Source organism: Phaethon aethereus (genome assembly GCF_964289735.1).
Source record: "Phaethon aethereus genome assembly, chromosome: 1".
In the NCBI taxonomy this organism is placed as follows: Eukaryota; Metazoa; Chordata; class Aves; order Phaethontiformes; family Phaethontidae; genus Phaethon; species Phaethon aethereus.
This window is the reverse complement of record NC_138575.1, coordinates 73,286,837-73,358,925: the sequence shown is the minus strand read 5'-3', so window position 1 is coordinate 73,358,925 and position 72,089 is coordinate 73,286,837.

The following is a 72,089-nucleotide window of genomic DNA, read 5'->3' as shown; positions in this document are numbered from 1 at the left end:
AAAGTCACTGATGTTACCCGAATCAAGCACACAGGCACTGTTTGCTGCACAAGCAGCAATTGCAGAACTTACTAGTGCATGTGTCTACTGCACTACTGTGGTCACCACACTTGTGGGTCTCCAGCCAGTTTTCTCACACAGTACAGCACAACAGTGAGGAGATTCCAGAACTAGTGCTATTGTATTGATATTTCATCTTGCTGAGCCCAGAATTAAGGTGCTAAATATTCTGATTAGGCAGTGAGCATACGGGTGCTTTATTATATTCTGCTAATTACAGAATGGAACCATCCAATACTTCTCTTTCCAAGTCAATTTAACACAGGATGAGATGTTATCACTTAGAGCCATATCAAAGCAAATAAGAAAAAAGTTCTGGTAAGCTTTCAGAAAGACATTAATACCAAGCCAGTAAACAGCTGATTCAGAAAGAAACAAATTTCCAGAGAATCAAGAGGAATCAAAGAGGGGAAAAAATTAAGTCTCTATTTTGTCTTTAAACATCAGACAGTTTCCTTTTCAGGCTTTTCTAATTGCATTTACTTTCTAAAAGACAACCTTTTTCTCCCTCTCCAGGATATCCATTCTCCATTACGTCCAGCATATTTTCTTCCAAGTTTATCTATCCCCTACTACTGCTGGAACAGATCCTCCCACTCTTTAATTTATTTAAGCCCATGCTGAGATAATGCAGAGGTTTTTATCTGTGTACTATAGATAGGGAAGTGAGAAACAGGGAGTCTAGATGGCTTGCTTGTTAGCACAGAAAGAATTTGCATGAAACGGGGAACTGAACACAGATTTACAAGTCCTAACTCCAATCAACATGACAGCCTTATTTGTGACCCCAGGACACCAGCCTTTACTTTTCCCATCCAAGTAAAGAGCAGGCACGTAAGCCCTGCTGAAAGATCTCCAGATGGGTTGATCATTCACAAACAAGTGTCTGTGAATGAACTATCTACAGTGGCCACTGCTTACCACCATCTCCACTGTCTCTTTGGCGTGCTCCATGGTAGCATCTTACTTCCTGAAGCCACAGACCTCACTGGCTTCGTGCTCGCTGCTTTTCCCATGAGCCCCATAGTACACGCTGCTCAACTTTTGTTTCATGCAGCCTCTGATCTTTCCTCTGTAGTCCAATTCTGCTGTATGCTGGATTGTTTTTTCTCGGGGTATAAAATAGGACTTACGTGGTTGCTATGTCCAGATATCTAGGTAACCCAGTAAGTTAATTAACCATTAGGACTAACCATGGCTGAGCTATAGGTAGAATAGCAGTGCTTACAAGTAAATATGGGGATATGACTCATCCCCTTTCCACCAAGTACTTTGGATCAGCTTCTGGAACAAGGTCTGTAAACACGCCATGTCTCAACTTTGATTCACACTGAAGCCTTTATACCACTTACTTCCAGAGGAGACCTGGTAGCCCTAGACAACTGTTCAAGTTGACATTTTGAGCAGTAGGGGCCACCAGTATTTTTGGCCTCAATATTTTAAAGCATAGGACATAAACAAGGCAGTCAAAATGGCCTGTGCATTTAATAATTTTGCAGTGTTATCTTCTGCTGCAAATATGATTCGATTGTCTTGATGATTTCATCTATCCCTTGATGTCACAAGTGCTTTCTAATTTTTTAATCTACTTGTTCAGCTCTGCCTGCAATGTATTGTACAGCCAGCTAATAAGATCATTGTCAGTACAAGCCAGAGGTAGAAACCTCTCTGGTAAATCTGTGCAAGGCAACGGCATGGCTTTGGGGGTAAAGCTGTGCTAGTCCAGCCCAACCCCTATCTCTTAGAACATAGGATGCATTTTGCAAAATACCTATAGCTGGCTTTGCAGTTTTACAATAAGTGAAGGTCTATGACAGTACGCTAAATCAAGCGCAGAGCATAACATTCCCCACAGAAGGTTACATACCTGGTTGGGGAATAGAGCTATAAGCTTTCCATCTCCAGTGGCTGACCATTGAGGAAGGTTCCTTCATACACTTGGCATGTGTGCAGCAGAGACAATAAGGCTTGCGCTGGACAATGGGGAGAAGCATACCCAAGTAATACCCACTATTGTTTTTATAAATAAGAAACATCTGCTTTCCTCAGCACCATCTGCTGGACACCAGCAGGTGCTGGAGACCATCACAGAAAAGCTCTACTTTTCTGCAAGTTTTTAAACCATCTACTGAAATAAAAGAGGACATTTTTCCCCTAACAAATCTCTCTCAGAAGGTAGAGTCCTTATTAAATCTTGGGGATTTTTTGTTTTGTTTTGGGGGTGTTTTTGGTTGTTTTTTTAAAAAAGAGAAAAAATGCAAAAAACTACAACTGTAGCACCTTAGTAATATTCACCTAACTTCATTTACCATTCCTATCAGTTCTATAGGTCTTTTCACTAAGTAGCTGAGCATGCTCTCCTGGGACGGTAGGCCTGTGGATGTCTACACATATTGTTATCCTAGAGTGTTTCTGGGAAGAGGTAGCTGAAGATATATACAAAAAAAGGGGGAGGATGAAGAGATGGTCCATACAGAATTCTTGCACAGTGTCAAGCCTGCATGTCACACTTTGAAAGTGGTAAAGGAAAAGGGCAAGGGAAAAGGTAAATGTTAAATAGGGTCTGTGACCAGAATGCAGCACTATGGTCATCTAACTTGACTTCCTGAATAACGCAGACCAGTAACCCAGACATTTCAGAAATTGGCATGCCCAAAAAGTGTTTGCACCAAGGATTTTATTCCCAAATTATCTGGAGACAAAAGAGCAAACGTTAAAGAAACATTTAGACTAGAAGTGATTATACTGCAACTGAAATTGCCTTCACTTTTCTTGCTGCAACTGTTTCACACATGACAAGGCATCTTTAATTAGAGTTGAGGACCATAAGGAGTAGAGCGTAGCAACATGCATTCGCTCTTTTTGTACAGAAGCGCTCTGGGATGCAGTGTGCCAGTTACAGCTTGACCGGGGGTTTTCTCATGAAATTATTTCTTTTGTCAGAAACTGGTGACATGAAGAGCAAAACTTTTTATGGAACAATATGAGGCACAAAACAAGTTGCATCAAGAAAAATGGAATTTCCAGTTTAAAAAAAAAGATCAGACACAGGACTAGAGGCATAGAGAAGAAAAATAATAGCAGAAAAGTCCAGTGCTTAAGGCATTTTCATAACATGAGCTAGTTTCAGGTTCCCCTTTTCCTGGTCAAAAGTGAATGTGCCCACAGAAGTCATTCTTAACGCCAGTATACCAGGTGGGTGAGCTTACTAGCAGGCTTACTGATGGGCTGTTCTCAGTTTCTTCTACTGCAGATCTTTTATTCTCTGTAAACAGCTAATATCCACTGGGCCTCCCTGTGAAATGCTCCCACAGTCCAGTTGCCACAGAACATTCATTTACCTTGGACGTTGGACCCAGTGAGGTATAAACCCTCTTCTGCAATGTGTATTTCTTTATATAAAATGAAACTATTTTAAAAAGGTTTTTTTTAAGAAAAGATACCAGAGAAGCCAATAGTATAGTGGATATTGGCGCTTACCCTGGAAAAGGCAGACTCAGGTTCAAGTCTTTATTCTTGATCTCTTGTTATTCCTCCTACCTCCCCCTCCCCACACATTAAAAAAACCAAAACAAAATCCAACCAAACAAAAAAAACCCCCAACAAACCATGAAGGTAATGGGCTTGGTTTTACCTCAGTATGAAACTGGATTCCCATATCCTACCTCCCCCCACTTCAATCAAGCAGTAAAATATTTTTGCGCCAAGCCCTGCTTTCTGTAGTTTTGTTTGGCTAGAGCAATGCTGCACTTGCTCCACGTGCCTAAGTAACAGCCACGGGAAAAACTTGTGAAAGAAATTGTGACACAGGACTCAAAAAATCTCTGAATAGAGGAATTTTTACACTTAGACTTTCAGCTGAAAATTGAAAGCTCAGGCTTCAATTTTGCACATCCGCTCTGAGCCCAGGTGTGTGCTCACTCAATCCTATATCTAATTGATTTTAGAAGTCTGGAAGAACTTCTTTTCCACTAATCTCTGTTGGGTCAGGCAGGACAGGAAACTTTGCAAGTATGATTTTAAAAAAAACCCCAAAACACAACAAAAACAAACCAACCCACAACCCCTCCCCCCGCAAAAAAACCCCACCCCACCAAAGACAAACCACCCAAAAAACCAAACAAAAAACCAAAACCAACCTCCCCACCCACCTTCATCCTTAATTCATGTTTTGAGTAAAGCAAATTAAATTATTTAGGGCTGGAATTTCAAGGCAGCCACCTCTGTATTGGAAATAGTGTGCATTCAAGCAAAAGGCATTTGTTTTTCCTTGGATACTTATCTCTTTCCAAACGACGGATATGCAAAAAGGGCAGCTGCAATGGCTGCTAGATTGGTTTTGTGCCTTTAACTGATTCCTGACTGACTTCTGCAGGTTTAATTATGATTAACTACATGAGTTATGCCTTCTTGAAGTGCATAACTCTCTCCTGACAGTTTCATGATTGGCTGCAGGGTCAAGGAGGAACCTCATCTGTTAGCTTATTCTAAGATAAACTCCAAATGGTCTAAAGGTCTCATTTTAAACAGGGGAGCCAACTTCTGGTAGCCAGTAATTGGGAGGGGAAGTCACATGGTTTCCTAAGGTTGTTGAATATTTCAACATAAGGTTTTATGGGAAAAGGACTTTGATAAGAAAAATAATGCAGCAGCAGACTTCAGCATGGCTTTGTTTTATTGCCAGTGCAAGTAGAAGGCGAATCTTGAAATGTAATGATTTGGAAAGCAGCGATGAAAAATATCATATGTTGTTGCACAGTACATTGTTTTAGATAGGGAGCACATGAACCTGGCTCTGAAAATATAATCCCATAGGATTATATGCAATGCTGCATTAAAAAAAGATTCAAAAAGGAGCTAGCATCTTGTGACTAGGGTGCTATGCTGAAAATCAAGATATGGCCTCAGCTTCTTTTTGGTCACATGTCTCCTATGAAGGGTAAGTCAGTTGAACCCAAATTCTACAAAGCATGAACATTTGTATATATGTATTATAAATTTCAAGCAACGTGCAAGGCACCCAAGTTAGTATGGGGATGCAGTGTCTGTTCTTATGCTGAAACATGGCACTTCAGAAGCAGTTCAGCAGAACGAGTTTGGCATACAGAAATTTCCTGGTATCCAAAAAGGTAAAGATGTGCATGTGTCCCCTTCTCTCAAGCTGCCCTTCCCTTCTCAAGCAGCTGCTTTTATTGATCCTGAGCTTACCTATGTCACATTAAAGACCCAGCTTTGACAAGCTAGGAAGAAATGAACCAATAAAAGCAGCATGTTTTAAGGATACAGAACAGTGGGGAGAAACGCATTTGAAACAACACTCCCAGTAATGCAGGTGTGCTGGGAAAGGCAGAAGAGGTGGTGCCCTGCCTAGTAGTATGACAGCACATGGGAATGGCATTGAGAACACCAGTCACGCAGAGGTGTGGTAGAAGAGGAAGCCTAACCCACTGCAGCACTCAGAGTAAGGATGAGATTTAGTGATCTGGCAGAGATGAATAATGATCAGATTCCTCCAAGACTGGTGATGCACAGTGAATTCAGTGAATTTAAGTCACAGCTGGCATGGGGCCAAGGCAGGGCAGAAGACAAATTTACTCCTTATTTCTCCAATAGTGCTCGTGCCATCTGACAGCAAAACAGAAAAGATATCGTGCAGAAAATTATTTGTTAGTTTTGTTACCAAATTCATTTTCAGCTGGATCAGGCCAACAATCGTGTTCACCATACAGATGATATAGTCAACACAAAGAAGGATCTGTGGCTAGGGATGGGGGAAACCCACCCCTTTTATTGATGAGCCCCAGGGACATGCGTTTAAAGCAAATATGAAACTGCACTCCGAGGGGAAAAACAAAGGTAGCTTTTAAGAACTAGGTGGTCTGGAAAACCTTTCCTGCACAGCTTTGTTTTCAAGGGCTAGGCCAGCTGCCTTGTGCAAGATGATCACAGGTTCTCAGCCACACAAGACCAGGGTGGGCATGAGGACACCAGAGAACTCCAGGAGGCGGCAGCAACTGAACTGTGTGCTCATTTGTCTCAAGCCAAAGAGAATGAGCCCGTCACTGCCTTGAAGGAGTGCAAGGAAACCCATCTAACAGCGTTTTCAACAAAGAAATAAGACATGCTTTGAGCACAGTTATTTCATGTGCTCACTTGAGGAAAGAGTCAAGTCTGAACATGTGTGATTAGCTAGAGGCTGAGCAAACTGTGTGGGTCTGCTGGGAGGCGTTAATGTATTTGAGAAAGGATTATGCAGCACTGAAAAACACACCGACTCTACTCGCACAGCTTTTATGGACTTGTTCTGTTTTCTCCAGGTTATAAGGTTGTTTTGCAGCCTGGGTCATTGACGTCAGCATGTCACAAACATTCAACTTTGAATCTTTCCTGACAATGCTTTTATGCACCTGTGAGCTAGTAACACATACAAGCACTAAGAAACTGGTGAAAGAGGCTCTCGTTGCCTCCATGAGAGCCGATGAAAACATGGCCCCTGAGGAAAGGCAGCCAAAGCACTTGGATCCGAGAGAGATGTTTGAGATGAACTGCAGTCTTCAAATATACAAAAAGTAACTGAAGAAAGGTAGGATTTTTTCTTTTGTAACAAGGCAAGAAGTAATGAGCTTAAATTGCTGGGAAGGACAGTGAAACATGGGACCAGTTTACCAAAAAAGACTGAGGACTCTGCTTTAAAAATAGGTTAAACGATTCTGTCATGGATGATTTAGTCTATTTGGATGGAAAAGCAAGGAGGAGGATTTCTAGGAGTCTGAGGTAGTCATTGATATATTCAAATAAGGGTCTTTAAAACTGAAGCATGGACAGCGTCACACTGCAGCTGGTATCCTGGCATAGAGCACAGTCAGCTTCAGCTTGTGGTGGGGCCTTTTTTCATTGTGACTTCAGGCACTCCATAGCTCTGCCTCATTTCTGCCATAGTGAAACAGAGTTCACTGTCTTGCCTCAAAATGTAGAAAAAGAGATTGATTAACTGCAGGCAAGAGTTTTTTCACTAGACAATTTGGTAAGTGATATTCCGTGCCCAGGAAGAGAATCTAGTTGACCTTTATTACTTGTCTCCTCTAGCTTACAGTCTATAAATGGTTACTCAAAAACTTATTCCTAGACATATGAAAGCAGCAGATACATGGAATAAATAAATGGAACTAGTCTTACACTAATTAGTCTGTATTTTAAACAGTAGTTAATACCATACACCCATAACTGCTTTGGTCCAGATCTGGTACTTTTTTCAAAACAAAACAAAAAACCTCAACTTTATTGTTACTTGTGGCAGCTGGTGTTATGTATGTTTACCATGTGTTTCTTTAAAAAAAAAAAAACCACCACAAAAACAAGACCAAAATCAAAACCAAAAAAAGACCCAACAACAAAACCCCACTCTTCAGCGTCTTAAGATTTATATTGCTTTTCCCTGATTCATACCAGATTAACCTTTTGAAGCCAAATGGACAAAGAAAAAAAACTACCATTGTTTGGGCTAGAAATTGTGAAGTACAACTTCTATTCCAAAAAGCTGCTCTTGGAATATTTTGCATACTGTTACCTGATGTGTAAATTCCTGTTATCAGAAAAGTGACCCACACAGAGGCATGATGTGGATATGATTCCTTTGAATAATGTATGAGCTTATCTAAGCTCAGGGGCCTAAAGAGGTCCAAAAACAGCTATGGAAAACTCCTTTTATTATTTGTATACAACAAAACATTTTTCTTCAATCCTGCACGGTTCATACACAGCTGTCCTCTACAAGCCGTAGAGCTGTAAAAAAAAACAACACAGAGTCTATAGACAGATGAAGTGCACTCAGAGCCCTTTCCCCCCACCTCAAAGTAGAGATTACCTTCAGTTCATCCCCAAGAGATCCAAATTTACATTCAAGAGTAGCAATGAAGTTCTTTGGTACAAGATGTAATTAATGCCAACAGTTAAGTTTGATCCTTTTATGAATCACAAGTGTATGGATAATGAAACCACACCTACGCTACATGAGATGTACATTTTACAAGAAATTTTAAATGCTGTATTACAGAGCTTCTTGCTGTTTTCTCTTGATCAGCTGATACAGTTGATTTCAGATAATCAAGGTATAGTGAGTTACTGAATTTCCCTCACATAGCAGGCCCTATGTTTCGTATGATTATTTTTGGTTGGTTTTAGATCATGACATTGTCTGGCACATTTGATAAATAGCTTTGCCAAAATAATTTTTGTGTATGATTCACAAATTTAAAACTGCTTTTCAGTTAGGTCTAAGGCTGTATGATAAGTTAGTGAAACTGGCTCTCCCAGCTACTTCAGCACACAACATTTCACTCACCTCGGAGAAAAAGAAGTTCAACCCTTCAGAATGAAAATGCAGACAAGTTTCCTATACCCCAAACAATTTCTGTGATAGAATTCAGTTTTCTGTAAAACCACTATAAAATAATGCTATATTACTATCAGCAAAGCTTAAGCAGACGGTAAAGAAATTTGGTAAACTTAACAGCTTCCAAACTAAAGTAGGACCACATTTCCATTTCCCGCTTAAAAAACAGCTGTGTTTGTTTTAAGATCAGATACTACATATTTCACCAAGCGTGAGGCTTGGAGGATGCATCTATTAAGATATGAAGCTGTCAGTTATTGCAAGCTTCCTTGATGCACGTGCATTAGACAGCATCCATTTGTGACGTCCACCATCCTCTGCCCCAACACTGAGGAAAAACCTAGAAGAGAATGAATAAACCTGTACCAAGTTCTTAAACTTTAGTAATAGTGCAGTCAAAGGGAGGAATTTCAGACACAAGGTCCAAAGGCTGCAAACCAGTTTCAATAACTAAAACTTGCTGGAAGCAGGAATCCCTGTGGGCCATACTGGGATTTGTTTCACTGAAGAACCTAGTCAGGGTCACTTGGCTGTTTCAAAAAAATTACATCAGAAGCAGAAAGATGACAGGAGGAATGAGAGAATCGAGGAAAAAGAAAGTCCGGTAGAGAAATACATACTCTGACGTTATTGCTTCATTTAGATCTTGTCTAGTCCTAATTAAATAACATCATATTAGAAACTTGCAAAAATCTGTGTTATGTATCTCAGTTGTGTTGCATCTGTGACAGAAAACCATAATACTCAAAAGGTGGGAAAAAAATCTTCAGAAGCATGCAAGTTAGATGAGGGAAAGGCTTGAGTCAAAGTTTGCCTTCAAAGTAACAAAGAGGCTATAGTCACAATTATTTAACAGACACTGCTGGAGCTGGTCTAGCACAAAGGAAACTTAAGAGTAAAGAGATCAAAGAACAAGCATGCTGAGGAATATCCTACAGGCAAAGCAAAGAACGGGTGGCTTTACTTTGGTCAAGTGACTAATTATTGGTAATATAACATGAAGTTTTGAACACATTTAGTAAAGTCTGAAAGCAATGGTTTCCTCAATTCCTTGACTATAACGAAGCATTTAGAAAAAAAAAAAAACAGAAGACTTATCTAACAAATGCCGCCATTTAATAAAGCAGCCCCTCCTACTTATGACCACTGAGGCAAATAGTTTGCTTATTTTTTCAAGTCCTATGATTTCTCCAATTGTTGATGGATGACTGATTTCAAGCAAACCCTCATTACTGCACATTATTCCTCATCTCATTCACCTACTGCAGTTTTCACAAAAGCAAAAAAGCCAAAGCAAAACACCCATAGGTTATGCTGATCAGAACAAATTATTGCCATTTTTTTCTACTAAAAAAACCCCAAGACACTATTTTGATGTTTGTTATGGTAATGGTGCTGCTACAAGGATTTCCATACATTTCCCTTCTGTCCTCAAAACAACTTTCCTGGAATCATCACGATACAGGTACAACATGACTGGTATTCTTATTTTATAGGAATCAACTGCCACATCTAAACGCAGATGATTATATACTTGGACAAAGATGAAGAAAAATCAAGATAAGTTTTTTCATTCTTTTAACTAATGCATATTTTTTGAAAGAAAGTAACAATATTGAGTGCAGATATTCACCTCAAAGTGGATGGAATATTATTATGAGTTCAGCAAAAATATTGATACAGATAATATTTTCCAGATGTAGAAGTGAATGCAAAAGACATTATCTTCTAAAGAATTTACAGTGTTATGGACAGGCCGAGTAACTTCTGTACATTTTTGAGAGCAAGGTTTAACATGACTGAGATTAAAATATGTAAAGAAATATTTTTGGGACTGCATGTCTCTTCCGCCTGGGCAAAACAATGGATATTTATTTTCAACAGTTAGAGTTTAGAAATTGTAACTCATATCTGATGTCAAAATGCAAATTAGTCTCTATGATCATCAGAAAAATAGGGGAAAAATGTCTAACTGTGCAGAGGAAAAAGTAAACCAAAAATAGAATTATTTGAAAAAGTGAGCAGCAGCCATTAATTAAATTGAGTAGACTAGTGATAGATGAGCTGCCTGTGCCTAAAACATTCCCAAATATTCAGAATCCACTCAGTTTATGTGAGAAGTTCAATAATGAAGACAAATTAGCTTTCTTACAGCTATCTGAGATACAACTGTGCTTTGCTGGAAGCAGAGACATTGCAGGCAGCCAGGTAATTCACAGAAACAACGCTGCCATGGTCAAGCACTGTCAGGAGCCCGATTATTCTGATAAAGACCAGATGAGCCACAAACAGTATTACTCCCCCTCTGCAAACATTTAGCTTTTATACCACTTCTTTTTAAAAATAATTACCCAAGTTAAAATGAAGTCTTTTCTATGTTTTATGTAAGTTCTTGAGACCCAAAAACCTGTGTTTATTGTGGTCAGCGTTTCTTGGTGCAAAAGTATTTGTAAATGAAGTATTTAAAAATATATTTGGCTATACTGAAATTATTTTAAGTGTGAAAATAATTACATATTTGATATTTCAAATTGCATGTGGTACTTTTTACATTTATTTTGGTTACCTTGACTCAGATTGGTAAATTCATGTTGCTTGCTTTATTATTAAATTATCAAAAGTTATAACTGATGATATACAGTGTAAGTAACCAACATTTAAATTTCAATGTATTCATATATAAAATATATATATTAATGTATTTTAATATATTTTCATAACCAACACAATTATGTAAAAAACCTTCCTGACATTTTGCTTCCAGATTGTGGAATAACAGAACAGGGAGCAGCAGAAGCTTATGCTGTACTACTGCTAAGAAGTGTTAGTATGTAACCTTCTACAGTAAGCAGGTACTTGTGAGTAAAATTCATAGTACTGTGTTTGGATAAGAGGAAAAAAAGGCTTTTGATTTATTCTTCCCAGTACTCTGAATCACCATCACCATTCAAAAAGAGCGTGTTATAGTATATTATTATACCAGCAATAATTATAATAATTTGCATTCCTATAACATCTTTCTTGCTGAAGCATCCATAAGCGCCTGTAATTTACATGCGGCCTGCAGACTTCTTTTTGTGCTCCTAGGCATGACAAAAAGAAGGAGCAATATCAACACTGGTAAGAATATAATCACATGGAAACAAGTAAATTCCAGCTCAGGACTATAGTCTGTCCCGAGATTCCATAGGTATTACCAACACATTCCTATGTTGGGTTAGCAATGACCCACAGTTTAAGTTAAGCTTTGTTATTTTGAGCGAAAAATGCCTGAAAATGAAAGTTAGGGAGTCTTCATATTTTATCCAGGCAAAGAGAACACTAATGAGCAGCTGGGGGTAAAGTAAAATAGTAACCTACTCAGGTTTCACTGCTGCTTTGGAAATGGAATAAGAACATCTTATTTCTACTGCCCTAGAACTGAATATAATCAGTAAAGCCTGGAAATTAGGTAAGAAAGAACAAATAATTGGCTAAATGTTGTATCTCCCATTAAAGAACATTTTAAGGAGAAGTAAACAGTACAGAAAATTAGATTGTCTATCAAAATTCACCAACATAATTTAAGATTATGTGAATGCAACTGCTAAATGCACATTGTTGTGAAGGTCCTTCTTAAAATACTAAACACTGGATCCACATAGAAGTTACAGTTCAATCCTGAAAAAGGACTACATTTCTAAAAGAAATTAAGATGAAGAGCAAACAGTTCTTTAGTTTGATCATGAACATACTGCCCTGAAGAAAAGTTTGAACAGGGAATTAAATGAAGCAAAAAAATTCCCCTCCAAACTCTGGGATATTTCAGCTGAAGATTGCCCACTCAACCCCCCCCCCCCCCAAACATCTGATATTCAGTATTAAAATATATTCTGAATTTGTTAGATAAACCAGTCTTTGCTCAAAACAGTAACAAGAACTTTTTGAAGACAGACAAAAAATTATTTAAGTGATAATATCAACCGCAGTGTCAGTGCTACAGTTGTTCATTTACATTAGATTTGAATACAGTCAACTCAGAGTGAGTAATATATCTTAATCCTCCAATATTTCAACTAATTGGCAAAACTCAAAAACTTGTGTTTCACTACCATAAACTGAACTATTACACTAGATGCCTATAATAATATGCATACAGGTAAAGGCAGTGAAGGCAAAAACTGAAAATCCATAAGAAATATAGTTTTTTTGGTTAATCCTAACTAAATCAATAAATGACATAATAAAACTATGTTCACAAAGAGCCCCTTGAACTAATTCTAATTCTGGAGCACACAGTAACATATGTTGCCCAACAGAAGAAAAAAAAGTGGTTGTCTTTTTCAACTCTATTTTCTATTTACGTTATAGTAGACCAGAAGTGATCCTAACTCGGAAACACAGAACCAAATCCTGATGAATTTTAGGAATACCTGGATATGTTGTTTCTGTTCTTTTTCCATAATACACCAAACTAAAGGCTTGCAGCCACTACCACTGGACTGTGGATCCTATTCAATTCTGATCTGAACTCATGTTTAACTCTCCATTATGAAGACCAAACCTTCCAGAAATGTGTAATTATCCTCATATTCAGAAAGGAAATAAAATTATGTCTCTGTTTTTAAGCAACATAACAGGAAATTGCTGTGGGCTTGTCCACCATTAGTTTGATTTTCCCTTCATCCAGGAATATTCTTGATTGCCCTAGTGCATGGACTGTATTTAATCACACCTTTTCTCGCAAGCACGTTTACAAGCTAATAATTTTAGAAAGTACCTCACTTGTGAGATTCACGATATCTAGTCAGCGGCGATTGCCAAGCTTCCAAGAAGAAAGGGGTATGGCACCTTATCTGACTGTCAGTAGCCTGAAGTTTCTTTATTCCTTGTTTGGAAAGTAATTGCAAAAAAAAAAAAAAAAAAAAAAAAAAAAATCACAATTTCAAAGCTCAATTTTAGTTCCTATTCTATCCAAATAATGTCACTCTTCTCCTGCTAAAAAATACATCCTGCTCCTTCCAGTGGTTTGGTGCTCTCACCTGCAGCAGAGAAGCGTAGGATGCAGCAGGCACAGCCACTACTCTGCAGGTGCCAGACCAGAGCACTTCAAATTACGGTATTAGCATAAAATCAAAAATGAGGTACCCTGGAGGTAACTTGTCTCGTTACTGCACAGTTACAATTAGAGCTGATTGAAAGCTACAGGTAGGGCTTGATGTTGCCTGCTGCTGTCAGTAGACGGCTGGGTCACTGCCACCCCCCAGCCATCACTGTCCCTGTGCACCAGCGAGCTTCACGCAGCCCCACGGTAAACAGAGCTGGCGGTAGTGCGTAGCTCCCAAACCAGCAATACACAAAAATGGCAACAGCTGACGAGAGAAGTAGTGAAATCCTGTTTTGGGAGGCAGAAGAAAGGACATTTTTTTCCAAAATGCTCATTTGACTAGCTTAGAGTGTTTTCATTTTTTCCTGTGTGCAAAGGTAGCTGAAAATGCTTTGAAGATTATTTTTCCTTTAAATATCCTGAAAGTAATTTTCAAGGAGAGGCATGCTGATCATTCTTAATGTTTATAATGTGCATGCACATATTAAAAAAAAAAAAATATAGGAATGCCTGAACAGAAACTCCCAAAAATGCTGATAACACCAATGTACTTTCATGGGAAGTTCTGCCTAAAAAATGACATTTCTGTACAATTATACTAAAGCTAATGCGGTGTTCTACACTCTGAATGAATCATCACTTCACGTATTTGACTCATTTTCAGTTATCGCTCTGTAGCGTATTGATATTTATTCAACCTGGATGGCTTAACTTAAACCTATTTTCAATTCAGCACAATTTCAAACTACTTATTCATGCCATTAATAACAAGAAGGAAGTGATATGACAAAGACAGCTAGCCTAACAGCCCCATAAACTGGATTCAATTTAAAAACATGGCAGCGATCTTTAATTAGGTAATTTCAAGAAGTTTAGAAAGAATGAAGCATGAAAGTCAGGCTGTGAAACAACTGGTTTGAAGTCCACCAAAAAGAGTGACAGCTCTTATCAGCTGCTGAGTATTATGGCTTAAGGAAAATGCAACAACACTTGCTTAGTCTTTCATTCATGTATTGCAACTTCTTTTTTGTGTGTGTGCATGTATATATAAAAAAATACAGAAACCTTCAGACACATTTCTGTAAGAAGCAGTTTTCTTGCACCCAGCATTCAGATGAATAAGCTGAGAAAAAGGAGGAATGCATTCACTTGCATGCAGTAGTAGTGGCAGCAGCACAAAGCAGAGCTCTGACCCTTCCACTGGACATCGCTGTATCTCGAGGTGTTGGGTGTGTTGCCACTGATGTTTAGTTAGCGTATGTTCGTAGAAGCACCAAGCTAGTGTTGCAGTATTGCAAATGTATGCAAATTTACAAAGACTGTTTATATACTTGGCCTGGGTATTTCGGTAGCTAGAAGTCTTCTTTAAAAACTTCTTGTACTTATTTGTATAAATTAAATAATTTTTCATTTCTGTTGGCACAGTAGGATATGCAACAGGTAATCTATTCACAGCATAGTCCAAGTACAATTAAAATATTTTAAATTTAATCAGTTAAATATTTTAGTTTAAGCTATGGGAAGCTCATTGTATGCTCTGCATATCCAAAATATGGGTATGACAAAACCAAAATACTAATATTATAGGTCTAGTTCTCTCCAGCTAAAACTTAAATATTTCTTTGAAACAAACAAAAAAGGACATGGCCACCAATGATAATGGTAAGATAGCTGTAATCTTCCTTGTCATCATAACTGGCAGAAAGTGGTTTACAATTTGATGTGTATCTGCCAAGAACAAAGTCCTGTTTGTCATTTTAAAAATGGATACAGTAAAGTCTCTTCCCAGTACAAGGAGCCTGAGAAAGTATATATAATTTATATTGGTCAAATGGATATGCTGATTTTTTAAATTGGACAAGAACAATGATGGCTATTAGTGAAGGTAAATGTTCCAAGATTACATTATTTTGAAAAAACTGTCGCACAAAAGCAAACAGACTGAGGCACACCTGACTGATGTCTTATCATCTAAGGGTATCCAGCTTCTTCCGGTTATTAAACTTCTCTTGCTTTTGGCTATAAGGAGCTTTGTTCCATCTCGAAACTCTGGTGGACCAGCTCCACGCTTGCCTCACTACCTTTTGTATCTCTCTGCAGATTTCTACGTCCAGAGCTTCAGCAGCACACGGCGCACCGGTGTACCTCACTCCCTTCCTGCTTTGCTGGAGGGTGCACACCCAGCCCACACAACCAGAGTTCTTAGAGTCCATTCAAGTCACAAAGTATAATAAAGTTCAACGAGAAATGGACTAGAAATTTGGATCCATAAGGGGTTTTGAACGCTTGCTAGATTCAAGTATGCTATAGCCAAGATCAATATAGATGCAAGAGTTGTCTTAGAACCAGGAAACGAGCAAACAAATGAAAAACCACAAGCAACCCACAAGTTATTTTTTAGAAAAGGCAACAATGCCCTGAGCCAGTTTAGTTAAAACCAAATCCCCTCCCTCTCAGTCAGTAGCAGAATTTCTATGGGATGTGGTATACAAAAAGCTTCTCTAGCTATAAAGAGATTTTTTCATATTAAATATTTACCAAAATTTGCAGTCTCACTTGCTGAAGTAATTGGTGGGCAGGGGCAGAATTCAAACTCAATACTATAGGGAAAGAAAAGCAAACTTGATAAAAGTCACTTAATAAAACAGGACTACAAGATAATAGCCCTCTGTGGTCCCCATCTTCCCCAATATAGAATAAAATGAAAAATTAGCTTTCTGTTTATGGCACCTGAAAGGGATTTCTGCTGAAATATATAATGTATAACCAACATCTATAAGTTTGAATCTATTTTAGAACATTCACTTTAACTTTGGATGATTTTGATTTGAACCTTTAGCAAAAATCAAGTAAAATTTTATGTTCAAAGTAATTTTGAAACAGAATAAAAACATAATTGCATCAGGTGCAAGATCCCAGTCTTGATTTCTAACATGCTTCATGGCATATCAGTACCTTATCAATCATTAAGAACTATCTAAAGTTGTTAACTCCTGTCTTGGTCTCTATAGTAGATATACCATGACTGCTCACTTGTCAAACTCACCCACTTACATTACTGGACAATCTCCTGTGGCATCTGTATGTCATGTGAGCTATCCTCATTCAGGTGAGATCTTCAGCCACACATAAATCAGGTTACCTACCAGGCACTTGACATGAACTGAAGCAGGTGTCATACTGTAAGGTATTCTCACTTTGCCATATACTTGTCACAACCACATTTTACCTTTAGTCCTGCACTTAAGCTTGTGAGGTCTTCTAGGCTGGGACCATTTTTTTTTGCCTGCAGGAGAACTCACCTAATGGAGCTTCAGGTTCTAGATTTTGCTTTAGTTTATATCACATATTACAAGCCACTTTATATCAAAGTAATACAACTGTAGCAAACTCAGAAAGCAAGTTCACCTCAGAACATGGAACAGATCCCAAGAAAACAGAAAACAGAAAAGCAACCTTTGCCAGGAACCACTTTGTCTTCAGAGTGTCCACCTCAAAGTAAAGAGGTATTCCGACAGGTCATCAATTAGGGGAAAAGCATATGGAAACTTTCATCTACATGTGTCAAAACAACATGCATAAGCACACAGCCTCATGGCTTCCTTGAAGAAATATATAAAGAAAATAGGCTAAGCAAAGCATGAGAAAAGAGGACCACGACTGACTGGCCATAAATGAACATTTTCTTCTTCTTTCTGAAAACTAGCAACATGACTGAAGTGTGACCAGAAATCTCCATGTAGCATTGTTTTCTTGAGATTGTTTTGAAGAGGAAACACCTTTGTTAGCTTGGCACAACCAATGCAAATCAATTCTGATGTCTCCAAAGGAGATGTTCTTAAGGACTAGCTTTAGCTAAAGCCACATGACTCAGTTGCAAAGATTTCAATAATTCGTAGTTTGTTCACCTGCTTGAGTCTAACAATCTTCTGCTCACTCCACTCACCTGGGGATTTCCACCCACCATGTACATATTAACAGTATGCAATTCTGGACATATTGCAGCAACTCCTGCTTACTCTTAAAGCTGCAGAAACTAAAACACTCTGAATAATTTAACCAGAGTTTAGAGTTTTTATATGAGAATGCCAAGATTACACTCACAGTAACCAAAAGCTCTCAAAGCCAAATCAGAGACTTTAGAAGTTCCCTGTAGCTGTTTTCTCAAGCTTTTCTTTTATGTGGCTTGGAACACCTCCTGACCAATTTTCAAGCTATTTTATCAACTATCAGTCTGTAAAACCTCTTGAGAATTCTATGTAACTCCAAGTTACATCCAGGCAGTACATTTTGATCCACCTCCCCCTAGGCTAAGCAAAGGTTCAGACCTGTACTTAGAGAATTAACTTTTTGTCTACCACACATTTGGGTTAGTAAGGTAATACTGAAAATGTTGTGCTTCCACATACACTTAGCACAAAAAACAGAAGGCCCCTTCTGTATTGAGTATTGTCTATTTTTAAAAGAAGAGAGGGACCATAATGCCTTCCAAGAATGCTTTTTGTCTAAGCTGTCCTCTGCCATAGGAGAACCAAGGTCTCCTATGCTGACACAATACCATTGTTGTTGTCATCAGGATAACATTGTTGTCATTAAGTAGGAAAAAGTCCATAATTTCTGATGTAAGAGAAGTATTCTCAATACTGCACTTGGAAAAAAATAGAGTAAATATAAGAATAGCCATACTGGTTCAGACTAAAGGTCCATCTAAACCTGGATCCTGCAGCAAACAGCAGCCATAAGCAGCTGAGGAAAGGTTATATGATACTTCCACTGAGTATCCTCCTATCTCTGACTGTTTCAGCTCATGTTCTTCCCTGAACCTGATGCTATCCATTTAAGTCTTCTAAATACTTATGCATGCTTTCCTTGACACGCATATGTCTGACATCCACATCATTTTTCAAGGAGTTCCACAGGTCTGTTCTCTATTTCTTGAGGAACCACCCCATTTCGTTTTGAGCTGGTCTCCTATTAGGTCCACTCCGTTGGAAGGGATTGTAAACAACCTGTGTCTATCAACTATCTTGATTCTACTGCCAACTTCTAGGCAATATCTTGGAAATTGTGTCTTTTTCAGGGTGGAGAAGTCTAAATTACTCTGTCATTCTTCATGCAGATGCTTTATAATCAATCATCCCTGCCGCCTTTTTTGAACCCATGCTAGTTCTCTGATGTCCTTTTTGATATGAACGAAAAGAAATGTACTCGTTACTCAAGAGTGTGGATGAACTGTGCATTTACATGTTGGCACAGTGATGTCTTCCATTTTGGCCAACAACAACAAGTGAAAGGTAAAGCAACAGCTTAAAGCATTAAAAGCACATATGAAGCAGGACAGAGGTAGAAATAGAGACACAGATCCCAGCCTCTAGGCTAGTACTATAAGCACTACAGTAAACCGAGCAAGGCCCCCTTGTTTTCTACTGTTTTCATAATTCTTGAAAACACTCATGCAATAGTTCCTGAGTTGTTCTTGGAAAACAAGCTTTCCTCCTTCTCAAGAGAAGCTTAAATGCTTGGATTGCCCCAGATGAAACATTCAGATAAACAGGATACTTTTTTGCTTTTATTGAAGCACATGGTTTTAGAGCAAGGTGTTTTTGTTAAACACGACTCTGAGCCCATGGGAAATTCACCTGTGTACTGAAAAAATCAAATCATGATATGGCAGCTCGGTCAGCATAGCTCTGTTTCAGTAAGCCATGAATTTTGCTTTCCTAATGGGAGTCTTGCTGCCCAAAGGGAGTCTCATCAGTAAGGAAAGTGCACACAGACAACAAAAGTTCCAAGTAGTCAGGTTTAACAAGTCAAAATGGAAAAAAAATGCCATATCTTCTGTCTTATTGCTGGTTTCTAAATCTACTCCAGACTACTGGAAGCAATTTACTCCAGTTTACTATAAAAGAACAGTGTATCACAGACATTTAATCATATACACATGGACTAGTGACTTGCTGTTTGAACTAAGTCAACATGCAGATCCTTACAGAAGGACCACGGAAGGCAGTTTCTTGTGATCTCAGACACCTGCAGCGCCTGTGTGAACCTACTGGGCAGAATGATTTGTGTATAAGCATACTGAATAACTTGTATTTAAAGACTGGTGAAACAGATGGACAAAGACCTTTCATCCAGCCCATTAGTTCCTGGCACACATTGAACATGCACCTCACGATGACTAACACACATGTATTTATGGGATCAGCAATCAGCTGAGTATTCCAGGAATGTATGCCATAGAGTCGTGTTAATAAACTTTATTGTGTCAACTCAATTTGAAGTTTCACAGGGGCTGTAAAGTATTAACAAAATATCTGTCTTTTGTCTGGAAGCAAGGAAAAGACTAATATCAGTCACTAAAAACTGTGCAAGTACAAACTATATGCTGCCCCAGTCAGACTAGTGAAGGAGGCCAGAACCAATATAGTATCATTGCTGTGATTCCTAAACAATGGATTATGTTTATTTAGAAAGGACACCTTTAAACCAAAATTCAAGCCAAGCACACCGTCATATAGAATTGGAATAGGTTTAGAAAAAACTAGCGGTCAGCAGTATTTAAAATTCTGACAATAGTCAAGAGAAAAAATAGGACCAGCAAGCATACAAGTTACTACAGGCCCATTTAAAGAACAATCCTGGCTCTAGAAGCATTTTTAAGAAACAGAGGAGGAAAAAAGTCTTATGTATAGAGAAGTGTTTAAAGACAAGACAAATTAAAACAGAAGGCTAAATTGTTGTCCTCATTCACAGGAAATCCATGGCAGACCCAAGAATGGAAGTTAAAATTCTTTTTCCTCCAGGCTTTTGCTCTAATAAGATATAATTTTTTAAAATATACATTGTTTTATGAATTGCAGCAAATTTTACTATCCAGTATGTCCTATAGAAGCAGTTTATTAAACTGAAAGACCCTGAGAGCTAGCATGCTCTCATGATTTCCAGTAAGTCTCAGTATTTTTCTTGCATTTAAAGGTACAATAACCATTACATAGTAAAACAATAACGACTTCAGGTTATTGTATTCAATGAAACACACACATTCCACACTAAAATTCTTGTTATAAGTAAAATAGGAACTACCCATATTACTAAAGTTCACTGAACACTGTTTCCCATTACTTACAACATTACTAAACTAACTGTTCCGGTTGAAAGTTTCCAGTCTTTTTTTCTGCCTCAGACTGATTTTTTTCTTTTAGTTAAATGCAAGGGAAGATGTAAGGTTTCAGCCAAAACTGTCCCATCATTACTAAAAACTAGAGCAGAAGAAAAATGAGACTTACTCTCTTTAAGAACAGTTTACTTTTACCTTTTTCTAAGGAGAGAAAGTTCTATACACTTGCGAGCAGAAATTCTGACATGGAAAGAGAACAGCTCTTTGCATTGGTCCTTCATTCATCCTCTGAAAAACTCACCAAATTTGGACAGGTTTAGCCATTTAAAAATTCACAATTAACATGAACTCAAAAGAGATTTGTTTCATTTTACCAAATCAGCTTCTTAAAGACTCGCTCTGCACTAGATATTTTCCAGGTGAGGACACACAAAGGCACAGCTGCTGATGGACTAAGCTTTATTCACCTCACCTGAAAGCTCTGGACCTTTGGCAACAATTTTGTTGCACCTCAGAGCCTGATTTGATTGCTGAGTTAAACCTGATGCAAGTACAGAGGAATGAAAACTGAGAAGAAGGGATGAAGGCAGGGATTGAGACTAAAGAGGGAAACAACACTTGGATAATAGGATGTAAATTTAGAAACTAATCAGACCAGGAATGGCTCAGTAAAGATATTCTGACTGAGACAGAGAGGACTAGGAATAATAGTTGTGGGAGAAAATGAAAGGAGTTGAAGACAGATGAAGGGAAAATGGAGTTTACTAGATAAATGAACTAAGGCACAGTAGTAATTCCCATGTATGGTCATTCATGTTCAGTAAATATTAATTCAAACCGTAATAGGTACAGATGAAGTCCTTCAGAATGAGCAAGGAAATAGAAAGCCTATTTTAAAAGAAAACAGCAAAATCTTGAATTGTTTCGGCTAGCAAAAAGTTATTTTAAGGCATATGTCTGAAAATACTTGGATATTAAGAGCTCCTAAAGCTATAGGACAAATTGAAATGTGAGTGTATATACCAGCTGCAAGTAAATGTAGTCCGTAAATTATTCAGTACTAACTGTTGGAAAGAAGAAATCCTGGAACAGCTTTTCAAATGGAGTAGATAGGACAAAAAGCAACGTATATCTAACATGAGGTTTTGGTAAGTGGAGGTTGGCATAAGTGAGTCTGAAGGGCATACCATTTTCCTGGGGGGAAAGAAAAGTGAGGCATATTGGAATGCACAGGAATAATACTGAAGAGCAGCAGAAGAAGGGACAGGTAGAGGTGGAGTGGTTAGTGACTTTGTCTAACTGGCATGGCAGAGAGTCGGGTATATACTGCTAATTGCAATTTGAAAAAGTGTATTTACTTTATGAAGCCAGAGAACAATGACAGAAATCAGTGAAGAGCAAGGTGGATGCTCATAGCCTCTGGAGAAAGGACTGTGGCATGCGGAGATGGAAGGTTTTTTAAGCGGGTACGCTGACAAGAGAAAGTCCGGATTTCTGTGCTGGATTATGCTGGCTGTAGAGCTGGGCGTCATCCTCCTGAATTAAGACACGAAGGCAAAGTAGAGGGAAAAATAAGATAGTAGTTGCATGTGATGCTAGAGGCTCATGCAGCACCTTCAGAGTTTTTCTGGGAAATTTCTAGGGGAAAGACAAGATTGTGACATCTAACTCAGACACAGGACAACTCTGCTGAAGAGCAGAACAGCAACAGCAAATGCTGAAACACTCAACTGAAACTAAATCTGGCTGATGCGCTTGAAATCCAAAGTCTAGCACTCAATTACAGTACAGTGAAACTAAAAATGTAAAGTGATGTGAGTATACATTAAAGTATAAATCTTCCAAATGTCTCAGAAGTCAAGCATCCCTTTGTTGAGATAGTTAATGGTTCATTTTCTACTTGCCCCGTGAACAACCGACATCCTCTAGAGAGGTTAGTACTTTTTGTTGATGTTAAAATGCATTAATAAATATAGTTTAATCTCTATATATAGTTAATTCCATATCTCACATTATACATCTAGTCTTCCTCCACTGCATGAGTGACTCTTAGTGTGTACCTTTGTGTACGCGTGCATATATATAGACATGTATCCATACGTATTTGTTTTGCCACAGGAGGTAGCAGGCAGGCACAGCAGAGATGCAGGCAAAGTAACTGTAAAGAGCCTTCAGGATGGGGACAAGGAATATGTGTTTAGTGAAAGAACATAGATGCAACCAGTGAAGGGCTGCAAGTGAGCAGTGGAAATGTGTCAATGGGAATAGATTGGTGAAATGTAATCCTTCTGCCCAGGGTACCTGGCAGAAAAAAGAGTCAGAATTATATATCTATGTTTCTATTTTAAATTATCAGTACTGTTGGTTCAAAACCCCACCCAGCCTATAGGAATGACTAAACACCTTTCCTTGAGTGTACAAACAGAGCTCAGAAGCCCTGCAATGAATGCCCATGATTTTATTAAGGGGAAAGGATCACAGCACTGATTTGGGAAAATACATCTATGGATCATCTGTATGTTTGTACAAACATTAAGTAAAACTTTCCCTCTTTTCAGTTGTCATCTGTTGCCCAAACGCTCTTGCTAGCTAGCCGGGTGGGCTTGTCCAAAGATAGTTAATCTTTCCACAGTCCTTGATACTGCCTTCCTTCTCTGCTGCACTTCCTTCATGGTTTGATGACAGGAGCCAGAAGAGTCCCTCACTCGAGCACGAATGCCCACCTGCAACTCCTGACAACATTGTGCTCTGATCCAGATGGGAGCTGCTACATGGCATTCAATCTTAACGTCATTTCTCAAACACGCTGTCACCAGTCTGCTACCCCTGCGCTCCCCTTGTTCAGTCCCAGCGCAATGCCACCTGCCCCAGCTATTGTCTCAGCTGGGTCATCGGTATTGCCGGTGCAAAGGTGTGTTGCACACAGTTGCTTTTTCCAGCACACAGACAGCAATAGGTGGGTTTATTGCGTGACTGAAGTGCGGTCAGCGTAACACAGCCTGCTGTGGTGCGTGGCAGTGGCTGCTTTTTGGGTCCAGGTGACTCTCAGGAGGCAATGACCTAGAAGGTCTCAAATGGTCCTTCTCCTTCTGTTCTTGGTTTTTGCTATGCAGGAGCACCCTAGCTGGCTTCTACGGTCCTAAAAAGAGAGAATTAACTTCTTGGGTACTCCCTCTGAGGGAAATTCCTCTGAATCTTTCTCAGCACACGTTCTGGATACAATAATTTGTTCCTCCTTTGTTTCATTTTTGGAAACCTTTCTCAGGAGGAATTCCTGTATCAAAGGTTGTTTTTCTTTTGGTAGAGGCAGGCTGTCTGGTAATACAAATTAAAGTTTACACTGCACAATATTTTTTAACAGCACTAGAAATTAAAAACAAACAAACAAACAAACAAAATGCCATGCGCCTCACTGTCAGTACAAGTAAAAGTCCCACAGTCTCACAGTCGTGGTCGGTCATCAGATTCATGTGCAGTATGAGATCCAGAAGGAGAAAAAAAAAACCACAATACCTTTCTCAATCCCCACAAATCTTAAAAGACTGTACTAATCCTGTACCAGGGGCTGGAATCCCAAGTGCTTGGGGAGTCAGAAATGAGGAGAAGGGTGATCATGATGTTTCATAGATGCCTGTACTCCAAGAAGAGCTGTCTTCTGTCTTTGCTGCATTTTTTTATATTTACTTTTAGGCAGGCAGGGAGAACTGTGATAGTTTACATCCTATCTAATCAGGAACCTCTGCAGACACAGCAAGTACTTAGACTGCATAGGGCCTGTAGGCCTCCTTTCTTATCCTTACATTTTTAATCATTAGCAATCAGCATCAGTAAGTCATTAGCAATTCAGTCAATATTCATATTCATTTTTGCCAAGTGTTGGGTTGCAATTAGATGGTACCTTGAGCTTTTTTGTATACACATTTTTTTGATTCAGATGATTGTGTCCCATACCCATCCTACCTCTTCAGCAGTACTACTGATGCACAGGGGGCTGCTCTGAATAGTGTATGCAATGGATCCTCATGGATCCTGCATGAAAATTGGCTGGAGAGCGATACAGCAGGCAGAAGAAGTTTGGATCTGATTACAACTCATGTGGGTGGCCAGTTTTCTAGAGAACGCCAAGTCTAAATCCCAGAACTGAACAAGATTGGGCTTTAGGGAATTTCAGATTGGCCGTTACACAGTCTCCCAGAATAAGTCGGAAAGGATGCTGAGCTTTTCCTGAGTTCTTCCTTTTCACTCTAGAAAGGTTTCTCAGCTTTTAAATATCAGATACAAATTTAAGCAGGAGAAGCACAGACAAAGAGAACCTGCAAGCGTAGCTACAAAGAACTCCAGTGTGAAAGCTCAATTTACAATCTGTGATAATGAATTGTTACTTAATAAACAGCTTATGGAAGGGATCAGACAGGAGCAGCCCAGAACTACTCTGACTATTGGCAAGTTTACAGCACACTAACTGTTAAGTCAAATGAAACAAAACAATGTTATCTAAAACACACAAAGGGCATGAACTGATACGGATAATGGCAAATAGACTATATAAATAATCTTAAGAAGATATTATTAAAAGCCAACACTTCTACACAGCCAATGAAAAGTGAGATATGCTATTGTTTGCTATTCCTTTTCAATTGGACTATAATGGAAACTACTTATTTCCTTACTCTTTCCCTGGACATCAATAACAGGGGTTTCACCAGAGCAAAACAGCTTACAAGTGATGCTGGTAGTCACAGTGCAGTGCTCATTGCTTAGCTGAACCCACACATCTGAGTGCTAATACACTCTACCTGCACCACAACCCAACATGAATGGCAAGAGAAAATGAGCAGCAAGTTGCCCAACACTTCCACTCCAGGCTGCTGGAAGGAGCGGCAGTTCCCATTTTTTCAAGAGTTTTTCTTGGGTGCTCTACCTTCCCTAAATGCTTTGAAAAGAAGTGTTTTGATACTAACATCTTTTTTCTACTCACTCTTATCTTCTTGCCGTTAGAGGAAATTCTTAGCATCTCCCCTCCCATCATATTTCCCAGGGAGAAATGTATGCATTGTAGGAGCCAGATAGAGTTTGGACTCAGCTATGTTAGATACTGTAAAGAAAAAGAGAGACAGAGGTAGAGAGATTTTTGTTCCAAAGAGTTTGCAGAATTTTATAACAGTTTCTCCAACAGCTCTAGCAAGAGAATAGATTCAATCCTTTGCCACTGCTTCTGGAAAACAGCAATGAAACAAGACACTGTTCCCCAAATTTCCCTGTCTTTTATGTCCTTTCTATGAAACTTGCCTCTCCAGGGTTCAGGTCATGTTTACGTAAGATATAAAACTGTGGCATTAATTACCATTTCATAACTAATTCTCAGTACCATTGACTGGACAAAACCGGATGTACGAGCCCCAAGAGAAAAGAGAATGTTTCCAGGAATTGGAAACAATTCTTATTCAAAGTCTAACATAGAAACCTAGGTCTGTTCATTGTCATTCAACCTCTAGAGCAAATATAATGAGCATTACTCTTTTCTTACAGTGAGACAAACAAGTATGATTTGATTGACATTAGTAGAGCTACTTCCAGTGTAAGATTCAAATGAAATCTAGTCTATGCTCTCAAAGTATAATAAAGTTCTCCTTATTTTAGACTAGGACATAGCTACAGCAATATCATCAGTTATCATCTGTGACGTATGAATCTTAACAATGAGTATTTACATAAATGCATTTCTCTCTCCCATTTTGTGACTGACACGCAGCAACAGTAACAGCTAACAGCAAGAATTTAATTTCCTCTTCTCTCACCCAGAAGTCCATTGCTATAGGAAAAAGAAATGCTCCATATAAAGAGGGCCGTGCAGAGAAGAAAAAGTGTGGGGTTTGCTGTTGGTTTGTTGTTTTTTTTAAAACAAGCTAAAACAAAATGCAATTGCTGTTCTGTTCTGTTCACAGATTTTTATTAATAAACTGCTGCTGATGCTGCTGGCACCTTGCTTGTGTTATTGAGATGAGTCCTTCCAGCTTCCAACTGTGCTGGTGTTTTCTCTTGGGAAGGGATATGGTCTGCAAGAGTTCCATTAGCCTAAAAGAGAAACATCTGCTTGGAGTATGGAGCAATCTATTGGCCGAGCTTAGCAGTAGGTTAACTGCAGCTGGTCAACTCTGCCCTATCTTGCGTGCGTCATGGAGACCAAAATGAATTAACATTTACTGTTTTTTAGCGAATTCTTAAAAGGAGATATGATTCAGATTAAAAAGATGATTATGTTGGCCATTTTCCTTTAATATAGCGTTGAGTTACAAGAGTATTTTTTCCAGAAAGACAATACTGTTGAACTATGAAGAAGGAACAGGCAAGTTGTTATTGCTTTTTTTACTAGACATGGAATTCTAAGTGACTGCATCCAAAACCAGGCTAGAAAATTACCAGGGTGGGACTACTTGAATGTTGTTTTGGCTCTAAAGTATGCCGGTGGCCACTAGTTGTAGCACTGAAAAATAACATTGCCAGTAAATCAAGAAAATTCTGTTCACGTAATTTGGAATTGCCTCCACATCATGAGGTGCTTAATAGGTTCTGTTCCATATAAAAAAACCTATGGCACAGTCTCTGCTTCCTATGAAATATTAGTCAGACTTAAATGTGTTTTTTCAAGGAGATTCTTTCTAACTTAACAGTAGAGGTAGTCCTTAAAGTACTAGCTACATAGATCCACAATTTTTAATTCAATAATTCATAATTCACAAATATGTTATTTAATTTTATAACAATGAAACTTGCTAAAAAACCAGCTCTGTAAAAAAAAGGCTCAATTAATTTCTCTGTTACAGTGCTTTAACTCCACCAGTTATGTCAGCGTGTACAACCCAGACTGGCAAATCTGAGGTTACCTGCTTAACTTAGGCTGTTTTAACATACGTAATTTGCAAACCTTAACAATTCAGTTATGTCTGTGGTACATTGGTAATGTAGGTTGTTTTAATAAGGATACAAAAGTGTGGAAAGACAAAAAATTTCTTGTATCTGCAAGTTTGCTCTGCACTGGTTATCTGTGTGGCTTGTGCCGCAACCCATACAGAGGCATATTTGTTTTGCTACATGTGTATGCTTTTATAAGGTGTTTTGGGATCCATTGGTCTGGAAGCAAATATTACTACCTGCATGGCTTTTTTCCAAAACTTACAGGAGAAAGAAATTTCTTCTGGAGAGCAAATATGAATTTCCGTATACTGCCATCTAAATCCTGTTTTTGTTTATATAGAACTCCAAGGATTTTCTCACTGCTTCTTCCCTGTGGATGTAAGAGCGGCATGTTATCTCAGGCCTGTCATGCACACCTTTCACACCGAAATCAGTCTTCCCTAACTCTGTGACAAATGACACAAAGGATATAGTACTAAAAACAACTTCCCTCTTCTTTCCACCCTGTAAACATTACAGGCTCACTAAGAACAGCAACAGAAGGAGTATAATAAACTAGGAATGCAAACACACGTATTTTACAGAAGAAAGTTTTATATGCAGAAAATGCTATCAAAAGAACCTGTTATAAAGACACTTTGTGAGTCAATCCAGTAGAGGCAAGAAAAGCTCTCTGATCAGCAGCAGAAGAAAAGACCAGCACTTGCATTCATATTTTTCTTGTTGCTAGCGGTGTCAGGAAGAAAAAGTATCACTTTAACACTGTTTTTAAGATTAATATTAATCTATTATAATTTTCTTAAATATTACTTCTAGCAGATTGAGAGTTGTAACACCCTCACCATCTGCTCTAAACTCAATACTTCAATGGCTCGATGCCAAACCTTCAAACAGCTATCAGTTTGTATGTCAGACTACAAGATACGCTTTATAGTCTTCAATTTCAGAACCTCACTTAAAGCTGTTTTGGATTATATTTCAGGTTCCAGTGCATTTGCTCAGGCTTGTCAGCATCATATTATATATGTTTTAGACCTACTCTTCTCATTTGATTCTCTCTCTCCTTAAAACATTTTTTCTTTCTTTTGTTTTGTCAAGGATACAGATGGTTCCAATTAATATCTGCTTAAGTTTATCTTAATAAAGCCACCACACTGCTGTTGAGGAGTTTGCTGACAAACCTATCCTATCACTGTGAGGCCCTTGTCCATCTCTTACCAGTCTCAAAGATTCAAACTATGCCATAGCTGTACAGGATGATAACCATCCTTGCATTTTCCCTGAATTTGTGAATGACTAAATTCAGGACATAATGGGACATAATTCTGTTCTTTTACCTGTGTCAGGAGACTGGTATTCATTCTAAAAAGGATAACTGTAAGATAAGAGTAAAAAAGAGCCATAGTAGATTTAGCATGTTTAGGAAAGAAATTTGATTTTTGCTAGCATTATCTTGATACAAGGAGACATTTTGTACTATCCAGCTGGAAGAAGCAACTGCTGTTCTGTAACAAGGGTAACCCTGAAAACACTGAAAACATTTGGAAGCAAATTTCCATTGAGTAATGTGGTATTTGAGTTTGGGATTTGGTTGCCTTTTTGCTTCTCTTCTTGTACAACTCAATCCAACCCATCCAACCCAGTGGATATCAGAGAGGACACTCTCACAGACTACAGTAAAAAATGGTTTACCCCTCTAGGGACTCCAGCAATAATGGCCTAACAGTTTTTGCTCAGCATGCACGTAAGCAAACTCTGGCTGAAAATTCAGATGTTGTCCAAGTGAAAAGTGAGGGAAGGATTCTGTCAAATTCAGTTTGGCTTTATTCTTTTAACTTTTTTTTTTTTTTTAACTCTTCAGAATTGTGAACAGGACATCAAAAGCTGCTTTGTAAAAACTTCAACAAGGCTCCAAGATTGGCTCAGAAAAACCAGTTTTCATTCCTATCATCAGGCTTCCTATATGTACTTTCAACTCTATTTTTCTAGCCCAGATAAAGCATTATTATCTTCATTTTATACAGAGGTGGAGTGCTGTGAAGAGATTTTCCCAAGTCCTCACAGAAAACTATCTTCAGGACTGAGAACGCAGGTGGTAAAACTCAACTTTTCTCCAAGAAACATTTCTCTGCTGTTAATAAAATTTTGAAAATTGGCATCATGCACCAGTCTTGATCTCATTTCCTGTTAGAAAAACACAGGCAAATCATGCTACCAGCAAAAGTTCTTGGAAAATTAATAAAACCATAAATCAAATAAACTCCTGAAAAACAAACTGAGAAAAATCCTAGGAAGATTAAAGAAGCATGAGTTTGGGGGGAAAAAAGGGTTCTGAGAACAGTAGGTACTTTTTGGTTTTGTGGCAAATTGTTTATAACCAGAAATGAATATCATAGAATATTATTATTGGAGGCTGGATGCTGCGCTCGCTCTCACTGGAGGGCATGCTCGGGCAGGCAGGTCTACATAAAGGCGAGAAAGTGGCAGTGCAGCATGGGTGCTAGCAAACGCCGGAGTGAGTGGAATGCGGAGTTGTTCAAGCCCTTCCAGACACAAGTCCCACCGACACTGGAGTGCAAATCCTGCTAGTCCTGTGTGAAGCACCTAGACCCAACCAAGCTTGGGAACGCTGTCGCATGCTGGAGTCACTTTGACTGCAGAGTAGGCACGCAGGGTAAGAGGACCACAGAAGACAGCTTGATGACCATGACTTGGAGCACTTGAGAAGCGGAACAATCAGGTCTAATTAGGAGGCCGTCCTGAAGCAGTCTGTGAAAACATAAGGCACACTTCACTTGGGATAATATTAGGAGTGTGGGTGACATTCCCTACTGAATTTTTTCACAGTTGGTGTTGCATTAAGCTGTTTGTTTGTTTATAAACATCACAATTAGACAATAAAAGTTTTGAAAAAGAGCTTTAGACATAGATGAGTACTTGTATTGCTAGCACCAAAGAGAATCAACTTTCATTTCTGTAAGAGTAGGGTCCAGCACCGAGAAATCCTGCACATAATTGAACATAAAATCCGCGGCCTGTCAAATCCAAAACCATTTCTTGCCAAGATACTTAAACTTCATGAAAAAAAGACCATTCCTAAAAGGTGCATTCAGGTACAAATATTTAAGTGATTATCCTAGTATCCAAAGGACTGAGTGTTTTTGAAGATCAGACCACTTACGTCAATGCTATGTTTGTAATTCTAGTGCCTTAAATTTTATACATTTTTGCAATATCATAGGATTTCCCTCTGCACTAAAATTGCTTAAAACTTAAAGAGATATAACTTTTAATCTTCAACTAAATATCACAAATTCCATTGGTGCATAAATACCATAAAAATGCACACCGCACAGACACAAGTAGGCAGGGTACTCTCAAAATAAAACTGTTTCTTCCCAACCATAAAATAACACAAAAGCCAAAAGATAAATATAAAATACGGATTATGTAGTGGTAATGACAGCATTAACTGCAGATGCCTCACTCTCATATTGATTCCCATTTTGATCTCAGGAATAGTCTCAGGAATTCAAATAATTTTAATTAATTGTGGGGCAAAATATATTCATGTGACTCACAGTGGCAATATTTTGCCCCAAGGATGTGAGACAAAATACACAGAAGTCAGTGGAAAGATTGCAGTTGACTTTAATGGGCTTTGGACTGGATCCAAAGACAGCGTGTGAGGCGTATTCACCAACATCAGCCAACTTCAGTTAACTTTGTAAAAACTCTTTGTCTTTGGAGGAGCTGTAGACCTAGATCTAAACCCCACTTCTGATTAATACAAAAGTTGAAGACCTACTGAAATGCATGCCAAGAAAAGACACACACACACACAAAAACTCACAGAGGTTTTAAGTCTTCAGCTACCCAATGTCTGGGGAGACCTGCAAGGTTCCCGAGTGATAACTGCCGTCGAGCGACACAACAGAAATGTTTTACTCCAGCGTTCTGTGTGACGCATGAACCCTCTCTTTTAACAGGTGTCCTCTGAAGATCAAGTAATTCTTTTGATGTTTATTGACAGTCAGTCCAGCTTCCAAATGAAATTACGGTTGTTAGGATTAATAAATTTACTCTGCCATAAAACTCCAGATTATAGGTGGGAGAATAAAATGGCGAACAAATATTGAAAAGGTCAAAAGCCCAAACGGTTGAAACATCTGGGTTCACATTGTTAACATTTCAGAGTAACAGTAACTGTGTTCCTGCTGTTAATGTTTAGCACAAAAACGGAGTTTCAGTTTTCCTATGTTGTAGCAATAGTTCTGTGAGAATTCGCCTCCAGAATTGGCATTCCCTGTACTTAAGGTTTCTTTAGTTTTGTTAATGTTTACTTTTTAAAAAGTGCAATGACTCGTCAGAAGCTTGATTATGTATTGCTCTGAAATCCAGGGATATTTTTTTTTTTTCCCTGGGGAACATGAACACCTACAAAGTATTTAATTGAACAAATCAGATGCTAACATATGACAAAAATACTGCAGGCACTTAGACAAGAAAATGCGCACAATAGATTTTCTTGAAAGGAAAGTGATACTAGGATCAGTTCTAGTTCAATACAAATCTTTGTAAGCAGGCAATTAAAAGCTGGCTCAGGTATTTTATGAGGAAATTAATGTGTTACTATATCCCACTATGAGTTTTATTTGGGAGAGGGATCACATCCCAGAAAGGTGCTCTTGACAGAATTCTTCAAAGTTTCCTTGCTATTTGCCTCTGCACAACACTGTTTCAACAATCTTCATGTAAGCAACATTCATTCTGCCGTGTGAAGAAAAGTAATAGAGCAGAAAAGCAAAGCTTCTCTCTGTTATTCATTTCTATCTTGGCTCTGTCATAGACGAACCTATATTTTACAGTCGCGTACTTAATAGTTAAAACATTTATCTTGGTGTCTTCCCACATAACAGGTCACAAAGCAACCCAAAAACCTGAGCTGAAGGAAAGCAATTAATAAGTTGCCTAGCCGTGGCTGTCAGCCATTTATCCAGGTGCTTAGTGTGCCGTGTCTGAGCACCCCGCAAAGATTAATGTAGTCTTTCAACACCTCTGTTCAGGAGTAGGCTCATTTGCTAAGTGCAGATGCAATCCAAGGAGAAGCAAATTGCTCACACTGAGTCAAGAGAGCTTGACAGGGGTGAAAATTGGGCACAGAACTCCGAGCCCCAGATGTGGCTCCTCGATGACCCTCTCTTGATAGCCGTTTCTCTCAAACACGTCCATTTCCTCATCTCAACAGGAAGGAGTCTGCAACATTCAACAAAAAAGTAAAGTAAAAATAAACAGCTGCAGTCCCGAACCAGCAAGTTCTGCATTAGGGTTAACACTACCACATACTAATGCATGGTTGTGGTGTCTTTTTCCTTCTCAGAGCTGAGTGCTACCACCATTATGTGGCTGGTAAATCACCTTTTCTATTTAAGAATACCTTTCCCTTCCCCTAGCCCCATCCCCTTCAAAAGTACAAAAAAATCCAAAATTAATTGTCTGTTTCAAGTGCTACTGAAATGAGCATTAATTCAATTAAAACCAAGAAGTAACCGAGGAAGGTTAAAGAGTCCTAAGGAAACAAGATTATTAGTGAACCCATATCTTCACCTGTCCTTGAGCGTTCTTAGAATTGCCAGTTTAAACCTTGGACTTCACAGAGAGCTAACAGATAAGGAATTCAAACTAGTCAAGTAACAGGGCACATAAAGCAACAGCCATGATGGTTAGACTCTGTTTTCATTAAAGCCAATATCCCTTTTGGTGCTAGGAACAGTAGAGAAACAGCCCTCTGAGAGAGCTATAATTCTGTACAGAGTGATTATATTTCTCCTAAAAGTTACAAGAAGATAGCCTGAGCAACCAAATCTTAAGCTGTGGTTAGAAAAAATGAAAATTAATAGAAAAGAACAATATTCAGAGCAACTCAATCTCATCACACATTTTCCAGAGACGGACTTTTCAGAGAACCATAAAGACTGCAATTGCTGTGCTAGCTCCTCACTACAAGAAGGTCTCTCTTGGATTTCAACTAGCAGTAACACATCTTTGGGAGGAGCACACCTCTCCCATGTGAAGCCCTACAATTAATGTAGGCTTCTTGTGTGACTAATAGAGAGAGATGGAGAAATTAATCCCATCCCTAAATTACATCTCTGGAATAATATGGGCAAGTTGCCCTCTGATAGTGGGTTGGGTTTTTTCTCTCTGGTCTCTTGACAGGGTTGGAAGCATGGACAACCAGCTTAGACTGAGGCCTAACTTTCAGATGGCCAAAGTTAGGAATGGTGAAGCCAGTTCACAGCTTCTGCATTTTTCGAATTGCAGAAGAGAAATCAGAAAATTTAGGAAAAATAACATCAAATTCAAACTTCTAAAGTTTAGCAGCAATTGGGTCAGGGGGTTAGTGCAGGATTTGTGCTGGTTGAGAGCACTGTGAAGGAGGGAGGAATTAATAACATGGCCATATTCATGGCAGCAGATATTTTATGGACATAACTAAGTTAAAGTAAGACTTGGTAAAATCTCACATTTTTCTTCTGTCAGCTAAAAATGATACAACTACAATACATTCCTGGAACTGACCTCCCATAAATCATGTAAGAAGGAATGGGCTCTTTTCTATCCTGTCAGTATAACATCACCATATGTTCAAAGGTGACAGGAAAAATGACAGTTCATTAATAGTTGCTTTATTTTGTTAAAGACCTCGAATCACCTCATCCAGTACCCATTGCTATAAATGTTTCTTGGTACATCTTATCAGTCAACGTTTCATTCTATTAGTATTTTAGGTGCTAAAACTGTTTAGTTTTGTAGAATGTCAATGACAAACCACTTAGCAGATAAGATGTACCTGTAACTATTTTAGAGTAATTAACTGTAAATCTTAGGTTTTCCTGCGTTATTTTGAAAACAGTACTCCATATAATACATCACTATCAGAACAGGCTATCTAGTTCTCACACTCCTCTTTTCTCAGGAGATTTGGGGGGGGGGAATTCAGAACAAACCATCTACCATTTTCTATTACTCTTTTAAAATTCAAATGAATTTATGTTCTCTTAGAAGCCTAAAATTGATAGACCTAAAATTTAATTTTTGAATCATTTTTGGCCTGGTGATGACAATCATGTTCACTGGGACCCACCATGCCATAACTTTTTCAAAGTTTATTTTTATATTTTTAATGGCACCTAGTTGTTTTTATTAAGTTCTAAAATTGCACAATACATAAATAACAAGTTCTTAATTCAGTCTGTCATTTCAAAGGAACAGAAAGAGAATACGTGCCTTGCTGCACTTACAATCGTGCCTTTCAAGGTTTTCACAGATTTTCCTGCTGAAAATATCATGCATTCTTTTTTAAGATTTTGCATGTTTTTCAAACTAGAAATAAACAGACAGAAAAGAGAAGCTGAAGAATTTTTATGCTAATGAAGAGCACTCTAAGTATTTTAGGATTCTTATGTTGATAATTTCTGTCTGTCACATCAGATCTTTGTCACGTCTTCCCTGTACCAAGGCTTTGGTACTTTAAGAAATGCAAGTATAACTACAAATGCAACTGCATGAAAATGCACAAAAGTTAGATGTTATGATGTAGCTGCCAATTGGGCAACTAATGCAATGCTTGCATAAAAGCCTGAGTTTAGAACTCTTTATAGAATAAACTTACGAAGGGAACAGTTTTGTTGTTCCCTCTCACCTCAAGCTCAAAAACTGTCCCCATATGGCAGCAAGATGAAGACAAGAATTTACAAGGCTTTTTAAAAATATGAGATTGGAATGGGCCCGCTGGCATATCTCATTCCCTCTCTACAATTATAGGCAAATGCATACATAACCCCTTTCACAAACAGAAGTTGATGAAGTCTTATGTTAACTAAATTATGATTTATGCCTTAGTATTTTTGCTATTCCTATTGCAAAGCTGTTCCATTACATTAATCTTCTCATTGCTACCCATTGTCTTTTAATTTCCAGTTAAATTATAATTATAGGTCATGTACATTCATTTGTTTCTGTTTACATCAGTGAAAGCAAGAGAGAAACGAATGCCTGTAACAGACTAGCTAGCACCCCGGTGATTAGGAGACTCATGCTTGATCAGACCAGGAGTCCGAGTACAAGTTATCACATTTTACGCAAACTCTGGACTAGCAGCTTTTCCAGGGCAGGCATCTCCAGCTACCAGCCCCAGTTCTAATCCCACCAAATTCTGCCTTGGAATTTGTGTTGTTGAAAGTTTTATTGAAGCTGGAATATTGCAGAAAAAAAAAAAAGTTGTGGTTCTGATGAAGTGCCACTTTCCAACACACATATAAACCATTTCAACAAATAATTCCTGACCACATCTATTACATAACTGAATATTTAAAGGTGGCTCAGAGAATAAGTGAAATAATAGAGTCCAGTTATGTTTTCTGAGAGATCTCCTAGCTTCCTGATTTTACTGTGGTTATATTCCCAAATAGTATGCAGCCTTCCATGGGCTATGATTTGCTGAACGACTGAAAGCATTTTTGTTTACACTGTTATTTTTAGCCAGTCCATATGAGCAAGTTCAAACATTGCTGCCATCTTTTGATTGAAGTAGACTTAATTCCCTAAGGGGCAGGGAAACATTGCGACCATAACTGACAAATGCATGCATTAGGCAAAAGAAGATTATTTAAGCAAAGAAGCACATCTCGTTTTGATAAGGAAGAGCCAGGATACAGTAAAGACCCTATTAACTTTACACACCAGGTTTAACCAGATACCGGGTTGGGTCTAGTGCTGAATTTTCCTCACATCACTTGCAGTCATCAGGTAAAAAAAATGAGAGTATCATGGAGATACTCCCAGCTGGGAGACTGGATTGAGTACCTGGAGAGAAAAAAATCTGCCCCTTTTCCAGAACTGCCCACAGTTACTTTTCTCAAGAGCAAGAGTCCTGCATGGGCAGAACTGTGACCCTGTGAGGTTAGGGCTAGGTCCCAAAAGCATAGTCCAACCCCAAAAGTCCCGGTGAGCTACGAGAGGAGATGATGACTTTCTACGGAAGTTTCTAAGGGCTAAGGATTGTTTCCCCTTTGCTAAAGGTCAGCTTTTACACAGCCTATTCACAACGAGCTGCATCTAGTGCTGTGAGCAGGCATAGCTCAAGTACCTTACAAGAGCAAACAGAAGTAGATATTCAGTGCAAACACTTCACCGAGACAACCAGCAACTTTCAGCTAAACAGTTACAAAAGCCTTCTGCAGTAATTGTCCTTTAAATGAGCTTGCACTGTGATCAGGGGACGTCAAATTTGGGAGGAAGTTTATTTTTGCAAGCTGTTGAATGTGATAGGGTGTTTTTCTTTAAATCATAAATCTGCTGACTTTTGTGGAAGCTTTTGGAAACTATGAAACATGCAATTGTTTCAGTGAGGGGTTTGTTGAAAAATGCCTGATGGTTATCTTTAAATTATTAGTTTAACTAAACAAGAGAGGTTGAATAGCTGTTGCATAGCTATTTTGCAGGGAAATACCTGGTTGTGTCTGCATCATCCATCTACACTTCCAGCTCTCCTCAAAGCCCAACGAAAAATGCTGCTCGGGGCCTCAGTTTGCTACTTGGATAACAGCAAGGTATTTAAATGCAGTCAAAATGATACTGTGAGGAATCTCTACAAGTACAGACTTAAAATAAGCCCCTTGCCTGGTCCAAAACCCATGAAGTGAATGATGGCTTTGGCTCATCACTAGACAAGCAATTTAGTGTTTCTTTCTGACTCTCAGCATCCCTTAAATGGTGACTGCAAGACCATAAGTGTCTTGAGTTTTTTGTACTTTAATGTCGGTCTCATATAAAGGAAAAGTGGATTCAGACTTGAGGAGAAAGGGACAGAGGATCTACAGAGCATGTAGGACTTCTTTTTTTTCCCCTGCATATTACAGGATTTCTCTTCAGTCTTATTGCTGGATTTTTTTTTTTTCCATAGGGATAAAATTCACCACAGCAGAAAGAGTCAGTGGATGAAAATAATGCAACCTCTCAAATCTACATAAGTCCAAAGGGTTAAATTTTATCTTCACCTTCAATTATTCCTATTGTTAATTAATCCAAAGAAATAACAATCACTAACCTACCCTTATCTGACATTAGCATGTACCAAGCTTAATGTGCTTTATAAGCATGAGCTTTGGCTCACAGCTGTTGTTGAACAGGCAGGCTGTTTTTATGCTCCTTTTACTGACAGAGAAGCTAAAGCAAAAGGGAAATTGTGCACCTGCTGATAATCACCCAAAACTCCAAGGAAACATTGTCAGACATCTCAGAAGGGAAGGACAGTAAAGGTAAGAGAGTGGTTTTTGATCCACCTCCCTGAAAGTGTGCGAAGGATTCTGGGATAAGCAGAGGAAAAGACACGTCAAAATGGGTTATTTCTAATTTTTTTCAGAGAGCAGTCAGGTTGGAAAACGACGCTCTGTTCTTTTCAGAAAAAAAACAAAAAACCAAACCATCATGCTTGGTTCTGATCAAAGAAAATGAGTAGAAACTTGAATTTCATTTCAGAGTCTCCTTTCTTCTATCCAGATGAAGACGATGTTTAGCTGTATTGTAAATTCATCATAACATATGAGAAAACTCATTAGGCTAAGCATGTCAATGGCAGTTTCTATAGGAAACAGCATGCAAGGGACCATATAACTATTGTCATGTTTGATCACCTTCAAGCCTCTGGCCCAACCACAGCAGGATCATATGAGGAAGCTGACGGTATCAGCCCAGGGCAAGAACTGAACGGATGCCTCAGGTTTTGTACTGACAGGCTTTTGCCTGTTTGGTCATTACACATACAGTGTTCAACTAAATAAGGGTGGGAAAGACCCTTCTCAAGACAATGATCTGTTATTTCTTGGACAACTCTTACTGTCAGTTATAAACTGAAATAAACAATTATTTCTAGTATCTTCTAATGCTATTCACAAATGGCTTTTTATGAACTTTGGTATAAACTCATTATTTTCAGTGTAGACCAGCAATGAATTCAAATTAAATGCATATTCCGTAAATCATTTTATAATGTGACCAAAACAATATATTTGAGTTAGTCAAACTAGTTCCTATGAAGTGACCTAAAAATTTGTCCAAGATTTATAACTTCTATAAATTGGCAGTGGTAGGAGTGAGCTGAAAAATATGAAACAATTGAATGCTTTTGTTAAAAACATTTAACACTGTATTTTTCATTTCTTTTAAACAATCATGGCTATAAATTTCCCGCAGGAGACATTATTTCCCACACAGTACAGAAATTACCTCTGGGACTTCATTTTACTCCACACAAAGCACAAATTCTTTTGCAGTGTATGTGAATATCTGTGTGTGTGAGTGCTGTTTATAATGCAATAGATTATTTAACCTCCTGCAGTTTACGAATAATAGACGGAAGTTCTCATTGCTTCACTACAATGGTGGCTTTCTGAAGTAGAGGAGAAAAAACTATTTACAACGTGAAATAAGGGCCAGCATTTCATTAATTATTTTTGTCAGACCAGGACCGGCAATATTTGGGGGCAGAGGTGAAAGTACTATATCATACAGGTGTCTTAATAATGAAATAAAATGATCCTAAATGGTAGAGAGATTATGGCTGAGACGACGACTTTATTCATTGTAACGGTTATAAGCGTATGTCAGTATGGATGCTACAGGTGTAAGATGTACGCCGTCATAAAGAAATAAGCAGCAAGTTGTTCAGTTTTTACTGCCTCTCGCTCACTGCCACCTATGGCAAAGCTCCATACTAAAATATGGTATTATTGTGCTAAAGCCAGGGACCGGGTTGCAGGGTTCAGTTTCTGGCTCTGTCACAGGGTTCATCGGTGACTTCAGTGTGTTTATCATAACTCCATTAGTAAAATGGTGCCATTAGCATTTCTTCCTCTCTTTCTCTTTTTTGTTTAGATTGCCAGCTCTTCCCAGCAGGGTCTCCCATAGAAATGACCTTCTGCTAACATATCTAGAATTTCTTTTAATTTCTAGCTGGGAGAATTGGAGAAGAACAGACGAGAGAGTTGGGATGAAAGTCCCTGTAAATACAGAGATTTTTTCCTCTCTTTCCTTGCTCACCAGTCAGAACACAAAAAGAATCATGCAAAAACCTGGGTAGATGCTGCTACTGACAAAATAATAATGATAATAAAAAAGGATCAATTTCCCAGGGAGAAATTACACAAATTAAAATAATGTGCCAATTCTAATATATTTTCAACAAAAAAAAAAAGTTCAAATGAAACATTACAGTCTCTTATGGTTTGGTATCTCTATCTGGCTTTTCTAAAGAAAACATGTAGTTTGAACTTTGTAATTTTGTTTCCTTTTTTGCCACCACTATTTTAAATAACATTATATTACATACAATACTATGTTTAAACAATGAATCACAATGAAATGTGAAATTTTCAGACTTTTTATCGTTTTAGGAATTACTAAAAATTTGCATTTCCCACCAGAAAATCTGTTAACTGACCAAGATTTTAGCCTAACTTTTTAGTCTATACAATGGGAAAACTCCAGAAACTCATAATGGACTGACTGAAGAGTGAGAGAATATTAACAAAACAATACACAAAAAGATCACAAACAAAAACTACAATATAAATGTATTGAGACATAGGCAAATTGCTTGGATAACTGTCACTAATTCTTTCAGTTATAGGCCTAGCATAGAAATTTTAGAGTAGTGTAAGAACATCCTTCAGTGTGAAGGACTTGGTAAAGAGCACAAGCACAGTGTGGAGGGAAAACACCAGCTCGCAAACCCTGCTAATTGTACATTAACATTGCCATTTTTTCACAGTGGTGTGACCACTGTGTTATCACCTACCCTCGTCAGATAAAAACTTTCCCAGGACATTGCTGTAATAAAGAATTAGAGAAATGATGAAGGCACAGTCATAAATCCAGGCAGGGAACAACACTACGCTCCTTTCCTATTGCCTGTCAGAACCGACTGTTGCAACAGATGTAATGTAAACTGCAGCTCTGTCACACATACTTTCAAGATGTGATGTCCTGGTCAAAAAAGGGTACGGATTTGTTTATCCTAAAAAAGAGACAAGAACACTGACCTTGAAGATCAGACCAAGTATAAAGTGGCCTAAAATAACAAACGAAATGTATGTCATATCTACGAGATTTGTTTCTCAAGTTTATACATGAAATTCATGAGCAATTCTGGAGAGGCTGATGCTACAAAATGATATTGAGAGTTCAGATGCCAAGAAACTGCCAGAGGGATTTTGGATGCTCAGCACCTCCCAGGATCTCTCTGATGGGAAAAAAACATTCAGAATGCCCCATTAGATTAAATCTAAGAGCTTAATACTAATGGCTGTATGTTGCTCTATCTTAATTTTAATGGAGTTATTTCTGGAGCAATAAAGACTTACCCTCAGTTGAGGAGGGCGACATTAGGAAACACTTAAACAAATTGGGCATACACAAGTCCATGGAACCTGATGGGATGTAGCCATGAGAGCCAAGGGAGCTGGCTGATGTTGCTTGGTTATCTTTGAAAGGTTTTGGCGGCAGGAAGAGGTTCCTGAGAAATGGAAGGAAACAAATGTCATCTCTAACTTCAACAAGGGCAAGAAGGAGGATCCAAGGAACGACAAGCTGGTCAGCCTCATCTCCATCCCTGTGAAGGTGATGGAGCAAATAATCCTGGAAACCATCATCAGGCACATGAAGGACATAAATATTATCAGGAGCAGTCAGCATTGATTTACAAAGGGGAAATCATGCCTGACCAACCTGATAGACTAGTACCATGAGGTGGCTACCTTGGTGGATAACAGGAGAGCAATGGATGGTGTTTGCCTTGACTTTAGCAAGGCTTTTGACACTCTCTCCCATAACATACCCATAGACAAACTGATGAAGTAGAGGTTTGATAAGTGGCAGTGAGGTGGATTGAAAACTGTCTGAACAGCTATGCCTAGAAAAGTGTAATCAGCCACAGAAAGTCTGGATGGAAACCAATCACTACTGGTGTATCTCAAGGGTTGATACTGTGTCCTTAGCATTTAACCTCTTCTTTAACGACCTGGACAATGGGACAGAGTACATCAGCAGTGAGATTTCAGATGATATGAAAAGTAGAGGAGAGAGTGACAGATGAGATGGTTGTGTTGCTGTTCAGGGGGACCTGGATAGGCTGGAGAAGCAGGCCAACAGGAATCTCATGAAGTTCAACACAGGGAAGTGCCAAGTCCTGCCACTGGGGAGGAATAACTCCAGGCACCAGTACATGGTATGAAGATTAAGGCAGACTGCTTCTCAGTAGTGCCTAATGACAGGACGAGAGGCAATGGGCACAAACTCTAACACATGAGAGTCCATCTTAATACAAGAAAACACTTTTTTACTACAAGGTTGATCAAATACTGGAATATGTTTTCTGGAGTGGCTGTGGAGTCTTCATCCTTGGAGATACTGAAAACCTGACTGGACATGGCCCTGGGCAACCTGCTCCAGGTGACCCTGCTGGAGTAGGGGGTTTCGGTGAGATGATCTGAAGAGGCCCTCTATGATCCAGATTAGCTTGAATGTAAATAAATCCAGCCTCAAACAAACAAACAATCAACAACAAAAACCCAGATGATAGGGGAGAGTAATAAAATCTATAACCATACCTTTTGCTTCTAAATTGTCTGTTAGGCCCAGGTAAGTGATGTCTAATTATTTCTTGTACATACTTGCCTGATTTTTTCTTTTCCGTCTAGCTTGAAATATCCTCCTATATTCAGCTTCTAAATAAAATTGTGCATCTGAATTTCATTAGTGCAAATTTTAATCTCAAGCTTAAATACTAATGGAAAACAAATTTTAAATCCTGCTTCCACAAGCAGTTTCTCTAGAAACATAGAATCAGAATTAAGTTTGCATAGTCAGGGATATACAAGTCTTACAGCTTGTGACCAGTTGTAATCCATAAACACAGCTTGAATTCCAGCCCTTTAAGATTAAAAATGCTGACATGCAGAAAATAAAATTCATCCAAAGTAGACATAGCTTTCTATGCCCTTAGGAAAGAGGAGGTCCGTAGGAGCTGCTTTTTTCTACTATACCTCATAAAGCTGCAGATGCATTAACCAATTAATATCCGCTGCCATGCTAGGCACAAAGAAAATAATCTTATGCATACTATTGTACATTTTTCATACCTTCAAAAGTTAAGTGACTCACCCTGGCTATGCACAAAACAATGGCAAGTCTGCACTAGGCACTCAGGAAGACTTAGTGTCTAGTCTAGTAAGACACACCTATATCTTTTGAACTTCATGAATAAATGTGCATTGTGATCACTGATTAATAGACTGGATTGCAATATCCATACCTGGATTGTTCTCAACATCTTAACTATAACCAACGTTCAAAGACCTTTCCAAACGTCTGCATTCACTACAAGGTGTACTTCGAGTTAGGACAAAATTTATCTGTATAAAGAGAAAATTCCCGTTTTCAAGATTTATGAGGCACGCACTTACACAGTGATAAGATTTGTGCTAACCCACTGCACAGGAGTGTATTTGGCCCTTGTGAACTCAAAAGTGTATGTTATATATCAGAAGTCCCAAGTCTTTGGTGGATTCAATAACAGGCCTTATCTTTTTGGAAATCAATGGCAACATAAAGAGAGATACATGTATTTTTTAAGCAACATGTATTACTTAAAGAAAAATTGCATTTGATCACATTGCAGAAAAATTGGAGAGAAGATTTTTTTTCCACTGGAAATTCCTTTGTATGAATATGAATGATATGACAAAGAGACAGGCATATGAAAAGCAGCAGTGCATGGCAAGTTATTCAGACTTTTAGATCTAGGAGTGCAAGCTGTATCAGTCACTCCATAGCCTCTGCTTTAAGTAATACTGAAACCTGCTGTATGTTGGGTATCTGCTTCACATTTCACGTACTATAAAAATTCAGGGTGCAGGAAATGTGTCACAATGACAGAAGGCAACAGTGTTCAGGGATTTCCTATTAGTTTCATGCCGATTGGATTTACAAAAGGCAATATAAACCCAAATGTACTGCTCATCTGTTCACAAAGGAAATAAGCACTAAACTTGAACTGCTTTGTTGAAGATAGAAAAAAATGTCACAAGAGCACAGTAGTTCCCCAGTATAAAATGCCTGTAATGGAACTAGTAGTTTTTCAAAGAGCTTATTTGTTCTTATTAGGTAATTCATTAGGTAATATCATCAATCCCAAAGTGTTGGGTTGCATGAGGAATTTTGAAGCAATACTGCCATTCCAAACAGTGACTATGCAGAAAGATATACGGCTTCCATCTTCATAGAAGTTTTTCTATGATGAGACAAAAGCAACAGACCATAACGAATTTGTAGCATTAAGTCAGAATACTTAGCACAGAAATTCTTACTAAGACCAGTCTGGCAAACTGGGTTATTGACAGTATACTTGTCCTATTCATTCCCAAATAGCATAGAATGTACCTAGTGAAATAATACTCTGGAAAGAAAAAGTTTTAAAATGTAGCCTCTAATTCACTTATCATATTTCTCATTAAAAAAAAGGAAAGTGGGAAAGTGGACATGATTGCTTACTCTGTCTTGTGTAACTGAGTATCCAGGCTGATGTATTACACAGCACAAAGAATCAGGAATTGGTTATAATGATTTATCTTTATACAGAAAGAAACAGTTAATCAGTACCGTTTATCTTGTTGGAGAGAACAGTTAATTGTACACTTAATTCTAAACCAACACAAACCTCTATTGTGTTCAGCTGTAACAAAGTGTATAAACAACACACCACAAAGTTCGGGCAAATGTGTCAGCAGAACCACAGAGGTGTTATGTGCAATAGATCTGAAAATCAGGGAGGCTGGGAGCAGAAAGCAGGACTTTGTCCCGCAGGCATAAGCATGTACTGAAGGCATGCTCTTTCCTGAGACCTTGTTATAGTCCAACATTTACTGGGCATAGCAGTACAGCTGGTCAGAACTGATATAAAGCTCAGGGACATTTGAAATATATTACAGAAATGTGATTAATATCTTTCCCACAGTCAGGAAAATATTTTGAATATGTGTGTTGCTTCAAAAGGGAAATCAATGATACTTCAGGAAGCATCTTATGATGTTTTGCTGGTAAGTATCTAAAAAGGCGCTATAAGAATCCTTTAGTTACAATGTCCACTTCCTCTTGCAGAATTGCCACTGTTAGAACTACATGGGTCAGATACACTTTGTCCCACCACGACATTTTTTCAATCCTTGAGTTGAGTTTTACTTGCTTTATTAAGTAAATCACTTTTACTTAATTTTTAATGTATTTAGCCTTTTACTCTGGAAGATGCCAGTGTTTCTCTAATAGTGATGCTTAACAACATCTCATAGAAGGGGGTAGCTAAGTGTCCCAGTTCTACAGATATGTAAGCTTAAACAAAGCAAAGACAGGGCCATATAACTAACAAGAAGCAGGGCCTGACTCCTGCAGAGATCAAAATGATCTCTCAGTCTGAGTTCTAACACAATAATATTCAACTCTGGCAGTCTGCAGACTATTTCTAAGGAATACAGAATGGTCACAAGTAATTAAAAAATATGCTGCCAGTTCACTTAAATTCTGCAGGTTTCTACCTCCACCGTCAACCTAAATTTTAAAATTTGACTGGTTGAAGAAGATTGAAAAGCAGTTAGCTCCTTTTTGACCTTGAAACTTATGTTTTTTATTTTAGATCATTGATATTCATCTTCACAGAAAAGCTGAGATTACTCTGTTTAACTATTTGAGGTTAATTTCAAGGTTTTGCCAAAAAAGTTTTCTTTTTTAGGAGCAGGCATGAAGCCACAAATAAAACTGAGGTAGCTGAAGACCATTGATGCACATAAAGATACAACCTTCAGAATGACTAGGGTTGTTGACCGCAAGAGAGATGAACGCCCTTTCAGATTGATTCCTGGTCAGTTGTTGAAAACCACACTCATTATACAATGTAACTTGTGCCTGGAGGGACCTGGCCTGAAGGATGCCCTGTGTTTATTTTCTTAGATGAGCAGAGACAAGATCAACAGCTTACTGGGAAAGAGGGGGGGAAGGGTTGCAGTTCATTAGCAACTGTGACCACAATTCTTGAAGACTTGTGTCTATTTAAGCTTACAGATGGTTGTACAAGCTGCACAAGTGTACTTATAAGTAGGGAATACTCTTACAATATTAAGCTAAGAAGCCTTAAACTTTGATAATTTACTCCTGCTTCAATATTGCATAGGTCCATACAAACGTAACACGCAAGCCGCTTAAGGTCCCTTTGAACCACCAAGACAGAACTAAGAGGACTTGAGGAAGGATCAGGCTCCAAACGTTAGCTTGGATTTCAATGAACATTTAACTTGGTAAGAGTATATTACCCTGTAACGAAAGGTGTGAATAGTTCATGGGAACACTCCCAAAACAGGTTTAAACCAGCTACTTCCAGTATCGCGAACAATGTGGCCCGGGGAGCACAGAGCCAAGTTCCTGCCGCAGGTTACGTAGGCTGTGCAGAGCTCTGGATTATCAGTTCCAAGGTATTTGCTTTAAAGCCAGGTAAGTCTGAATGAGATGCCTTTACATCTGACTACAGTGCAGCCAAACTTAACAGTATAGAGGAGAAACGTGACCGGTACAATTCAGCAAGCTCAAAGAAACTAAAAACCCCAAGGAAATATACAATGGTGCCTTTCACAGCAGCAGTGTCAATGCCCTCACAGTGCAGGAGCTCGTAAAAGAAAGTACACGGGTCAAAGATCAGGAAAAAATCTCTGTCTCAACGATAAATCCTCTAGCTCAAAGACCCACTGAAATCATGGATATATTAGATTGTTAAATTGAAATTACTGTTGGACATGGTGGTCAATTATTCCCCAGATTCCCAGTGGATTAAAGTTTTCCAGTGAAATTGCTATTTCTACAAAAGAGATGTTAGAAATGTGCATTATGCAGTTTAAATGCTATTGAAATTGATGCCAAGAAAAACAGTTGTGCCTGGCTGACATTGGAGATAATTTGGCAAGTTACCGAAAAGTTTTACTGTACTCCCCAATCTATTGCTCTGTATACAAAGCTATCTCTTAAGCCAAAAACTACGTTAAACTATAATAAGTTTAGAATTTATGCTGAAGAAGAAAAGGTGACAAGGAAACAGAACATTTTTAAGTATTAAAGCATATGATGAGAAACTATTTTCTACCAGAGCACAACCGTTGGAATGCTTCTGTGGTAGAGAACTTTTTGTTTTGGTAAGTTTTAAAGCCTGTAGGTCATCTGGAGGCTGTTTCCAGCTCAGGAAGTTTTTTAGCATGTGGTTAGACCACAAAGTGATCTAAAACGCTTTAAGAAAATGTGGTTTCTTTTTCCTCCTAAATTTCTTTATGTCACATTTGTCAACAAACACATCACTGCGCAAATGCCATGTGATCCCACAGCAAACTGCCTTTAGGGTTGGGATTCTTCATGCCAGGCTCATCTAGGACTCTCCTAAACCACATACTCTTCTTGATGGCCAATGCAGCCCTTATCATGAAGCAAGATAAGCTTCATTACCACAGTGCTCTGAAACAATGTTATTAACCTGATAGTTCATGACACAAAGAAGGCAGGGCGCTGTTCCATGAAGGTCAAAATCAGTGAAAGACTCCTTAACTCTTCCACAAGCAGTGAGACAACCAGAATTGTTTCATGAGTACAAGGACAAGTAGAATATTTAGTACCGCAGTCAGTGAGAGAGGACTTCTTTTTTATCCCTTGACCAAAACACCTGAACTGGCCTAGGAAAAACTGTCAGTGCATAAAAGATTATAAAGAGCAGAAAGCAAGAAAAGCCTTTCCTATGTTGTCAAAACAGCTTGGACTTCAGACACCTTCTATAGTCACTACCTCTGGTGAAAATCCATTTTGCTAACCTCAGCTATTCCAAAATTATGAGTAGGGCTTCAAAAAATTATGGGATTGAAAAAATGGTGAGACTGTAAGAAAAACATCATTGAATACTGAGGTCATGGAAGTTGGCATTACTAATGTTGATGTATTGCTTTCAGTCTGAGGAGGGCAAGGCGGCATGAAGGAATGCATGTCCCTGTTGGCCTGATCATCATCTGATTCAGCTTCTGAGGTGAACTCCTCTCTCCAATTAGCTCCTCTAATTTGAAAAAAACATACAAAACAAGTCATAGTTGAACCATAACATTAAAACTAGTGATGTTATACTTCTAAGAATAAATAAAATTTATTTCTGATAATGGATAAACAGAATGTTAATTTGTGTTTGCATACCTATAAGGAGTTACACTATCTGTTGCTTCTTTTAATGACTCAAATTAATGATAGATGATTCACATTATAAAATGTCACCTAGTTCTCTCCAAAATAGAAATTTCATTAGGATGATGTAAGTTACTGAACTCAGCTATCCATACAATCCAAATATAGTCTATTACAATTTTCCTTATTTGAAACAAAGAGACAATAAAACACCAACAATTCAGAGAAACAGAAAATACAGGCACTGAGTATGCAAATGTATTTTACATCTAACCAGCTGTATAATAATTTGATGGATCCCAGATGCTGCAGAAAAGCAAGGCAAGAGCATAACTATGCAACTTATTTGAAACAGATATATAGTATTCAAATTTATGCCTGTAATAACAATATGATGGACGGGGTATGAGCTTCAGACTGAGTTTACTATGTACCCCAGAAACCATAGTCCCATCAGTAAGCCTGACTGGTCAAAAATAAAAGGTACTCTAATATTTACTGTGAGAAAGTAAGACTTTCCCAGATAGCCTACGAGAAAAAAACCACCTTTTTTCTTCCAAAATATATAAAGAGTCCTGAAGGAGGAGCTGAACTCCTGCGTTCACTCAGGACGCTCTGAGAACTTTCACAAATTAATCTTCACGTTGGAGTTATGTAAACAAATAAAACCCATAAACCACTTCAGACTTTGCAGAGCCGTATGCCACAGCAAAAGGTATGGGGAAGGTCAGTCAGAGATTCATTCACACTGAAAGCCTACGCCAGCAGCGACAGGGCAGGGCAGAGCAAGCAGGGGAGCGCAGAGAGTGGGAGCGGGGAAGAGCGAACATCAGACCTATGAGAAGGGAAAGGCTTCAGATTTTCTCAGGGTGACAAAACTCAGAGACACACCTTTTCTCTGCCATCTTCTCTGGCTGCAGCATGGAAGGAAGGTACAGAAAGACTAGGCTTTCCTAATATTTTATGTTTACATGAAGTCATTTGGTGCTGCAGTCTGTTTGCCTGTAGAATGCCCAGTTATTTTCAAAGTCCAGCAGATTTATCAGGAAGTGGGAAAGGAAAGAGAAAGAGAAAAAGAAATTTGGTGCTACATCTCCACAGAGTCCATTGCTTTGCTTTTTAAACAGTTCAGAAGAAAAGCATACGGCTAGGGGAAATCTTGTTAAGTCTATCTTACCTTTTGTTTTATGTACCTGTAAAAATAAGGGGCCTTTACTCCAGACACGTATCTTATTACATTAAATCATATCATGTGACAATAAATCTAATACTATGTCTCATTTAGGACTCCCCCAGTGGAATAACGCACTTTGAGCTGTGCTTCCAAGCAGGTACCTGCACAGTTGTCATTTCCTCAAGTGCAGCTCACAGATGTTCTCAAACTAGCTTCAACCCCTTACATCACATTTGGCATTGGGACAGCTACAGAAGTCATCACTCTCAGCCTCCCACTTGCTCCTCTGCCAGAGGTTACCATAATCCTCCCAACAAGGATGAGGCTGAATGGGACATGTGTTGAACTACTGGAGTCCAGGACTTATTAACTGAAAATCACAAATTATGTTGATAAATCAAAAAGCAAATTGCAGACACTCGGGAGTTGCTACATGTCACATTCAGATTTCCTGTCTGAAGGAACGTCTGGAAGAAATTCCATGGGCACCTACTGCTGGAAACCACCCCACCCACCCCTGCAATGCCACCACCTTGAAAACCAGCAGCTCAGGTAGAGTGCTCTTCAGGTGGATGAAGAGGCGAAGAACTCGAACGCAGCCCCCAGGCCTGCCTGAGGTGCTGGGTGAGTAGCCCAGCAGCCGGCACACACCAAGCTCTGCACCACCACCACTGCATCGCTTGCGTTGCTACGGAGTTTGGCTAGTTGAAAGCAGCACTGAAATACAGGAACATTTCAGCATGACAGACAGAAAACTTAAAAACACAGAGAACATGCAAAGTGTAGGTCTCATAAAAAAAGGGGAAGGTAGAGATTGCCTATGTCACATGGGAAGCACTAGAAATTCAAGTGACCTGTAAACACACTCAGTCCCTTGTCGTCGTGGTTCACAGGGGATGGAAAGAGTAAAGGTGCTCCTTGGCGCGTTTCCACTAATTGTCCAAGCACTGACTGCTACTGCTGTGCAAAACACTGCAAATCTCCCCTTGCAGTGATGCCCGGAGATCAAAATCCCTCACTGACCTCTGTGTATCTTCCCAAGAGCTGTTCAAAATATGAGTTATCAATAAAAAAGGAAAAAAAAAAAAAGTAGGAAATGTAGGAGAGAAAATGTAGGGAACCTTAAAAAATAAATTCAATTAAAATAGAAAAATTAAAACCATATGGAAATACCAATGATTACTCATCATTGCTGCATTTTCCAGTTTACAGGGTTTGCTACAAAGTCTCTAGATAGTCGCAGAATTCACCTTCAAAAGGTATAATTTATAGTCTGCACATATAAGGTAAAGTATGTACATTTGTGTTTATGTATATATTTATAAGGTAATCTTGGTTGAGAATTTAAGTCAAACCTGACACAAAAAAGTAGAAATTTTTCCATAATCCAGGACTCAATGATTCTTCCAGTTTTGCTATTGTCATTTTAGCTGGGAAACTCATATCATCTATTCTTATCTTAATTAATTAAGTACATTAGTTGCTTCACTTTGCTCCAATAAGTTCTCTTTACATCATTTCTAAAAACAAACCATTTTAAAAGCAAAGCCTGTCTAGACCTAAACCTGCCTACACTCATTCTGAAGCCGTCACAGGTGATTCTCTGCCACAAGGTCCGAAACCTCATTCACACTGGTTATCACATCAGCAGGATTACACATATTTGTTAAGTTACACACATGGTTAATTCTTTTGTAGAATGTGCAAATCCAACATTAAACCTTCCATGAGAAGTGAAGAAAAAAGACCTCTTCTCAAGTGAGAATGATAAAAAAGATGGATTAGCTAAAAGGCTTAGCAGCAGTCTATGATATATCCTACTAGCATAGTTTAAGCACTTATTCATGCTACCTTTCTTCAGAAAAAAAACTCTTTCCAGAAATGATTAATTTTGAGGTTATGTATAAAGTCTTCAATGGAGAGGAAAATATTTGCATATCATGCTCCACTTTTACTGGAATTCTAGCCATGAAATATAAGACCTGCCTTAGTTCAGCCAGTGCACAGACACCAACCTTACAGAGAATGATTAAGCTGTCAGTTTAAGAATACAGTGTGGGGCTTTGACAGTTTTCTTTACATTGTGGCATTTAGTTTAGTTCCGTATATATGCAATTTTAAGGAGCTTTATTGTTGCAGAGTTGGATCTAGAATATAAAGCACTGGTGGCTTTTATGAGCCTGTCTGGACTATCCAAACAAAAAAATCCTTGTAGTAGGCAAATTTAAGGCGCTGCTACTCATTAATTTTAATGAATAGGCCAGAATACATATGTAACACAGCCCTGTGCTGAATGGACTCGTAAGTGTTTTAATGTGTTACCACTGGCTAAGTTCTGAGGAAAGATGGAGTGTTTGAGACATGTGCTTTCGATCAGGATGATGTGCGTTTTCTTCTCACATCGACAGTAGCTTGTTCTGGCCACAGTATTGTGTGTAGAGTACAGAGGACCAGGAAACCAAGATGGCAAAAAATCTAACTATATCTAGACACTGTATTTCACAGTAATTTTTGCCTTTTTTTTCCCATACTCTTAAATTCTAACTGAGCAATACTTGATGAAAATATTCATTTTGGGTGCTGCAGCCAAATGATGTCAAATGAAAACTAATGTCCACACACTAGATGTCCCATTCATCTACCTCTTCCAAGTGCTAGGTCATCTCTTGGTCTTTGGGGTTCTTTCAACAATAAAGCTCCAGTAAATCAAATAAGTTAAGATCCCATTATTGTTTTTTTGCAGGGTTTTTAAAAGTAAACAAGGACACATTTCTAACATCTACAAAAATACTGTTCGTTATATATCTGTGAAATTAGATACCTGTGAAATACTGACCCCCAACATAAACATCTACTAGTTTGTTACAGAAAAACAGTGTTTTCCACCTTCCTGAGCACCTAATCGTTTCCTTCCTTCCCCTGCTCTCCCTCCCCCTTCCCTAAAATGCTACCTCACCTATCACACATCTGGTTCTGGGATATTAAACCTGTGCGCATGCACATGCATGCACACACTTTTTCATTGTTCGTAAAGGAATGATTTTCTTTATGTGAACAGGCCTGAGAATATTAAGTGCCTCTCACAACTGACCCTGTGTCCTGACTGTTGTGGCTTTTAGAGCATGGTCACCAGCCAAACTCAGAAAACATATTGTAATTTTATGAGGCTAAAGCATTTTTCTTCTTGTCTGCAGCTGACGTGTTATCCCGAGCTACAGAAAGTGCTGTATGTAGGTAAACTTGAGAAGAAAATAGGTCAAGTGCCAATGTTTCTTAAAGTTATAGGAAAGCAGCACTCTGACAGGATTTCCATGAAAAAATAAAAATCTAAACCTATTAAAAAAAAATCTTCATCTGTTTTTGTTCAAATTTCTCTGATTCTAGTCCTATAGCAAAATATGCAAACTCTGCTTTATTTCCCTTTGATCTGGGCCAAACCTATTTCAAGAACACACTTAACTCGGACCATGTAGACTCCAGACTCACAGTTGGATTAATCTGAACAGTCTGTCCTGGCTCCAGCCCACCGTAGTGGTCTTTGGAGATGAATGAGCGATCAAGAAACAGGCTGCTGACTGAGGGCTGGAATTCGGGAGCCCCGCACAGTGGTACCACTTGCTGGGTATGCCTAGGCTATGAGCTCACCTGCCTGGGAGAGATACGGCCTCCGCAGCAACGAATCCCCTCTTCGCTCACTTCTCCAATCACTGGGACATCTCTTTTCTCTCGGAAACCAGATGCTGGCTATGAGCAGTCGAAGCATGGCTTTGGCATAACCCAGAGCAGCACAGTTTTGGCAATCCGCGCCCCCGGCTATGGGGGGACGTGGGCCAGAAGGAGCTGCATAGGCAGGCATTGCCATCTGCTGTGGGACTCAGCTGCACACCAGACACAGCCCTAGAGCGCAGTGGTGAGACCTCGCAGGAGTTAACATCATGTCTTGCTTGTGAAAGTCTCCTCCCTCTCACCCTCCTCATACCTCAAGAAATACATGGCTGTGGTCTTGATCATAAGAAGATTTGGGCATGCAGCTCGGAGGGTGTGGAAAGCTGGACGCACCTGTGCAGATCCTATGAAGGTGCGTCAAAAGTCGGTTGTCCCAGAAATGGGCAAGGAGTTGCGTGAACTAGCTGCTAGTGAGCTAGCTTGGGTGTGGTTAGTAAGCCCGTTGCAACATTACACAACATAACATGAGTTCATTTATTCTTTTAAGTCAATTCTTATGCAGTTTCATCTCATCATTTTGGTCGCAAATCTCCTTGCAGCCTTATTTTTCTCTGAAAGCAAGGTCAGATACGCATCTGACAAGTAGCTCATGCTTGCACAACCAGAGAAGTAAGCTGTCACGGTAGGGATGTGAGTAATTGGGGCTGAATATCTTAGGTGAGGGGGTAAGAGAGAGGATACATATCTTAGTAAGCTATCCATTGAACCCTAAGCAGTGTATAAATTAGTCTACACGGGCCACTCTATCTGTGCCGCTATCTGTCATGTTAATTATTGGGGAAAGACAGGAGAAGGTCTACAAAAGTTGTCAGCAAAACCTATTTTTGCCTGCTATCAAGTGGGAGTAGAGTTTGAGAAAAACTTCAGGCGATACAAATACAGCTCCCTGGACGACGGCTCAAGGTTGCTAGGGGAATTAGCTGAAAACACCACAGGCATAGGCTCACTGAACTTGCCTTCGTTTGGCGATAAGGTTACTTTAAATCTCTCCGGAGATTCCATTCCACTTACATGTAGTGCGGTAAGACACGTCCAGCGATACTCTGAGAGCAGTCGCTCCTGGAATAGCAAGTAACATACTTTCCTTCCCGGTTTAAATTCGTGATGCCTGTGACCTTCACGGCAGAGCCATGCTCTGAAGGCAGCAGAGGGGAGGAACAAGGCTGAGACACCGTGAGTGACCCTGGACAACAGAAGGAGATGCGCTCTGCCACCCCTGAGAGTTACACAGCTGATTTCGCCGAAAGCCAGGTACGAAGAGAAGTAACTTTCCAGACGGTTATGAGAGGGCAAAAAGAAACGTCCGTGGCAATCTTTAGTCTTCCTCACATGAACTTTCTAGCAGCTCAGCTGTCTCTGGTTACAGGTGAGGCAGTCCAAACAGCTGCGGAGGGGTTGACCCTGCTCTTCTGGAAAAAACACTTAGCTGACAAGCAGTGGGGTGATGCCCTGTAATGCCCCACTGCTGCCACTGTTTCTGACAGTATAAACTGGAAGCCTTTTCCCTGTGATTGATTTTCTGGAGCTCAGTCTGGCTTTGTTCGTGTTCGTCGACACTGCATCACTGGAAGCTGACCTCTAGATCCATTACAGACAGCAGCTTCTGTCACCGGCAGCAACCGATGCCCAGGAAAATCTGGTTCAGGGGAAAATTTTGCTCGGTATCATTTGTAAGTGAATGTGCTGAATGCAGAGTACAGGAGCTCTAGTCAGTCAGACAATACAGCCACCTTCCTTCCCCCTTCTCCCTCCTTCAAAATCAGACTTTTATTTACAATGGACTTTTCCACAACTGTAGCATAGGGTAAGGGTAGTGAAATGATGCATGTAATTGCTGTTATACTTACCTGGATACAAAACTCCGTTACAGAAGACAGAATAGACCCAGACTTAAGAAGAAGAGGAATGAAAAGTGCGTTTATTTCCCTTTTTCTCTGTGAGAGTGTATATCAGACCCAACCTAGGCTAGAAGAGCAATTTCAAGCACATAACAGAGTTTCTGACACTGAAAGGGACTCCAGGGCATTATGAAGGTACTGGAGAAGATGATAACAGATAACCATGATACAAACCGGCTCTTAGTCAGTAAGAAATGAAAGTATGCCCACCAGATACCTTTCCTGAGACATCACTAAGTGGGGGGAAGGGGTTGATGGCAAAGGCAAAACAAAAAGAAGATGTTTGTCTAACAATTCTGGCCAACCACAATATGCCCTCCTGGAAATGGAAATTGATGTGCCAGAGATTCATACCTCTGCTGAGGGGGCCTCTGCTGACAGGCCAGTTGCAGACAGAGTGAAAAGCACATCAAGTTGAACAGGAGACTTGACCTGAACAAAGAATCCAAGAGCCAGCCCCACAAAAGGGAGTCACAAAAGGCAAAGGCACAAGCAGTGGTGGTTTATGTATACCTCACGCTGGTGAGCTACAGGACAGCAGTGGAGACAAAACCAAAGACAAGGACAAGGCAGTGACAGACAGCCAACATAACCCAGTCTGGTCATCCATCTACCAAGATGACCCAGAAAAAGCCCCAGCCGTCTACTGATGTATGCCAAGAGAATAATGAGAGCGCTGAAATGCCCAAACGTCCAACAGAATGGAGGTAGCAGCTACAAGATAAAAACAAGATGCCACTCTTACAGTAACCCAGCAAATCTACTCATGTTGCATGTTAAGTTGTTTAAAAGAAACCAGTGTCAATTAATCCTATATTCCTCAGTATGCTTAGTAATAGAGGGTGCCTCGAGCAGGCAGTATCTAGTAGCCTAGGTTAACTATGAGCTTTTCCAGCGGCCATGGTAGACAATCCAATCCATATGCACCCTTAACTAACTCAAATTTTCTTTCCACCCTGCTGAACATTCAACATGTACTGAATTTAAGTTCTGCAATAAATCAAGGCAATTAAAAATAGTTAACAATTGTGTTTACATGAGAACAAGAATTTTGAGATAATTATTCTGAAAGTTGGAAGTGGAACCAAGCAATCTGTCTAATTAGCTCTAAACTTACTCCCGCTTTTTGGAGTCAGATTGGAAAGGATTTGAGGGATTTGAATTTCAGAAAGTGCTGCTCAAATACTGAAGCCTTAATACCAGCCTGAAGGTTCGATATATGTCACAAACCACTGTAATAATAATGATGGTGATAATAAAACTTTGATAGCAGCCATCTGCCCATTCCAGACAGTTGAATCATTTCCAGTGCTCCCTGAGAGCCAGCACTGACATGGATTTTTATACACCATATCACAGACAGTATATGCAGGGTCTGCAGTCAAGACCTTTCTGCAATGACGTCAAAGAGGTTGTGCAGCCAGCTTTTAAAATTGCTGCAGGCTTGTCCTAATGACATTAGGATATAACAAATGAGGAAAGGAAGATATGTATATCAATGTTACAATAACAAGCAAGGACAGCACACATAGCTCTGGAGGCAGCACTTAGGTTATCCTCCACAGAGCTGCTCTCCAAAGTTTGCATCAGTGGAGGAAATGGGGTGTGAATTCCGTGACAAAGGGGCATAACTCAGCTGGAGGACTTTTTATGTGAAGTCTGGAAAAAAGGTAAAGAAAAAGGCATTGGAATTGTTAAGCTAGGACTTAAACAAGAAACTGTAAAGAGAAGAGACTTTAGCAGGATGTTTCAGTTGTCCACTTGCAGAGGTAAGAGTCAAATACACTGTTGAGAACAGTCTATGAGACACAGCTAAGGAGTTTTTCCAAAAGCAAACTAAAAATCTCAAAATGAAATAATCGAACAACATATTCAGAGAGCACTCATAGACCGCTGGCAGAGGCGCGCAAGTCGGCTTGTCTCAGCCCGGTGATAACATACAGCCACATCTACGGGTGACCATATCTGAGCTGGAGCTCCGCCGGCACGCAGGAGCGGGACGCAGTACCTAGCTTTTTCCCTAGCACTCCCCAGAAGCCTAAAAGCTGCATCTCTTCTCTGTTGCACCCAGACCCGCCAGCCCTCTGGATAAGCTGGGAAGCTCATGTCACGTATTTATAAAAAGGGATGCAAGAAGGTCCGTTTCTTGGCAGAGGACAGGAAAACAGCGGAGTGTGAGACCGGTTGCGGGTTTTATAGGAGTTAATTTAAACTGGGACAGTTTTTAGGAGGCTTTGATGGGCAATTTTGTATTTTTAAAGTCCAAACTAATAAGTGGTTGACAGACGTCTGACAAAAAGCATATCTGTATTATGCGGTGGGTGAAAAAACCCCAGGCAAACATACTGGATCTTTACCAGTACTTGTGAAGTACGGTGTAGGTGAGTTCCTAGTGCAAAGTGGGTGTTCTGTTCATCATGTGAAATATAATTCATGGAATGTTGCCATTTACACTTAGTAAATACTCATATGCATGTAAATGACTATTTGTATGAAATACGTTAACAAATTTATGTTATTTTCTTTACCTCTAAAATATCCTGTGATTTAGCTATTCACGCTAATAGCATAACGTGAACGTTGAGTTTCTTTATGCCCCTATTTAATTTTTCTTTTATATTTTCACTCTGCTTAGCAGTACTTGCAATACCCCAGGTGTCTCTCAGAATAGGTATGGAGTTTAGCATAACTAAACTTATATATAAGTATCAAAATTAAAAAGCTAAAGTTTTATTCCCTGTACCTTTACTTTTATCTTATTTTCTAGAAATCATTAAAAAGACCACCAATGAAAAACACCATTTAAGAGTTAAGTTTGATAATGTTTTCAATCCTTGCTTGTAATTATATCTAACTGTATCATAAAAACACACTTTTAAAGGTTTTTTTACGTACTGTGGATTGTTAGTCTTGGAAGGAGCATTCTGGGGACATTTAAAGATTCTGGGTCTTTAGCTCTGAGGAATGAAGAACAGAGGCATTACCATATTTGAAGGTATCGGCTGTCTCCAGGTACTATATTTCAGTGTATGATGCAATAAGCCAAATGTTTCGGAGAGACAGGAAACCGTGAATACTTCCCTGAGATAAATTTAAGGGGGGAAAAAAACAAACCAAAACTATCTTTTGGGGAAATCGTAACAGTGCAGATTGTCAGGGTGCAGTGTGGGCTGGCAGCTCCCTGGGGGCTGCGGGCTGCAGAGGATCCCTGGGCAGCAGGGCAGCCGGGGGCACCGGGGCAGACGGTGCTGAAACGGGGTCCTGGGCTGTGGGCAGGGCAGGGGAAGCCCCCAGGGGTGTGCAGAGCCCTGCCACAAATACTTAAATTCTCTTTCATGGCTTTGATTTTATGGAAACCAGATTCGATACCAATTACATGGAAGGGAAATAATTCTGCCAAAGGATACAACCCATGTTAAATAAAGCATGCACCCTCACACCACTGTGCAAGCGTTAACAAACGCCCAACCGGAGATCGTGGTACAGTGTGGTAAAATCTGTTTGAGACAGACTGCTCACCTGCCATTTCTGCAGTTTGATCTGCGTTCTTCCCTGCGGGTGTCTCTATAGCACTCTTGCGTGTTCCCCCGTAGACTTTTCAATTTTGCTTCTTCATCATCCAAAATAATCATGGTTGGATTTGTTACTTTTAATCAAGTGTTGTGATCACCTCTGATTTTCTGCATGATAACAACTACATTACCTGATGGAAAGGCAATGTAAAAAGACCTGCAAAAATCAAAAAAGAAATAAACAAACCTGAAGGCACAACTTGGGCAGGATTAAACCTCTGCAAGTGTTTCCCGTCTCCCTCTGTTTTAGTTATTACTGTTGGGTTCTTCTGTTGTTCTTCATCTATAAACTCATCTCATTTGAACGCTTAGCCATGCCGGTGGTAGTGTTGTGTGGTAGAAGGCAAGTAGGAAAATGTCTTCCTTGCTTTGTGTTTTTTCTCTGTTTTGCCTGGTTTTACTCGTATGATGGGCTAAGACAAGCGACTCAGGAAATCCTTAAGCTCCCAGAGTCTGTAAATTTTTGTAAGGCAGTAAACTTAGATTGATTTCTGAGATAAACTAGAGCAATAGCCATTTTTTTGGTAAGCAATGATTCTGATGGAAAATAATTTTAAAAATCAGGTAAAGATATAGATGGAGACAAACACAAACTAAAAATATCAGTCTTCAGGGTGAAGATTTGAATCGGTTTTAGTTCCGGTGAAAGATTACGCCAACATAAGAACTACTCCCACAGCTGTGTGGGGAAGTGAAGAACAGCTGAGGACTGACCAACATAGTGTGTGCTTGGTGCCACCACTGCATCCGGCCGAGGGACAGAATCCCAGCCGGGCGTAACACTGACCAGAAAGCCGCCTGTCGCAGCGTTTGTTCTGAACCTCTTCCAACCCTTCACCGAACTCAATAAAGTGTCAGAAAGGATGAGCAAATGCTTCCATGGTGATACTTCTACCAATTCTCTTAAAAAAAGACTCACTTGATATTGGTCTCAAAGGACAGAGATAACCCAGCAATTGCAGTGCAAAGGACTTAGCCAACTACTTGGCTGCTGGACTCAACACTTCACTGTCAAGTTTCCCAGATGTTCACACAGTGTGTCTGAAGCTTTTGCTATCGCAACTGCCAGACTTTTCTTCTCAAAGAAAAGAGGGAAAGGAAGTGAAGGGATTAGGAATTCTGAACGGAGGAAACATCAGAGCAGGAATGTAAGAACAGAAAGTGAATGGTGCCTTTGCTGACCTAAGAAACATCAAAAAAACAGTATCACAGGTTTCAATTATTTATTGAAATATTTATTTATTCAACTGTTATCTCAACTATTTATTATTCAACTATTAATCTAATGTATTGATGTTGCGTTCCTACTCCTAGTTTGTTCACATGAAATACCTTAGATTCATTGCACAGAAGCCAAAGACTGTCTCGTGGGTTGTAACAGAGTGGAACTAGAGGGTATATATTAATTTAAAAATTTCCAGAGGGGGAAAAAAAAGAAATGGAAAAAAAAAAGAAAAATCTGATCTTCGGGATAACCCAAACTAAGCCTTGTAAGGCTTATGCATTACTCAGAGGCAAATTTTTCCAAGTTAGAGAGAATGATATTTGACTACTCAGGTCTTTGAACGCTCACTGTTCATATGGACACAAACTGTTCATATGGATCAGGGATAGACTTAATGTTCCTTGAATCCAAAGCCTACTAAAAAGAAAGTGGAAAAGTGGCTGCAAGACTTTCAACTTCATAGCAGTGAACTGGCCTGTTCAAGTGTTAATTCAGGGATACCTTGAGAAACATCTATAAATTTTTAGTAAATTTGAATTAAGATGTAATTTTTGTAGCTAAAAGCTCTCTCTAATCATAATTTTCATAAATATTCATGTGATCAGTGTTGTTTTATTTTTCTGCCCATTTGAGATTCTGATTTCACTACTGGGATCCACTACCTGCTAGGATGAATATCAAAAAAGAAAAAAAGAATTCTAAAAACATACTTAACGTATAGGGATGGAACTGCTCAGATGATCTTATTTAGCACATGTCAGTATGAGATAAACAGATATTTTTATGCTCACATTTTTACTATGTACAGAAAAACATATTTTCATAAATAATACCTGATGAAAAGTGTAGAAAAGCGTAGCTTATTTCCCCATTTCAGAAATTCATTTATCATATTCTACTATCCAGAAAATAATAAATATTAAAATTAAACTCATATCAGATGGAATAATGACAGCTCTAAGACAATAATTTATTTAGGAACTTATATAGCTCTTTTTACATGTCACAGCATTTTTCCATGTAAAACAACAGTCAAAGCTCTCTTTTTGTTTTCATATTTTCAGTAAACAACCTTCTTTCAATTCAGTATAAACACCACATAACTGGCATAACTTTGTATGCTGAACCCATAGTAGCAGGAGTTATTATAGTCTCATTATTTCTCCTTTTTTCACATCCCACTTTCTTCTTACTACCCTGACCATCCATAAATTACTGTTGCTTTATTTTACTATTTCCCCTGAAAGTCATTGATTTAAAAAATATTAAATCAGATTAAATAAAAAAAAATTCAGATGAAAGAATCTTCTGACATACAAAATGCGGGACAGAATTCAATTCATGCAAACAGAAACAAGCTTCTTAAAGCTTAATTGCATTGAAGTAACCTTGTTTTAGTGGGTTGAAGAAACTCACAAAGGGAAAAGACAACAAAGGTCACCTAATATACTTTTGCAAAACTTGTTCCAGCCTGTAGAGCCATATCATATTGCTCCATTAATTGGACACAAATTTTTGCATAGTAGAATGTATAAGTTGTTTGTTTTACCAGGAGGCTCTTCTGTTCGTGAACCATTTCATGGACCATTTCCAAAAGCAAGCCAAACAGTCTTTGTGTGCCTAAAGGTACAAGATTCATACTTTCCTCCTTTTATGATTTACCTTCACACCTCTAAAATACATTATCAGCTGAGCCCATTCAGTAAATATCCTCATGAAGTACAGTTATCTAGGTTTACATATGAATAACCTCAAACGTAAGCCTATATTAATCATATCTAATGTTAACAGTCTCAATCTCAGTCATCTAGGCTCCTTCAATGCCTAATAAAATATAATAAGCTTGTCCAGGGAAGAATTCATTCAAAAGTGAGATCAATGGCTGAGAATGGATGAATGATCCTCTGGTTGCAGCGTGATTTTAGACAACTAGCTTAAATCAGATACCTTTAGCTCCTAGGCAGCTGAATCTAGATAAAGTGAGTTACATCCACAGAACGGTTGGAGCACAAGGGGAAAAATACTACAATATCTAATTTTAGGCACCTAACCTGAGGTAGTCATAAGTGTCAATGAAGCCTCCTGAGAGCTTAGTTCTCAGAATTAGCACTGAAGGCTCTGCTGTCCATGTAGATGTCACAAAATTCAGGCAGTTTCTGACACAACTATGACAATACAGTGTCTCTTAATTAAGAGTTCTCTCTCCATCACCAAAACCCAGAACAGGTCATACGCTAACACCTTCCAGAGGAGGCTTCTTGCCAAGATGTAGTGCTTTGCAATATCGGTTCCAAAGGGCTCAGCTGAACACCTCTCTGACTTCTAGCATATACAGGGATATTTTCAGTTGCAGTATTAAAAAGAAAATAAGGAATGAATTCCAAAAAAGGTTCCATTCCCAGTTTCAAAATTTTGAACAAAGCTACAAAAAAGGGATTCATCATCATCACCATCATCGTCATCATCATCACCATCATCATCATCATCATCATAAACAGCTGTTGCATAATGAGATAAAAGATATTTCCAGAAGAGGTTATCCTGAGAACTTCTACCAATATGCTGGAGGAGGGGACAAAGAGGAGGAAATTCAGAATGACAAACTGGAGAAGTGAAGGTCTGAAAAAACAGAATATTTTACAGAGGTCACCACATGACTCTCATCTTGTCTTGAAAAAGTGAACAGGAGGGAGGAAATACTGGCTGAGTCCTGCAGAGAAGACACAGAGGCTGTCCTTCCCATTCAAGCTGCATGTCAACAGGGCTGCACTTTGAAACAGGCATGAAATGTAACAAGATGTTCAATCAGAGCAAAAGCACAACGACAGTCTATCTTTCCAGGTTATTTAGGTCCAGCAGTAGTTGCTCAGGGCTGGGTACCACACTTCAGGAAAGAAGTGGGCCAAGTGAGGAGGCTCTGGACAGAACAACAAATATAAATATAAGCAAAGAAAATATAACATGTGAGAGAAGGCTGAAGAAATGGGGTTGCTCCACCTAAAATAGAAAAAAAAGCCAAAACAGACAACTGAGAGAAGACTTGACAAAAACCTTCATTTGTAAAAAAAGCTGTAAAGAGGAAGAGGATTACTTTTTCCCCAGCTCTGGTTGATAGGTTTAAATGAAAGTGAAAAAAGTAGAAAAAAGTTAGGAAAAATGATGAAGTAGCCTATAACACTATTTGGGGAGTTTCCATCTTTGGAGGTCTTTAAAGAACAAGTTAGACAATCTTGACAAGGGGTGAGAAAAACAGATGGATGAGACAATCTTATTTGGTCCATCAGGTCGTTTAGATTCCTCTGCTTTTATGATTTTATAATATCTAATAGGAGTATCTGAACTATGAGTAGCAAGGGTGGTGGGGTAAGGTCAGCACAAGATTTTTCCCCACCCCCTCTGATACTATTCATTAAACTGGTCAGTGTGACAAAATGGTTTTCTTACGTAGCCTCCTTTAGGCATTGGCTTGGAGCTGGCAGCATTGGGCTGACTGAATGAACCTGCAGCTCCCAGGGCTCATTGGTTAGGGCTATTTTCCAGCATTACGGTATTGGAATATATCATATACCATGAGAATAATTAATTTTATCTTATCAAAGTCAATCTGTAACTCATCTTTATCTCTTCACCATCTATATATAAATAGTTGGCTCTGGAAGTGCTTAAAAAAAAAACCATTGAACATATTGGCCCATATTATGATAAAATCCAGACACATACCAGCTACTTCTCAACATCTTTACTCTTGGGGAAAGAAGAGAAGACCAGCATGGATGTACAGCATACTCCAGCCAACTCTAAATGATCACTGCATCAGGACCCCAGGGCATGCCATGAAGCACTGCTGAGCTTCAGTGAGGATATATGGCCAACCTGGTGCAATACATCAGATGGATGCCAGCTTTGGCATTGAGAGTGATGTTTCTGAACTCCTGCTCATCACCTCCAGTGAGTCAGTGGCAAAAATGTGCAGGCATTCTTTGAATCTTTTTTATGCAAAACTCACCTGAGGTACACATGGACTTACTTTTTGGGGGATTATGTTTATGTTTTCTTTGGTTTATGATTTTTCATATCATTTTGTTTAAAAGTTAATGCAAGTATTTACTAGAAATTAAACAAAGAGGTGAAAAAATATTATATACTATTAGAAAGACAGTTGCAACATACATGTTTTACTGTAAAAATAAAAAAGTTTACATAGAAATATGCTTCATTGTAGGAAACCTTATATCACATGCATCAAAATGAAAAAGGGTAAAAAGCTAGTTGTAAATCTAATTTCATTTTCTCCTATATAGAGAAAAAGGTTTCAGGGGGGTTCTTTCTCGGTGAAATTTCTGACTATATTATCCCTTTCTTGCTTTTACATGGTCTAAATTCTACAGTCTTTAAGGAAGAAAAACCACTGATTTATAATTAGAAGCAAAACTATTAATAACTTGGCCCCATGTTTGCAAAGGCAATAGGAATCTTTTAATATTTTCTGAGAACTTGTAGGCATGTTATGGCGAGGCTACATAAACCAGACTTCCAGTATGGCATTACTCAGATGAACAGATTACGTATTAATTCTCAAAACACTTCACAGATGAAGTTTCGTGAAAAGAAAAATATGATTGAGACATTTGTTATCTGTATACTGTGTTTCCTGAAAGGCTACAGAGTGATTTTATTTTTTCTCCCATCATAAGAAATCACTAATATGAAATATCCTTTTTTAAAAACACATAAATAAATTAGGAATAATTTTAAATAGTTGCATCCTCTGTTCTTATTCAGGTGCACTGATTCAATAAAGATAAATCACAGATTTCTGGGGCTGAATTGTCAAGAATGAAACTGAGGGGACTTTCCTTCTACAGAAGTGATATTAATTGCTGGAAGTTAACATCAGAATTATAGGTTAAATTTGCTTTTATATAAAACTTTATTGAATGAACCACATGCACTGTGTCATAATGGGAAACATCAATAAGCTCTTAGGGAAATTTAATTTCATTTACACGATGAAGGTTGTTGTAAGAGTTTATGTTATTCAGCTTAGATACAGCTACACAGCATTTGCTGGTTTTGCCTGGGTTTGGTAATCTTATGTCATGGAAAAGAGACCATTTTTCATTAACATTTTATAGACTGTTTGTACTTTAAATATTCTATGTCAAAACTACTTTAGCAAACTTAAGTTTAGAGGAAGAAGAAGGTTAGTTCATGCTAGGAACTGAGGTTAACACTTAAGAAGCCTCAGAAGTCAGTACAGGGTCAGTGACAATTGACAGGTGATTCTCAGAACCACCAAAATTTTCTTTTTACTAGCCCAGACCCCAGAAGTATTGCAGTTCACCCTTCCTCTCTCCCCAGCCTCTAGCAGGAGCCTGAACCTAAGGGCTCAAGTAGGTCTAGCAAACTAAGATATACCAGCAAAGGAGCTGCATTGAGAAACTCAAACTGGAAGGTTTCTCGATGGCTTCGCACACTTGCAGAGTATTTTCAGCAGTTGTGAGCAGAAGCATTCTGCCTCTGGCAGGAAACAGCGATACAGGAAGCCATTGCAGCTATGATCCCACCGTGTCTCTTTCCAGTGGACATCAGTCCCAGCAAAGCAGCAACGTGTCTATACAGCTAACTGTATCCTAAAAGGCCAGTGTATTTCTTTCTTTTTTTTCTTCAACTGTTAGCACAACAACAGAAGATAAAAGGTCTGTCATCTTAGTCTCATATTACATGTTTTTGCATGTTCTTGTCATGCAGGTTCTCACTGCCCTGACAACCTCATCTTTCTTGTTCCAGATATCTTTCTCAATGCCTTTCTCTTTCTGTTAATCCCATCCTCTGTAAAACCTACTGAAGGCACTAAATGATAAATTAAATAATAATTGAATTAGTGTCAATGTTTTCACATCATTACTGTTCTTGTTATTTGTTCTCTCTCTTTCCCTATTGTGCTTGAGAAGCATGACACAAACTGAGGCAATCAACAGCAAGTGAGCATGACCTTTGAAGTATCACCGGCATAATATAAAAAAAACCCCATGAATGTGGTCCTCCTGTATCTCAGGTTGCTGCTGTAGCAGTAACGAGAGGAAAGGACCACATGCATTAGTTCATTAACTTTTTCTGCATCAAAACACTCCTGCATGTACCAACAGAGCATCACAAATGGCCACTTGTCCTGTGATCCCCTCTCATGCATATACCAATAGTCATCTGTCAGTGTGCGCTCCATTCTGCTGCGATCTTTCTATATATTTCTTGACATTTTGGAAGTGTTCGTTCCATCTAAGTAGAGACTCCAATGAGCTTGAACAAGGTTGTATCAATAAGTGTTAAAGGAACTTCATTTCGTCCAGCTTCACAGATTCTTGCAATTTTGAGTTGGTTTATTCTGCAAATACAAACAAAGTAAAATGAGAGACATGACTTCAGAGCTTATTTTTACCTTTTTTCAACCTTATTTTTACAATTAGCAGACAAAGCAGGGTTGAGCGGACTGTTGTTTGGCTTGACCTGTCCCATGTTTATCTCATCTGGGCTGACTCTGGTAGTTGGACAAGAGTAACAACGCTGACTGACTAGTGACGAATAAGCCTATTATAATTCTTTTTAAACGTCTCTGACTGAGCCATTTGATCAGATTCTTTCCCTGGAAAAGGATGCAGTAGCAACAGTTCAAACAGGTTGCTTTTGGGAAAGCCCTGGAACTTACCAGAATTGAAGGCAGTTCTGATGTCAAATACAGCAGTATTGTGATGTGCAAATAGTTGAGAAACAGCAGAGGCTGTTGAAAGGAATGTTCGTGGTGACAATAAAAATCGGTTAAAGCTATTTTGTATAGAAACCTATAACACTCAGGAAATTATTTCAAAAGAAAAGGGCAGTGAATCTGATTCTTGGCCGTATCCCAAGGAAACACTGTGGTTACTGGTGGCTGACACCTTCAACTGTGACCATCATAGCACTGATTCCAGATCATCATATGCAACTTCTGGTCAACATTTTTAGGTACACTATACCTGAATTTGCTACAGATAATATAGCTAAAACCAAAGCGATCTGTTCATTTCCTGTAGGAACAGCAAAATAAAACATTTTCTTTGTAAGCAGACAGATCAGATTGCTGGGTTAAAAATTATTTCAACTCCATTCAGTTACTTTGTTGGCCAACCTCTTCCTCCCACCCAGCCAAGGACTCATGCCAAGCTCTGGATAGATCATTGGCAGCCATTTTCACTACATGGTTGGCTTTAAAAGACATGGGAGGAATTCCAGCACTGAGAATTCAGCTGCAGGTGGAAGAGCAAAATCTGGCATATGCAATAGCCGTCATCTCCACACATTGGCATTTATAAACTATTTTTCTGGCTCACAACAAGTTGTGTGATCATAAACACTTAGTGTAACACTCAATTACTGCATACAAGAAACTCTGTCACTGCATGCACAGCAATATGACTGAAGCTGTTGGCTTGTTTTTGAAGTACATCCTCAGAAGCGGCAAACCCTTAATCAATTTGTATTTTGTTCTGTTGGTGTCAGCATTCCTCAGCAGAAAGAAAAAGGTGCTTCAATTCCATCTCTTAATGAATGGCTGAGAATGGCTGCAAAACCACAAAAAGATGCATGGCTAGTAATCAGCAAAAATCTCTGTTCATTGTAGTGGATGAGTATGGAGTTGGACAGCAGTTGATGGGTATTTTTGAATGCCTCTATATGCTGGTAAATCCCTCTCTAAGGATCTCCCCTGCTAACAGGCAGTAAGGCATTTTAATGATTGCTGACTTTTATGAAACAAAGTTGTTGTAGTAGTGATAAGAGCAATAGAGGGGTAGGCTCACTTCCCTCGACCTGCTTCTACTCTCTCCAATACAACCCAGTATGTGTTTCACCTTCTTTCTTGTAAGAGCATGCTGCTGACTCATGTCCCGTTTGTTGTCCGCTAGGACCTGTAAGGTTTTTTTTTGCAAAGCTGCATTCCAGTCGCTTGGCCTCCAGGCTGTACAGTTGCATGGAGTTTTTTCATGTAGATGACAGACTTATATTTGCCTTTGTTGAATTTATCTTCAGATGCATCATTGCCATTTAGTTTGTTGCCACAGCACAAGAAAATGACATTGATTCATCTAGTTGTATATTCTTCCTTCTTAACTCAGAACCCCTGATTTCTCAAATTCACCTATAACTTTTTGAGTCACTTAGCAAGTTTAGGCTCAGCTGCATCTACAATCAGCACACTGTTGAAGGATGTTATGATGCTTATAATTCTGGCAAGCACTCCTTGAAGCTCCTGGTACAGTACAAATTCCAATTTGGAGAGACCTGATTTGGGAAGCTCTTCAAAAAATGGTAGTCATCTGGCATCCCTGATGTCAGTTGTCACCCACTAGTACACTAAGGAAGGTGCAGCAGGAAGGAAGGGTTCAAAGCTTTGCTCACGCAGCACTTGTGATCCCCACAAATCCCCATACTACCATTAAGCTTATGAAATGTTGCTGTCAATCTAGAAAGTTCTCTTTGTGTGACCACTTAAAGAATTCCACATTCAGCAAGAGTCTCACAGTCTTCACCATTCTTCAGGTATAGAGATGTGATATTGCTGGCCTTTACAGTGATCATATACAGGTGGATCATATACATATAAAGCTGAGAGTCCTTGACAGTCCTACAGCTGTCCAGAAAATGTTTCAGGCATTTAGTAACATGGAAAACCTTAGAAAGATTGTTGATGAATGCTTTGGATTTTGATTCCCACGAGCACACACAAATTCCTACCCACAGGCTCTTGCATTAAATGATTGAAATAATGAAAGGAAACTTTTCTTAGAAAGCACCATCAAAGCTTTCCTTTCATAACTGGTTATAATATGAACAGCCTAACTAGTGTAGTGTCCAAGACTTTGTAACCACCTTGATGTCATAGGAGGGTAGTGATGGAATGCATCTTCACTGACAACAGTCATCCCAGAACATCATCTTCTGTTTGCAACCATTTAAAAACACCTGCCAGTTCAAACATTTCAGAGCCTCCAAGCCCTTCCTCTGGGTATTCTTAACCTTTCAAAGCTTCTCCACTTCATTGTCAAGGGAAGTAGCTGTTGGTTTGATACCTGCAGACAAGAATTTTTGTCATGGTCCTTGTGCTTCCATCTGTTGGCATTTGATTGGCAGTTTGACTAACAGACTTGTCTTATGGGTCTTTGTTTTTTCACGTATAGAAGGCAGCATCTTTAAATCTATATAATCCATGTTTCTTGTGTCCTACACCATGATGCTAAACACCTAAAGTTCTGGTAGGCAGATGAAGATCATGCTTCCAGTTTTGAAAGGCAATATTCATATTTCTTCAGCATAAGTCATCTTAGTATGTATTCAGGCTGACTCAGTGGTTAGGCCCTTTTGTCTGCAATCATAAACGTCAGAGATTGATTTAGCAAAAAGATGATGCTGAAATGTTTTGTCTTGATCTTAGCTTTAAAACACTTAAAATGCTTAGCAACAAGGCAATGATGCTTCTTAATTTTCATTTGTGAAATTAAAATCTCTGGACAATGAAAAATGGTGTAGGCAATAAAGGAGCCTTCAGCAAGATTATGATTTTAGTCTCAAGTACAGAAGGCCCACAGTGACATTATAATGGTAAATATCTTGGCCATACAACTATTTTTATCTGAGATTGCCTGTCTTGTTTGCTCCAAGACAACAAGAGCACTCTCATGAATAAGATTCCCACAATACCGGCTAACTTAAGTCACACTACCCAGCATGTCCCCACCAGTGCATTCTCAAGTTCTAGATGAACTATCATTCAGATGTCCCATAAAGGCTTTTTCCCAGAAACCTTACCAGCTGTACCGAAGGTGATGACTTCTCATTTCTAGAGCTCATCCACAGAGTTCCCATGACCTGAAAACCCAGTATTGAGTGTATGCAGCTAGCAGCAAATGATCCTGTCTTATCACCAGCAATGTGACCAACAGCTCAGAGACAGGGCTCTCCTGTATCTCCACAACTGCTTCTGCCATGCAAAGAGAGAGTGGGAGGTCTTGTGTGTGGTCTGCTCTCTCCGCAGAGTAAGGTACAGCACCCTGGGGGCACAAGGCTGCCTCCTCAGCACAGGCCAGGGTGCCCTCTTGTGTACACTGAAGGCTCCCAAGACATTGGCTCCTCTGTATTGAGGCTACAAGTTAGCTGGGCTTTTCACAGGGACAGCAGTACTTCTGTTTCATGCCTATCTATCTCACTGGAGTGAAAACCAACAAAAATAAGCAATTGTTCTGCAAAGCAGAGAAAAAAATTTTTCCAGAAGAGCAAAGTGCTACTTTGGGTCAAACCTTAATGACCCTGGGTTTGTGGCAACTCACCAACAAAGCCCAGAAACCCAGCTGACGTAGGAGTTTGTAGCACACGTACAGCCACACAGCCTAGAAACCAAAGCCACTTGGTAGACAAAGGTCTAAATCCAGAGATCAGCTTTCCTCATGAAGGTTTGTCAAAATTGGGTATTACACTGAGGAAATTACTGCTGCCATCTCTAACAATAAGATTGTTGGGACCGAAATCATCTCTGGGGCCCCGTCTTTAATTGCTAGCATAATAGTAACACCAGAAGGTTTTAGTGTAGAAAAAGAAATACTTGGGTTTATATCTAGACAAAAAGAAATACCTAAAAGTTTCTATTTCTCTTTTTTTAGAATTTTAAAGGAGCATAATTTTGGAAATAGCAAGAAGGTAAAGGTGTATCTTATCTGGACTACTGGCAACTGACCATAATGCTTACCATGCTTAATGTTTATCTTAAACACTTAAGAACTTAAAAAGGGATATAAGTGTTTGAAAACTAATGCTAATCTACTGCTGAAGTAAAAATGAGTCAACAAAGAACAATCTTCAAGTCTTACTCATTTACTATCTCAGGCCTTAAAAAGTGTTTTAAATGAAAAGAACTCTAACTGCACTGTGAAACAAAATGCACAGGGATTTGCTGCCACAATAAGGAGAGTAATTTTACCTTTAAATGAAACCACCAACATCTAGAAATGAACCAACTAATATATTATTTTATCTCTGATATGAAGAGCAATTCAAGAGAAGACCATTGGTATCATTTAGAACCATAATTAAAATAAGCAAAATATATAGGGCATGAGAGATATCACAGTGATTTTCACTGATATGCAGCTTGATCTGATAGAAAATTGCAATGGCAGACTAAAGTACAATTCACGAGAACTAATTCCTGACTGATAAAGGGTTGCCAGCTTTACAGCAGCTAAAATTTTATTTCACTTGTTTGCCATGGACTATGACCTTAGCTCTTTTATTACAATCTCGTATTCTTCTCTGCATTACTGATAATAATCTCCCCTCCCATGAAACATGAACCCTTATCTTTCTAGAATCATGAAACAGGGGCCAAGGCATAGGTAGCAGTCAGAGGGCAAAGCAAAGCCCCATGTTCTTTGCCCCAGTCTGGGTCATATATTTCTTGATTAATTGTAAATTGTATTGCTCAAACATCTCATCAATATATAAGAAAAAAACCCCAAGAAAGTAGTTACAATAGGCCAAAACCAGAACTGCAAATTCCTCCAGATTATTCAGAATCCAGTCCCTGAATCATAAACCACATTTATGGATCTGGCCCTGGCCCCTGTGCAAACAATGCGGAGGCCCCTCTTCCAGTGAGGTTCAACTACTGCCAAAATCTTTAAGGAACAGTCTGTCATTCTCCTGAGACTGAGATAAGCGATGAAACTTTCACAAACGAGCATCTGACCAACATTGCTCAAGATGAGGACTGTCCCACAAGATGAGCATGAGGGAAGGCACTCCCATTCTGATGAGAAATCTCATCAAGAAGTTTGCCAAGTTCTTTGACTCATATAATTCAGAACCTGAGCCCTGGCCCTGACTTGGCCATCAGACCCAAATTCTGACCTATGTCTAATCCAGATCTCAATGCTGCCCACTGAATCTACCTTTACACAAAACAGTCATCATTTCTGGTTAAGACTGTGGGGACATAAATTGTGCTATTTCTTTCTCTTGTACATAAGGTAACAAATAAGGAGGATGGGAAGAAGAGTGAGAAATGTGTTCTGGCTATAATTAGAATTCCTTAATTGCTTAACCTGCTTCAATTAATCCATTGCACAATTAAAGTTGTCACTTCTTCACTACGAAGAATCCTTCTTAACTGCTACTCCAGAACTATGATTTAAACAACACCAGCATTAAGAATTTCCATGTGCAGCAAAACACAACCAATTATAATCAACATTGGCAAATTCTAATTTGACATTAGACATAATTAACTACATGAGAAATTACCTCTGTAATAACATTCTACAAGAAGCAATGGCATCTTCAGTAACTCATGCTCAGTATTATGTGCAGTCACAAAGTTCCTCTTGGCTCAATGATTAAGTACCTGACACAAAGGTCGAAGGCCGAGCACCCAGACCACAAAGGCCTAGGATTTTTTGGATGGCCCAGGTATCTATGGTACTAAGTTCTTGCGAGTGAAAGACTCTTCTATCATCTCCTCCCCCTGCAGAGCATGAGAGGATTCACAAGAGGGAGCCAAATCTTAGGGGCAGACTAACTATGGCACT